The following is a 72,089-nucleotide window of genomic DNA, read 5'->3' as shown; positions in this document are numbered from 1 at the left end:
ATGTTTTGGTCGCCTCGCCTTAAAAGCAGTGGTTCACGCTTTCAGTTTTGTGCAAATGCTGCCATCAATCCACGGTTTCTGGTTAGGGAAGGTTTTAATAGTCACCGATGCACTTGCTAATAAACTTGCTCACCGAGTCAGCGTATAAATCAATGTTGTTGTCTGAGGCTATCCGGAACATATCCCAGTCCACGTGATCAAAGCAATCTTGAAGCGTGGTCGGACCAGCATTGAACAGACCTGAGCGTGGGTGTTTTCTGTTTTAGTTTCTGTCTATCGGCTGGAAGCAACAAAATGGAATCGTGGTCAGATTTGCCGAAAGGAGGGCAGGGGGATGCTTTGTATGTGTCGCGGAAGTTAGAGTAGCAATGATCCAGAATGCTGCTAGCTCGAGTTGCACATTCGATATGCTGATAAAATTTGGGGAGCCTTGTTTTCAGATTAGCTTTGTTAAAATCCCCAGCTACCATAAATGCAGCCTCAGGACATATGGTTTCCAGTTTACATAGAGTCCAGTGAAGTTATTTCAGGGTCGTCAAGGTATCTGCTTGGGGGGGATATACACGGCTGTGATTATAATCGAATGCAATTCTCTTGGTAGATAATGCGGTCGGCATTTGATTGTAAGGAATTCTAGGTCAGGTGAACAAAAGGACTTGAGTTCCTGTACGTTGTTATGATTACACCAGGAGTCGTTAATCATAAGGCATACACCACCCACCCCCAGAAAATATCTTTAATAAGATAAAACTTTAAAATAAATTAACTATCCCTTTAAAGATGGAATCCGCAGTAGGAGAAACAGCACCCCTAGTTGTTACTGTAGATATTGTGCTCTTCCATCACCAGTGCAATGACGTCAAAGGGGAAAAAACAGTGCTCGTTGTTTGCAGTGACTTCTTTGCTGGTGTAATATTGAAAACGGACATGGCTGTTTCACCATTAAGTATTCTAGATTTAATCTCTTATACTCTTATGTTGTTGGGAGTTTGAAGTTAGTCATATAATCTACAAAGAAAACCCAAGTTATCAGAGAGCAGATTATTTTCTGTTGAATGGTGTTTCAGATTCAGTAGGAGTCAGTAGAATGTTGTTTCAGATTCAGTAGAATCAGTAGAATGTTGTTTTAGATTCAGTATGAGACAGTATAATTTTGTTTCAGATTCAGTAGTCAGTAGAATGTTGTTTCAGATTCAGTAGAATGTTGTTTTAGATTCAGTAGTCAGTAGAATGTTGTTTCAGATTCAGTAGAATGTTGTTTTAGATTCAGTATGGAACAATAGAATTTTGTTTCAGATTCAGTAGTCAGTAGAATGTTGTTTCAGATTCAGTAGAATGTTGTTTTAGATTCAGTATGGAACAATAGAATGTTGTTTCACATTCAGTAGTCAGTAGAATGTTGTTTCAGATTCAGTAGTCAGTCAAACATTTCAGATTCAGTAGTCAGTAGAATGTTGTTTCAGATTCAGTATGAGACAGTAGAACGTTGTTTCAGATTCAGTATGAGACATTAGAATGTTGTTTCAGATTCAGTTGTCAGTAGAATGTTGTTTCAGATTCAGTAGTCAGTCAAACATTTCAGATTCAGTAGTCAGTAGAATGTTTCAGATTCAGTATGAGTCAGTAGAATGATTTTTTATTTATTTTTATAATGTGTTTATTATTTTCCAATAAAAAAATGAAAAAAATAAAACAGAGATACAAACATTGACAAAACAAAGCTTAATTCACACATACAATGAAACAAAATCCAATTATGAGGTACATACAGTTGAAGTCGGAAGTTTACATACACTTAGGTTGGAGTCATTAAAACTCATTTTTCAACCACTCCACAAATTTCTTGTTAACAAACTATAGTTTTGGCAAGTCGGTTAGGACATCTACTTTGTGCATGACACAAGTCATTTTCCAACAATTGTTTACAGACAGATTATTTCACTTATAATTCACTGTATCACAATTCCAGTGGGTCAGAAGTTTACATACTGTCACACCCTGACCATAGTTTGCTTTGTATGTTTCTATGTTTTGTTTGGTCAGGGTGTGATCTGAGTGGGTATTCTATGTTGGATGTCTAGTTTGTCTGTTTCTGTGTTTGGCCTGATATGGTTCTCAATCAGAGGCAGGTGTTAGTCGTTGTCTCTGATTGGGAGCCATATTTAGGTAGCCTGTTTTGTCATTGTGGGTTGTGGGTGATTCGCTATGTTATGTTGCTTGTTAGCACAGTGGTTTAATTAGCATTCCATTAAAAATGACGAACACTTACCACGCCGCATCTTGGTCCTTCTCTCTATCTCCAGACGACATCCGTGACACATACACTAAGTTGTCTGTGCCTTTAAACAGCATGGAAAATTCCAGAAAATGATGTCATGGCTTTAGAAGCTTCTGATAGGCTAATTGACATCATTTGAGTCATTTGGAGGTGTGCCTGTGGATGTATTTCAAGGCCTACCTTCAAACTCAGTGCCTCTTTGCTTGACATCATGGGAAAATTGTAGACCTCCACAAGTCTGATTCATCCTGGGGAGCAATTTCCAAACGCCTGAAGGTACGCAAGTATGAACACAATTGGACCACGCAGCCATCATACTGCTCAGGAAGGAGAAGCGTTCTGTCTCCTAGAGATTAACGTACTTTGGGGTGAAAAGTGCTAATCAATCCCAGAACAACAGCAAAGGACCTTGTGAAGATGCTGGAGGAAATAGGTACAAAAGTATCTATATCGACAGTAAAACGAGTCCTATATCGACATAACCTGAAAGGCCGCTCAGCAAGGAAGAAGCCACTGCTCCAAAACTGCCATAAAAAAGCCAGATTACGGTTTGCAGCTGCACATAGGGACAAAGATCATACTTTTTGGAGAAATGTCCTCTGGAATGATGAAACAAAAATAGAACTGTTTGGCCATAATGGCCATCGTTATGTTTGGAGGAAAAAGGGGGAGGCTTGCAAGCCAAAGAACACCATCCCAATCGTGAAACACAGGGGGTGGCAACATCATGTTGTGAGGGTGCTTGCTTCAGGAGGGATTGGTGCACTTCACAAAATAGATCACTTCATGAGAAAGGAAAATTATGTGGATATATTGAAGCAAAATCTCAAGACATCAGTCAGGAAGTTAAAGCTTGGTCGCAAATGGGTCTTCCAAATGGACAATGACCCCAAGCATACTTCCAAAATCATGGCAAAATGGCTTAAGGACAACAAAGTCAAGGTATTGGAGAGGCCATCACAAAGCCCTGACCTCAATCCTGTAGAGAATTTGTGGGCCAAACTGAAAAAGCGTGTGCAAGCAAGGAGGCCTACAAACCTGACTCAGTTACACCAGCTCTGTCAGGAGGAATGGGCCAAAATTCACCCAACTTATTGTGGGAAGCTTGTGGAAGGCTACCTGAAACGTTTGACCCAAGTTAAACAATTTAAAGGCAATGCTATCAAATACTAGTTGAGTGTATGTAAACTTCTGACCCACTGGGAATGTGATGAAAGAAATAAAAGCTAAAATAAATCATTCTCTCTACTGTTATTCTGACATTTCACATTCTTAAAATAAAGTGGTCCTAACTGACCTAAAACAGGGATTTTTTTTTACTGGGATTAAATGTCAGGAATTGTGAAAAAACTGAGTTTAAATGTATTTGGCTAAGGTGTATGTAAACTTCTGACTTCAAATGTATATAAGAAGACAGCATATAGTCATTACAAGCAGTGCAGTTAAGCCAAAAATAAATATTGAGTGGAGTACAGCACAGAGTAGCAGCAGATCGTCAACCCAGTTATGAAGCGGGACTAGACCATTTATCCAGTAAAACGTTTGACTTCTATTGGAGGCATTGTATCGAATCTTTTCCATATGCATTACATTCCTTAAATCCCGTAACCACAATTCAAAGTTAGGTACAGTCTCCATTTTTCAAAATTGCAATATGAACCTTTTGGTTAATAGAGTACAAAGAGAGACAGCCTTCCCTTCCTGGTTATTCCCATCAACTGTACCAAACAGAGAGATCAAGTCAGTAGAATTTTGATTCAGATTCAGTAGAGTCAGTAGAATATTGTTTCAGATTCAGTAGAGTCAGTAGAATATTGTTTCAGATTCAGTTGATCCTTCATCACAGAGGAGGAAGGTAGATGGTGAGCTTACATTACTGAGAAGAGGAGAGAACATTCTCTCTCTCCGGCCTTGTTGGTCTCCTCTGCTCTGTGTCACTAATGCAGATAAACATTGTGTGTGTGTGTGTGTGTGTGTGTGTGTGTGTGTGTGTGTGTGTGTGTGTGTGTCCATCTGTATTGTGGTAGTGAGTGGCGGACGATAGGCATGAAAATGGCAGGAGGAACAGAGAGTGTCAGATGATATGACTGTATGTCTGACTAGGCAGGTTTCCAAAGACCCGGGTTAATTTGACAAAAGCAATGTCTCAAGAAAAACATTGTGACATGTCAATTGGAAACGGCCAATACGGGAACATTTTCTAAAGATCGACAACGTTTTTATCCTTTCGACATGTGTGGATTTTAATTTTGTCTCACTTTATTGCGACAAATTATGATGAAACTGTTTGTTGAATAAATTATGATTGCATCATAATGATTGAATAATTTTTAAGGTACACGTGATGTCATCTCATAACTATAAAACTCCACTGCACATTTCATTCTAAATTCCTACTGCTTACAAAATCTATTTGTTCAACTGTATAAAAAAAGTGTTTCTTTGCAGGACAAGGATTGTCAAGAATGTCTGAATTTCTTTGCATTGCTTTTCACCATCCAATTATTTGAAATCCACAGGACTGCAAGTTTCATCATGACAGGGACCATGGCGATAAGTTGGCACATGAGAATTATTAGAATATGGCAATTCTTAATCAGTTCTTGCAATCTATCCATACTGGCTTTTGTGTGCTAACTGAGACATGAAACATATAGGTGGGAGGGTATACAGGCTGTCACCAAGTTGTATTTTTTTTGGTGTGATGTAATTATGTCCAGCTGTTTTTATCAAAACAAGATTGTAAATGGAAACACACTGTAACTGTTACGGTGCGTGAATGAGGACCCAAAAGCGAATTAACGTAAACAGAGCTTCTTTAATAACAAAACAAAACGTAGGCTCAGATGGACCGGCAGGTTCCGACAGGACAGGACAAGGTTGCAGCAAACATGACGATAGTCTGGTTCAGGCATGAACAACACAAACAAGAATCCGACAAAGACAGGAGCAGAAACAGAGAGAGATATAGAGGACTAATCAGAGGGAAAAAGGGAACAGGTGGGAAAAGGGGTGACGAGGTAGTTAGGAGGAGACAAGGCACAGCTGGGGAAAAGAGGGGGAGAAAAGGTAACCTAACAACGACCAGCAGAGGGAGACAGGGTGAAGGGAAAGGACAGAAACAAGACACAACATGACAGTACATGACAGTAACAGGCAAATTACGTGATCTTCCTGTCTGGGTTGCCCCCCCCCCCCCCCCCCCCCCCCCCCCCCCCCCCCCCTTCCTGTCTGGGTTGTGCCGTTGCGGAGATCTTTGTGGACTATACTCGGCCTTGTCTCAGGATGGTAAGTTGGTGGTTGAAGATATCCCTCTAGTGGTGTGGGGGCTGCGCTTTGGCAAAGTGGGTGGGGTTATATCCTGCCCGTTTGGCCATGTCCGGGGGTCTCATCGGATGGGGCACAGTGTCTCCTGACCCCTCCTGTCTCAGTCTCCAGTATTTATGCTGCAGTAGTTTATGTGTTGGGTGGCTAGGGTCAGTCTGTTATATCTGGAGTATTTCTCCTGTCTTATCCGGTGTCCTGTGTGAATTTAAGTATGCGCTCTCTAATTCTCTCTCTCTTTCTTTCTTTCTCTCTCTCGGAGGACCTGAGCCCTAGGACCATGCCTCAGGACTACCAGGCATGATGACTCCTTGCTGTCCCCAGTCCACCTGGCCGTGCTGCTGCTCCAGTTTCAACCTGTTCACTGGACGTGCTACCTGTCCCAGACCTGCTGTTTTCAACTCTCTAGAGACAGCAGGAGCGGTAGAGATACTCTCAATGATCGGCTATGAAAAGCCAACTGACATTTACTCCTGAGGTGCTGACTTGCTGCACCCTCGACAACTACTGCGATTATTATTACTTGACCATGCTGGTCATTTATGAACATTTGAACATCTTGGCCATGTTCTGTTATAATCTCCACCCGGCACAGCCAGAAGAGGACTGGCCACCCCTCATAGCCTGGTTCCTCTCTAGGTTTCTTCCTAGGTTTTGGGCTTTCTAGGGAGTTTTTCCTAGCCACTGTGCTTCTACACCTTTATTGCTTGCTGTTTGGGGTTTTAGGCTGGGTTTCTGTACAGCACTTTGAGATATCAGCTGATGTAAGAAGGGCTATATAAATACATTTGATTTGATTGATTTGAAATGTCACATCTATTTTCTATGCAAACTTTCTAAATATCAACAAAGCAATTACTGGACAAGTTAATGGAAGCATAGCTACAGAATGCTTTTTGTAACACATAGACAAATCTCTCCTGAATGATGTGTGTAACCTTCATTTAACTAGGCAAGCCAGTTAAGAACAAATTCTTATTTACAGTGAAGGCCTACCCCGGCCAAACCTGGACAACACTGGACCAATTGTGCACCGCCCTATGGGACTCCCAATCACAGCCAGATGTGATACAGCCTGGATTCAAACCAGGGACTGTAGTGACACCTCTTGCACCAATATGCAGTGCCTTAGACCGCTACGCAACTCAGGGTTCAGTGTCCCATGTAAGAATTAGGGTTAGGGTTAGTGTTAAGGCCAGGATGTAGATGTGAAGCTAGGGGTAGGATTGGCCGCACAGGAAGCATGACCTGGAAAAAGGGTAAAGGCTATCCCTGACCTATGAAATAGCTCTGGTCAATATTGTAGAAATATCAGTTGATTGGCTGGGACAGAGAGGAGCTTTGAACAATGTTTGTGTTGAAATCTCAGAGAACTCCCTGGAGCTTTCTCTCTTCCTAATATCTCTTCTTCTTTTTCCTTCTCTCACTGTCTGATTGTCTCTTTCTCTTTTTTCTCTGTCCTCTCCATCTCACTCTGCCCCTCTCCCTCCCTCCTTCCTCTCTCCATTGGCTGAGTGGGATGATGCTGTGAGAGCGCCGTGGCCAATCAGGTCCTACAAGTTTTATCTATGTCACACATACGACACTCCTACGTCAGGGTTATGTCAAGCCTACGACAGCTGTCATGAACACTCTTCTCCGACTTTCTATTCCTTCCATCCTCTCTCCCCACCCTTTTCGCTCTCTCCATACTCTCTCTCTGCGTACTCTCTATTGTCTCTCTTTTTCAGAACTGTGCTTCTCTCCTGTCGTCCCATCTGCCAGTGCCACTGCAGCTTCTTAAAACATTGTCACAGTGGAATTGACCAAACATCTTTGATAATACTCAGAATATCACAGTACCCAGGGATACATGAATAACAACAGTATTGCGTAAGAAGTGTTGCTCAGTTTTTTATGAGACACATCTCTCTGTACCATTTACACTGATGGTTATTCACTGGCATCTTCATCATGCTGTCAGTGAGGTCAGCTATTCGGACCTGACAGCCAGAGAGCCAGGTTAACATTACTGTGGATGTGTGTGACTTTCTCAATTAGAGTGAATGCCACACACACGTATTCTTGAACGCACACACGCACGCAAACACACCACACACAAACACACATGCATGCATGCACGCACACACATGCTCTTGAGAAGACTCAGGCCTAGATTCAATCAGATTGAGAGTTAACCGGCGATAGCTGATGTTTTGATGGTGTTGGAGGCAGAACTGTGTTGGAGCTGTCAAATTAGTAAGCATCTGTTCTTAATAATTGTCACAAAGTCACACTGCTGTTAGAAGTTCAGAATGAGAAAGTGTAGGCTATATAGAAATAGTTATTCGCAGCTTTAAAATTTCAACAAAATAATGAGGATTTCTATCATCCTAATCGAGGCTTAGATTACATCTCACGTTCTAGTGCTTGAACTTGTAAACAAGGTTGCATGGGATTTCTCTTGATGCGACTCCGTGCAGACAATGTTTTTGATTTATTTAACAGGAAAGACATATTGAGAACAAAAGGACTCTTTCAAATATGCCCTGTATGATACAACATAAATATACACATTATACCCAAATAAATACATACAGTTGAAGTCAGAAGTTTACATGCACCTTAGCCCAATATGTTTAAACTCAGTTTTTTACAATTCCTGACATTTAATCCAAGTAAAAATTCCATCTTAGGTCAGTTAAGATCACCACTTAAATGTAAGAATGTGAAATGTCAGAATAATAGAAGAGAGAATAATTTATTTCAGCTATTATTTCTTTCATCACATTCCCAGTAGGTTAGAAGTTCACATACACTCAATTAGTATTTAATAACATTGCCTTTAAATTGTTTAACTTGGGTCAAACGTTTCGGGTAGCCTTCCACAAGCTTCCCACAATAAGTTGGGTGAATTTTGGCCCATTCCTCCTGACAGAGCTGGTGTAACTGAGTCAGGTTTGTAGGCCTCCTTGCTCGCACACGCTTTTTCAGTTCTGCCCACACATTTTGTACAGGATTGAGGTCAGGGCTTTGTGATGGCCAATCCAATACCTTGACATTGTTGTCCTTAAGCCATTTTGCCACAACTTTGAAAGTATGCTTGGGGTCATTGTCCATTTAGAAGACCCATTTGCGACCAAGCTTTAACTTCCTGACTGATGTCTTGAGATTTTGCTTCAATATATCCACATCATTTTCCTTTCTCATGAAGGGATCTATTTTGTGAAGTGCACCAATCCCTCCTGAAGCAAAGCACCCCCACAACATGATGCTGCCACCGATGTGCTTCACGGTTGGTATGGTGTTCTTCGGCTTGCAAGCCTCCCCCTTTATCCTCCAAACATAACGATGGTCATTATGGCCGTTTTGGAGCAGTGGCTTCTTCCTTACTGAGCGGCCTTTCAGGTTATGTCGATATAGGACTCGTTTTACTGTGGATATAGATACTTTTGTACTTATTTCCTCCAGTATCTTCACAAGGTCCTTTGCTGTTGTTCTGGGATTGATTTGCACTTTTCACCCCCATGTACGTTCATCTCTAGGAGACAGAACACGTCTCCTTCCTGAGCGGTATGACGGCTGCGTGGTCCCATTGTGTTTAAACTTGCGTACTATTGTTTGTACAGATGAACGTGGTAACTTCAGGCGTTTGGAAATTGCTCCCAAGGTTGAACCAGGCTTGTGGAGGTCTACAATTTTTTATCTTGGCTGATTTCTTTTGATTTTCCCATGATGTCATGCCAAGAGGCAATGATTTTGAAGGTAGGCCTTGAAATACATCCAAAGGTAGTCCTCCAATTGACTCAAATTATGTCAATTAGCCTATCAGAAGCTTCTAAAGCCATGACATAATTTACACAGTAACTGAAAAAAAAACAAGATCCCACAAACTCAGGTGGAAAACAGGCTGCCTAAGCATGATTCCCAATCAGAGACAACGATAGACAGCTGCCTCTGATTGAGAACCATACCCGGCCAACAAAGAAATAGAAAACTAGAATGACCACCCAAATCACACCCTGACCTCAGCAAATAGGCTCTTTAAGGTCAGGGCATGATAGATACAGTGAGTTATAGTTTAATTAATCTGTCTGTAAACAATTGTTGGAAAAATTACTTGTGTCATGCACAAAGTAGATGTCCTAACCGACTTGCCAAAACTATAGTTTGTTAACAAGACATTTGTGGAGTGGTTGAAAAACGAGTTTTAATGACTGTTTATGCAGTTGAAGTCGAAGTTTACATACACTTAGTTTTGAGTTATTAAAACTCGTTTTTCAACCACTTCACAAATGTCTTGTTAACAAACTATAGTTGGAGTCATTAGAACGTTCTTCTGAAACTCGTCAGTCTATTCTTGTTCTGAGAAATGAAGGCTATTCCATGCGACAAATTGCCAAGAAATTGAAGATCTCGTAGAACGCAGTCTACTACTCCCTTCACAGAACAGGGTAAACTGGCTCTAACCAGAATAGAAAGAGGAGTGGGAGACCCCGGTGCACAACTGAGCAAGAGGACAAGTACATTAGAGTGTCTAGTTTGAGAAACAGATGCCTCTGTCCTCAACTAGCAGCTTCATTAAATAGTACCTGCAAAATACCAGTCTCAACGTCAACAGTTGAGGTCATCAGACTGGGGTGAAGGTTCACCTTCCAACAGGACAATGACCCTAAGCACACAGCCAAGACAACGCAGGAGTGGCTTCGGGACAAGTCGCTGAATGTCCTTGAGTGATCCAGCCAGAGCCCAGACTTGAACCTGATCGAACATCTCTGGAAAAACCCGAAAATAGCTGTGCAGCAACGCTCCCCATCCATCCTGACAGAGCCTGAGAGGATCTGCAGAGAAGAACGGGAGAAGCACCCCAAATACAGGTGTGCCAAGCTTGTAGCATCAAGACAACTCGAGTCCGTAATCACTGCCAAAGGTGTTTCAACAAAGTACTGAGTAAAGGGTAGGAATACTTACGTAAATGTGGTATTTCAGTTTTTTTTATATATATAAAATAGCAAAAATGTCTAAAATGTTTTTGCTTTGTCATTATGGGGTATTGTGTGTATTTTTTATCAAGTTTTGAATAATGTTGTAACCTAACAACATTTGGAAAAAGTCAAGGGGTCTGAATACTTTAAGAATGCACTGTATATACATATACACATTAAAATACAAAAACACAGTCATGAGAAGCACAAATAAAACATCACAAGTCACCCAGTAAACAATGGCAATGCCTGTTTTAGGTATAATGCTTTAGGTATAATGCTTTAGGTATAATGTTTTAGGTATAATGCTTTAGGTATAATGCTTTAGGTATAATGTTTTAGGTATAATGTTTTAGGTATAATGTTTTAGGTATAATGCTTTAGGTATAATGCTTTAGGTATAATGTTTTAGGTATAATGCTTTAGGTATAATGCTTTAGGTATAATGTTTTAGGTATAATGCTTTAGGTATAATGTTTTAGGTATAATGTTTTAGGTATAATGTTTTAGGTATAATGCTTTAGGTATAATGTTTTAGGTATAATGTTTTAGGTATAATGTTTTAGATATAATGCTTTAGGTATAATGTTTTAGGTATAATGTTTTAGGTATAATGTTTTAGGTATAATGCTTTAGGTATAATGTTTTAGGTATAATGCTTTAGGTATAATGTTTTAGGTATAATGTTTTAGGTTTTATGCTTTAGGTATAATGCTTTAGGTATAATGCTTTAGGTACAATGCTTTAGGTATAATGTTTTAGGTTTTATGCTTTAGGTATAATGTTTTAGGTATAATGCTTTAGGTATAATGTTTTAGGTATAACTTGGGGCGGTAGGTAGCCTAGTGGTTAGAGTGTTGGACTAGTAACCGAAAGGTCTGACAAGGTAAAAATCTGTCGTTCTGCCCCTGAACAAGGCAGTTAACCCCCTGTTCCTAGGCCGTCATTGAAAAGAAGAATTTGTTCTTAACTGACTTGCCTAGTTAAATAAAGGTAAAATAATAAATAATTTTGCACGCCCAATTTTTCAGTTTTTGATTTGTTAAAAAAGTTTGAAATATCCAATAAATGTCGTTCCACTTCATGATTGTGTCCCACTTGTTGTTGATTCTTCACAAAAAAATACAGTTTCATATCTTTATGTTTGAAGCCTGTAATGTGGCAAAAGGTCGCAAAGTTCAAGGGGGCCGAATACTTTCGCAAGGCACTGTAAATCAAATAAAATTGGGTAAAATGCTTTAGGTATAATGCTTTAGGTATAATGCCAGGAGCCACTTGTGGATTTGACAGGTCTAACACAGTTCCATCTCCAACACCACCAAAACAACCGCTATGGGGACGTCAGGTAAAACGGATCTGATTGAATAGAGCCCTCAGTCTGACATGAGAACATTGTAGAGCTCTGTCAACAGAAAACTTCTTGCTGAACAACAAACAGATTGTTGGGATGATTCGGTGTGTGTGAACGACAATGTGTGTGTGTTTACTCAGGCGTAGCAACCTGGATCATCTCTCTGGCACTTTGTAGACAAGATAAGCCCTGTACAGCTAATTGGCTCCTCTGAGAACACACACACTGAAAATCATACATACACAGAAAAACACACACACACACACACTTGCCTGCGCACACACGCAGTGTGTTGATTGGTGTGTGCGTGCAGTCATACTTAATGGTGTGTGTACTAAAAGGCACTTCCCCACCATCTGGTGGGTTTCACCAGGTGTATTGTGGGTTGTTGTGTCCTACTGACATCTGAGTCGTGACTGAAACTCTTTCTGGACTGTGTGTGTGTGTGTGTGTGTGTGTGTGTACTCAAGTGCACCATTGAAACAGTATGAAATGTTACGTGCTCTTGTTAAATGTACTAAGGCAATAGTGACATCAAGCTGTAGAGAGAGGCAACTACAGCTGGTACCACTACAGCTGGTACAGAGTAAACCAGTGGTCACCTACTTCGAACAGTTAAAAGTGTGCAGGCTTTAGCTTCATCCCAGCAATAAGACACTTTTTGATCACCACATTAAATGGTTTGATGATTAAACTGCATTAGGTGTGAATTAACCCTGGACCAGAGTTGTTGAACACAATGTCTGGTACGGAAGGGATGGGCAACTTGAGATGTGTATGCATAATTTGTATTTGAATCATGCAACAACATTGATAGGAGATTTGTGCAACAACAAAAAAATCCAGTTATACACAAGTATTTCAGGATTTGGCCCTAGTTGATTTGAGGATGGGAATTCACACATCCTGCAACTTCCCCTTTCTCCACTAGGGGGCACAGTGTACAAAATGTACATTCCACTACATTTTTTCATTACTGTCATTTAGCAGACACGTATCCAGTGTGACTTACAGTAGTGAGGTCATATATTTTAATACCTTTATTCATACTGATCCCCCGTGGGAATCAAACCCACAACCCTGGCGTTGCAAGCGCCATGCTCAACCGACTGAGCCACACGGGACATGGATGCTAGTTTGATGGATGACGGTCTACTCCGCTGCACCATCAGAGAGTTCTAGAAGCCCAATGTTCCTTTCTATTCTTGTTTTCCAAGAACTCCACTAAATCAGTTACATATATGAGCATTTCCCAAAAGCTTTCTGAATGGGGATACAGGGAAAAGGAATGGTTTATACATGACTGTGCGAGAGAGAGATGAGATTAGTAGCACAGCCTACATACATCCATAATAATATGACCTTGCACGCATGCAGCTCTGTCCCCTGCAGCACAACAGGAGAGGGTACCAGAGTTCAAGGATCGCTTTGAACAAGAAGGATACTAACTCTTATACAACGTAGGGGCTCAGTTGAGTTGATGAGATTTCTGTCTTCATTTTGAGCAAAACATTTTTTTAGAGAACTGCAAACCAAGGAGTTGGACTGATGTGGTCATTGTCCTCCCCGTTGCTTCAGGAACAATAGAGGGCACAAGAGGAAATGTATCTCCATTGCTCTCATTTCTCTCCAGAAGGGGTGAGATTCCTCCATGAGTGTTTGTGATGAAGGATATTCTTTAATTATAACAATAAATAATCATAACAATGGCCAAACGTTCTCACTTAATCATGAGATAGCTTGCAATTTATGAGAAAAAAAGAGCTCCAGACAGAAATCAAAGAAATACAAGTTTATTTAAGTGTAAACCAAATAACTGCATAGGAAACGTTTAAAGTCCACAGAAGACAGAGTGTAGCAGGTAACCGATATATTATAGTCTACTTTGCCATATTTAGACTGAAGACCTGACATCGGCACTTCCACACCAACCACAGTGTGAAAGGGGGAAACACACAAACGCACACAGGTATGCGCATGCACATACACACACGAAAGTACACCAACACAAAACACTCATGGATGTGCGCCCCCCCCCCCACACACACACACATATAGAAGCGCCAGCAGCACCCATCTAAACTTGGCTGGTCCCTGCCTTCCTCCTACCTCGTGGACTGAGAGGAGAATACATTCAGTGGATTTCTGTTCAACAACACGATGCAGCGCACAAACACACACACACTACCTGACGCACACAGGATACAGGACAGAACAGGGTAAAACAATTTTAAGACACGGCTACTTCTCTAGCCGTTAACTCCTTGTTTTATCTAGACAAGTTGTTAGGACAACTCCTTGTTAAAAGCTGTGATGTTGAATTAGCTGTGCATTACTAAGCCCTGGAGGAATAGGCTTACAGAGAGTCTAAGTGTTGATAAACTGAGACTTAAAATTCTTAAAGATGCCATATTGTCACAAAAGCTCCATGACAGTAACATTCTAAATTGCAACTCAGTGGAACATCATTGGCATGGAATATTGGATGACAATGTGGCATCCGTTCTAATTCTCCAGACTCTGATTGGTTGGTAGTACAGTATAGGTCCTGTCCTGTGTTCCTGCTAGCAACGGACAGGGTGTGATCGAAAATCAACATGAACTCCCAACAAACCCTTTTCTTTAAAAAAAGACATTCCAAAAGGGTCGCAGAGAGTCGTGTGGTCTGGAGTATTTGTCCTTTTGTGTTAATCAAACAATTGAAAAATGAAACAAAAATAAAACATGAAAATAAAAGAGTACATTTGAGGGAGATTATCCAAAAAGCCCCCCAAAAATTATACGGTTCTTTTCCAGATTGAAAACTAATGTGTACTATGCTAAACGGACACACACATAGAACTTTTGGTCGCGTTCCAGCCCGTCTTTACCACAGTCGTGCTGCACATCTCACAAAGCCTGTAGAGGTGTTTAAAAGCACAGGAACCATATAGAAATCTCATCGTTTGCACAGCGCGAATGCAAAACAAGAATGTCCTGAAACGTGACCAATGAGACCAGTACTGAGGTCATAACAGAAAGGTTCACTACATTATCACAAGGGGGGGACATGTTTCACTGTGACACCCGCATCACTGGGGAGACATGTTACACTGTGACACCCACAGGGTAGGGACATAGAACTACCTGAGTTTCTATTATTTTTTATCTTTCAATTTTTTTTCATATTTTTATTTTCTTTAAAGATGATACAATCATTGACAGAGGTCTAAGACCTTGCAGACTTTCCAGCTGGTGCAGTTTCACTTTTAAAAACTCTCTTCTTTTTCTTTTCTCTTAATGCTAAGAGAGGCCTGAAACAAAATGGTGGACAGAACCACAGGCCAATAAAAACCCCGCCCAACAGGAGTACAGGCGACCAATCACATCCTCCGAAGACATCACCACACTTCCCGGATATCATTGAGGGGGAATCAAGCGATTCTAGCGATGCTAGGCAGCTAAACTTGTCAATAAACCTAGCTTCTTTTCACAGATAGTGTATGAGGTTGCAAAAAACACTAGAGGAGGGGGGGTTTAAAAAAAAAGCTGACTGTGCAGCTTTACAAGTTATTGTTGTACTAACTGGCTCTGCTACATCTCTGTTTTAAGGGATGGCGAGTTGAGCTGTTTTTTCCCATCTCAGGATTCAAGACATGGCCAGTCGAGCACTGATTGGCTTCTGCAGAGCCTCTTGGTTATAGGAAATACATTCGCAAAGGTCAAAAGGTTAAATACATCCAATGTACTCCTAACACACACACATCTTTGGCTATATAATCATGATAAAATCATCCAGATTCAGTAACCCACCCATCTGAGTTTACAACACCCATTTATCTGTGAGACGTTGGTTCACTGTAGAGAATTTTGAAAGAATGCAACAAATGAAAAATAAAAACAATGAACAAAACAGTTTAAAATACATGTTTTTCCTCTTTAAGAGTGAAGACCTAAGGATCTTAAAGATAGAATTTCCTGCAACTTAATTTAAAAAAAAGATTGATTTCCTGCAACTTAATTTAAAAAAAGATTGATGCAGACTACACATTTCATATAGTAATACTGAAACCCATCGACAGATCATATCGGTGAAGCGGTTGTGGGTTCTAAGCAGCAGGGTCTGGGGACTCCAACTCACTTGCCCTTTAATGTGCTAACGTCTCCACTGTATTAACATGTAATAAACAGGCTTATTAATGTGAAATAAACATCTTATTCACTCAATGTGTTCCTATACACCAGTTTTGCATTGTCAAAGAGTTTGACTTTTAGACTCATCTCAAAATAAATTACTATCCTCCTCAACCAACACTACGCTAACTCTAAAGTCCACACTTGTAAATGTTCTTACTGAGGAGAAATGGTGTATTGTGCTGAAATTCGAGGTCATTCTTGTACATCTAAGGGGAGTAAGATGGAGGTCCTAACTCTTTAGAGAGAACACTCCCTCTCCCGCTAACGCATGGCAACAAATGACAAGGGGGATCTTACATGATCATGTGCCTCTGACATCACTAAGACTCTAAGGCCAATCAGCCAACAGTGACATCACAATCACTCTCACTGTTGGTTACAGCTCTGCTGATCTGCAAAATGAGGTAAAGCAAAAGGGGGCCAGCCCTCCTAAGTGCATCCAATCAAAGCACAGGGATCTGTCCCCAACTGCTTTGATTCGCTAAACACATATCTAGGATATAATGGTCCAATGACATTCTCCATCTATGACAGTGTCATTCTGATGCCAACTCCATTTGGCACCAAACTCTCACAGATATCTTTTTGGCACAATTCTCAGATCTGCATTATTTGGTTTCTCCATATGATTAAAAGGCATAATTCACCACACTTCTAAACAACCCACTCATGGACACAGTGTGAAGAGAAGGCCATTTGTAACTTGTAATTTCAAATTAAATGGAGATCTTTGGTCTGACAGGTGAGGTAACATGTATTAAATTGTGAGTTGAGGTAAAAGTAACATGAGGTATGTTAAAAACTAAAGTAAAGTGAAACTAAGGTATACAGTCCATAAGAGAGACTTTATGTTTATAAGTTACTAGTCAACATACTTGAGAGGTAGGCCTATGTGTACTGTATGTAACATGAGGCATTTCAAGTGTGAGGTCAAATGTGTGCTGAGGTATATTTGCAAAATGACATTTGTATGTTGATGAGGTCTGAGAATGTAGGTTCTGTAACAGTATGTATATGCAAGTTACTGGTTGAGGTAGGCTACATTAGAATTGAGATACACATGAGTAAATGTGAGGAATATGAAAGTTGAGGTATATATATGTTGAGGTAAATGAAGAGATGTGTAAGTTGATGCAAATTAGGATGGAAAGTGCAGGCCTACTCTTTCTTCTGAGGTAAGAAGTTCAGTCAGCGACCCACTAATAGCGCCCATGCCGCTAGGCTAGGATATGCTAAGGGAGTGGCTAACTTTACAAGGGAAAGGGGTATTTACAACCACTCTAACAGTTCCACCTCAGAGGTGATAAATCAGGAATCTGTTAGCGCTCAATGGTTGTGTAGGCTGAGATGCTAATGCTAATAAGGGATGCTAGTTATGAGTCATATGAGTTATGAGTCAGTGTCACGTTAACATAGGTGGTGATGCTAGACTGAAATCACACACAGATGATACTCTTTGGTTGCTGTGCGATATGGTCTGGTTTCAGACCTTTCTACAACGTTCTCCTCAGACGTGGGCCTGAAAAGTACTTCAAAATCAAAGCTACATAAACCTATTGAGTTTTATATGGCTGGGATTCTTGTCTCAACAAGATGTTACAGTACTGTGTGAATGTTAATAATATTTCACCACAGTTGGCCCTATATTCCTCTTCTCCCCACCTGACTGTCATTGACAACATTGACAGTGCTTTGAATGCATCTTTTGGTGAGAGTTGGAGGGTTTTAGACCTCCAACACTAATGATTAAACAACAAAGTGTTTCTTTCAATTTGTAGTTCTTTAGATGCCAAACCTACAGGTGGCCGTTGTGCAGAAATTCTATCTTTGGTTGACTCCACTAGCTGGGCTCTATATACCTCCATCTTTTGGAGGTCAGGTCCCAGATTCACAAAACACTTCTTACGCAAAAACTTAAGAAGCTTCTTAAGAAAGAAAATAAGAAGTTCATAAGATAGTTCGTAAGTGCAATTCCTCAACAATATCTTAAGATGTAATGATTTTCTTACGAACTTCTCAAATATCTTCTTACAAATCTTAAGATGTTTGTTGCTAGGGAACCATTTTAGCTATCTAGCTAGCAATTGCAATCATGTTAGCATATTTCTTACTGAGATTACTGTTCTAAAATATGTTCTTGGGTTTAAAATAATCAATACTGAAACTTTCAGATGAAGTTTGTGAGTGAATTAAACATGTTCAATTGCTTTTTAGATTTTCTTCTCTCACGGCCCTGAGTTTAAGACAATGGTTTAAAAACATTTTCAATAACTTTTTTTATGCACATGTTCCGGAACATTCTCTCTCTCCAGCATTCCAGACTGGAAATCAATAAATAGGGAGGGGCTTTGCAGTGACGTCACAAGGGGATTAGATTCAATTCTAGGCCCCAAGAGCAAATCGGAATGCCCCACAAATCAACACACAATCCAACCCTGATCTCTTATTAGCTCTCACTTTTGTCGGTCACGTCCTGTGGACAGTTACTCAAGATGCTCTCTTTATGGAGGCATCGTTCTCCACCTGCATCATTCACAACAAGATGTCACTCTGACACGATTCCTAATCAATAACTGATACAACATCCTGATAACTCCAGATCAACTTCTAAAATACTTTGGTGGGCCCTCTGTTTCAGAGTAGACAAACACTCATTTTTTTTTTGCATTTTCATAATTTTTCTTATACTGTATATAGATCCAGCATGCTTTGCTTAATCAATCGTGAACATATTCCTGTAATACTTTGATGCCTGACAGGGGAATCAACAATAGTCAATTGATAATAGGATCATTTGGGACAGCAGGGACAATCTCCCCACAACAATGACTACCTCGTGATTCCAACCAATCATCAAACTGCATCTGTCCCAGCTCCGCTGCGATCTATAATCAATAAACCAGTAAAGCTTCAAGGAGATTCTTCTGATTCTACTGATCAGTTTTACCTCAACATCAGTCTCCTCCTGTGGCTTGAGCTAACTAACTAACTAACTAATTAACTAACTAACGCTGAATCAGTCTAAACAGGCTTGGCATTACATAAAACCCTCTCTTCTTCTTTTGACAGTGCCATGACACTACACATTGAGAGTTGAGGGGGCAATTCTAAACAGAGATTTACTAACTAACAAGCTACCCTAAATCTAGATAACATAAAATGACACCACTGAACGCTCTAGACTACACTACAGGTCAGGTCGGGCTTCTATAACCAGAACTAAACATGCAGCGTAGAACTACAGCATCCGAGTGTCTCAGCAACAAAACACATTACCCAAGATGCACAGCATGAATCCTATTAATCCTGTGCAAATATATATATATATATAAAAAAAAACATTTTTATGTTGCTCTTTAAATAAAATTCAGTATTGAGGTAGACTTTCTTTTCTTCTTTGTAAAACTTGACGGACTAGACCTCTGCTCGGAGAGTGTGAGTACATTCATAAAGAACTAGATGAGGTAGGTGGTGGAGCAGTGGGTTCAATATTTCAAGAAAAAGTGAGAAAAGTCCCTGAGATGGCGATTTGAGGAGAGTTTAGCGAGAGAGCTTTGAGCAGTTGAGATAGAAAAAATAGAAATTACGGATCTCTTTTTTGTCACTTTCACTAATGATTATCAATCATCTTAGTGGTCCCCTTTGTCATACAGTATACCACAATCTGAAGCTAAATGTAAAGAAATACAAACAATAATCAACAAATCCGTTTTCCCTTAATTTCGTAATAAAGTATTTTGGTCTGCTCTGTTCATCTCTCTGTTTAAACTGTCCTCTCTGTGTGTCTGTCTGTTGATTCCTCCTCTATTTTATTTCCTCTCCCAAACTGAGACACAGAGAGCAAAAAAAGCGAGAAAAAGAAAGAAAGCAAAAAGTTATTAGAACCCTTCAAAACTTGAGGATGCGGTTGTTTCCAAAATCGACGACCACGATGACTCCGTCAGGCGTCACGGCAACACCGGAGGGGCGGTCCATCTGTCCAAAGCCACTCCCTTGCATACCAAATTTACATAAGAAGTTCCCGTTGGGCTCGAATACCTGCACCCGGTGGTTCCTCGAGTCAGCCACGATGATCCGGTTCTCCTGGTCCACAGCCACGCCCTGCGGACGCAGGAACTGCCCGTTACCGGTTCCCTCTGAGCCCAAGAACCGGGCAGACTGGCAGTCCGGCCGGATCACCAGCAGACGATGGTTGTTGAAGTCAGTGACGACCAGGTGGTCCTCGTGGTTGAAGGCGACGCCGCGCGGTGAGTCAAAGTGTTTCCACAGAGCGCCCTCAAAGCCGTACTTGTTGATGAAGGACCCATCAGGGCCAAAGAGCTGGACGCGGTGGTTCCTGGTGTCAGAGACCAGTATCTTCCCTGCAGAATTCACCGCCACATCCCAGGGGTAGTTAAACTGCCCGTTCTACAATAGAGTAGAGTAGAATATCATTATTAGTTCAGCTCTAAAGTTTGTGTGTATATACTGTAAGTAAGAGTGTGTGTGTGTGTGTGTGTGTGTGTGTGTGTGTGTGTGTGTGTGTGTGTGTGTGTGGAGTGATTTCCCTATCCCATCTGGACAAGGGGAATACATGTGTAAGAATGCTGTTCACTGACTATATCTAGACATTCAACACCATAGTACCCTCCAAGCTCATCATTAAGCTCGAGGCCCTGGGTCTGAACCCCGCCCTGTGCAACTGGGTCCTGGACTTCCTGAGGGGCCGCCCCCAGGTGGAGAAGGTAGGAAACAACACGTCCACTTCGCAGATCCTCATCACTGGGGCCCCACAAGGATGCGTGCTCAGCCCCCTCCTTTACTCCCTGTTCACCCATGACTGCGTGGCCATGCATACCTCCAACAATTAGGCCTGTTTACCAACAATGACAACACAGCCTACATGGAGGTGAGGGCCCTGGGAGTGTGGTGCCAGGAAAATAACCTCTCACCCAACGTCAACAAAACTAAGAAGCTGATCATGGACTTCAGGAAACAGCAGAGGGAGCACCCCCCCATCCACATTGAAGGGACCGCAGTGGAGAAGGTGGAAAGATTCAAGTTCCTCGGCGTACACATCACTGACAACCGGAAATGGTCCACCCACACAGACAGTGTGGTGAAGAAGGCGCAACAGCACCTCTTCAACCTCAGGAGGCTGAAGAAATTTGGCTTGGCACCTAAAACCCTCACAAACTTTTACAGATGCAAAATTGAGAGCATCTTATCGGGCTGTATCACCGCCTGGTACGGCAACTGCACCGCCCTGTGCGGTTTGCCCAACGCATCACCGGGGGTAAGCTACCTGACCTGAGCCCCGAGAGACTTAAAAATAGCTTATATCTCAAGGCCATCAGATTGTTAAATAGCCATCACTAGCACATTAGAGGCTGCTGCCCTATATAGACTTTAATAACGAAACACTAGTCACTTTAATAATGTTTACATATTTTGTATTATTCATCTCATATGTATATACAGTATTATATCCTATTCTCATGTCTTAGTCTATGCCGCTTTGACATCGCTAGTCCAAATATTTATATATCCTTAATTCCATTCCTTTACTTTAGATTGTGTGTATTGTTAGATATTACTTGTCAGATATTACTGCACTGTTGGAGCTAGAAACACAAGCATTTCGCTACACCCACAATAACATCTGCTAAACATGTGTATGTGACAAATAACATTTGATTTGGATTTTATTTGATTGAGAGTTTCTACCTTAGTGCCCTTCTCGCCGAACTTGAGCATGAACTGCCCGTCGAAAGTGAACACCTGCACGCGGTGGTTGTCTTTGTCCGCCACGATGATCCGGCGTTGGCTGTCGCATGCCACGCCCGCTGGACGGTCAAACTGACCGGGGCGAGAACCCAGGGAGCCAAACTTGTGGTAGAAGGCACCGCACGGCTTAAAGATCTGGACGATAGGAGTAGTAGCAGAAGGACATTTTTTTTGTTTTACTTGATATTAGGTTGCCACTGTACACGCAATCCTTCAGCTCTCACTATAGAAACAACATTTCTCCTTAGGATTACAGCTGACACCAAACCAATCCATGACATGAAATGAATGAAACCCACCTGTACGCGGTTGTTACTGCGGTCGGCCACGACCACGTATCCCTCCTTGTCCACGCTGATCCCCCAGGGGCGACACAGCTGCCCCTCCCCCTCCCCCTCACCACCGAATGCAGACACCGGGGACCCCAGGGCGCCATAGCTCCGCCCAGACTTCACCAGCACCTTAGAACACAAGCAGGGAGAATGTTAACATTCTAACTTAACATTCTACATTACCTTCTGCAATGTTAAAGTTTAATTATTCTATTGTTGCTTAAGACAGGGGTTCCCCAACTTTTTCACTCAGGCCCAACTCCCAGCATTGGGGAACATACCAGCCCCCCCTGTGTGCGCGCACATGAGCCACGTCTATTTCTATGGGAACAAGCACAGTTCATGATACATACGGTTCACACCCCTCTTGTTGGCAGAGAGGACCTTATGCAGGTTTAAAGCTTTTTTCCTGCAATTCTACACATTTTATTATGGGGTGCAGAGAAAATGTTGCAGTTTTAAAGCTAATTTTCTTGCATCTTGCAATTTGATACATTTTGCCATGTCTAATGTGTTTTCATGTGATATTTGAGAGACTCAAATATTACTACACAATATATGGGTTAAAAAACCTAGCTAAAAAATGTTAGCTGACATGACAAGAGGAACTGATGATGCACTGCCCAATTTCGAAAATGACTGTTGTGCATTCTACTATTACAACTTTCAAGAGTAAGTTGAAAGACGGAATGAGTTCCTTAAAAAAAAGGCATGGGAACCACTGGCTTACGATGGTTATATATATTATTTGGTTGTTGTAACTAAAACAATAATATACATTTTACCTTAAAGGGGCTACCCATGATGTGCTGGTTACAGACCAGAACTGACACCAGATATTCTCCCTCTGCTTTGGGCAGATAGCTGACTGTGTATGACCCGTTCAGGTGGTCACACACCTCGGCAGCCGACAGGTTACCATCCACTGCTGCCATCACTACTGCTGACACCGCGTCACCGCCCGAGAGGCGGGGCTCCCCGTCATGGTCGTAGCCAATCACGGTGAAGGAGGCAGGCTTGCCGCGGAGTGCGGTCTTTAGGCCCTCTCCATGAGCTTTGGTGACGGTAGCGAACGCTCCGCTACTGATCAGCCCCATGGACTGGATGGCTATGTACAGGGCCTGGGAGAGATAATAATGATATCATATCAATAATATGGACGAGTGGATACAGAAAAATTATGTACAAGAAATTGGCAGACAAGTGAATAATTTCATTAGTCCAAAGAGACCAGAAATTTGGCAACAGTGTTGTACTATTACTGTAACAGTCAATAACATTGGCTCAGAGTGCACAGAGAGCCCACATGTCTCTAACCCCTCTCCTCTGGTCAGGGGGAGTGAACATAACGCGGTTATTTACCTGGTCTGGAGGCATGAACATGAACCTGTCGTCTTCCTGTGGCTGCAGCAGGCCTCTGAGAGACTTGAGCTCCTGGATCTGGGTCAGCATGCGCTCTCTGGCCAGCAGCACGTCCAGGTGACGGCCCTCGTCGAGCACCTGATGTTAAGTTATGAAGTGAGGAGACACAGACACCATATAATGACTTTAATGCCTTTGGACATTGTATTTAAAACTTGGTCGCCTTGCGTCCCCCCTGTAGGGGGACATGCAACTTCTCCCATACCTGAGTGACGGCTGCAATGGTGCTGTCCAGCTTGGTCAGGTTCTGATGCAGCTTCTCTACCTGCAGGTACAGAGACTTGGCTTTCAGCTGGCGGATCTTCTCAACCTGGGAGAGGGAACAGGAGAGGGGAGGGAGGGTGGGAGAAGGGTAAAGAGAGAGATTCATTCATTGGGTAAGGGCAACCTCCAGTAGTGTGAAAATGGTTTTGCTCTCAATCAGGGGTATGATTTACTGCATATATATTTTATGAATAGGGATAGCAACAGAGTGACATACCTAGAGTAGAAAATAGGAGAGATATTATTTCCACTTCATTTCTCAACTCCTAATATTGAGTAAATGACACTCATTGAAGCTAATTACACTAACATAGGCTTTGAAAAAGCACCCGCAGCAATTATTATTTTTATTTATTTATTTTACCCTTATTTTACCAGGTAAGTTGACTGAGAACACATTATCATTTACAGCAATGGTCTGGGGAATAGTTACAGGGGAGAGGAGGATGAATGGGCAAGAAATGTTTGAAGACCCCTGCTCTAAATGATTGGGTTCCCTGAGTAGCTGGTTTGCCTGGGCAGGGATCCCTGGGTAGCTAGTTTGCCTGGATGGGGGTCTCTGGGCAAGAAATGTTTGAAGACCCCTGCTCTAAATGATTGGGTTCCCTGAGTAGCTGGTTTGCCTGGGCAGGGATCCCTGGGTAGCTAGTTTGCCTGGATGGGGGTCTCTGGGCAAGAAATGTTTGAAGACCCCTGCTCTAAATGATTGGGTTCCCTGAGTAGCTGGTTTGCCTGGGCAGGGATCCCTGGGTAGCTAGTTTGCCTGGATGGGGGTCTCTGGGCAAGAAATGTTTGAAGACCGCTGCTCTAAATGACAAACAGTGTAGAATGTAAATCAGTATACAGATTATAGTGACCTGTGGAACACATGCACACCTTTCAAACCAAGGCATTTTCCCACTATCTTCAGCATCCTGACATCTCTTTATAAATGAAAGGTATTGCCGCCAACCGACCTAGTCGTGATTGTGGTAAAGTTCTGCCTACGGCTTAGTATGAAATGGAGTCGTAATGCCGAGGCAAAATTGGCACGCACTACGCTCTTGATGGTTGCTAGGCAGCGCCCGTTACTACTGTATTCCTACCAGTTCTAAACTTTGCAAGGCATGTCACTTCACCCATCTCTTTGCATAGCCCACCACATGCACTGTTTTCTTAACCACAACTGGATGGATCAATAAAGAATTACTGCGGGATGAATATCACTGATGAAAATATTGAAATAAAGTGGGCTAATGCAAATAAAGGCATCTAATTGTTGCTTACGGAAACTCCAAAAGTCATCCAATTGTTACAATACATTTGAAAAAAATAGCATACCAGTGTGTGTTCAACTATTTCAGAACCGTTTTATTCTGCTTGGAGACAAGCGTGGGGACTCGTTTTGATAAATCCATCACTGGAATCTCCAATTGGATATTGGTTACGCTACAACTAGGCTGTGGAAATGTTAGCTAAGTTGAGGTAAGTGCTGCTCATCAGAACATTTTTCCAGCATGTTTTGTAGTATATCGAGTGGATTATTTTGCTCTTCACTCTGTCGCTTAGTAACCTAGGACTACTCTCAACCAAAAGCCTGTGACTTGTCTTAATCATCAGTGTGATTTTGTTTCACTGAATGTCCGTCTGTATATTTGGTTAATTCTCTGGCTGGAAAAATATCTAATCGCTGATCAGAAACATTTAGCATGCAATAATGTAGCCTAAATCAAGTGTAGGTCTATTATTTTGATCGATTGTGTATAGGCAACTTCAAAATCCCGCAGAGGTTGTGAAATATGAACACTAGACGCACATGCTTCTGAAAATACAGATTGCTATTGTTTTCTATTGGTATCTTGATGATGCTTCTACATCTGCATTGCTTGCTGTTCTGGGGGTTAGGCTGATGTAAAAAGGGCTTTATAAATACATTTGATTTGATTGAATGTAAGACCCTATGCCCACTCCCAAACAAAGCTGAGTAAGAGTAGGAAAGAGATGAAACGTGTATCAAAAACGCATGGGCTTGCCTTGGGTTCGGTTTCACAGATTGTCGTGACGTTATGTGGGGGAAATATTATTTTGTATTTGATCCGGTATATTTTATTATATTCTTAGCCTACTATAAAACATGTATGTTGACTGTGATCCGTGGTGTAAAGTAAACATTATTTAAAGTACTACTTAAGTAGTTTTGTTGGGTATCTTTACTATTTATATCATTGACAAATTTTACTTTACTACATTCCTAAAGAAGATTAAGTACTTTTTACTCCATACATTTTCTCTGACACCCAGAAGTAGTCGTTACATTTTGAATGCTTATCAGGACAGAAGATTGTCCAATTCGCACACTTATCAAGAGAATATCCCTGGTCATCCCTACTGCTTCTGATTTGGCGGACTCACTAAACACAAATGCTTTGCTTTTAAATTATGTCTGAGTGTTGGCTATCCGTAAATTAAAAAATAAAAAAAACGAAATTGTGCCGTCTGATTTGCTTAATATAAGGGATTTAAAAATGATTCATACTTTTACTTTTGATATTTAAGTATATATTAGCAACTACATAAAATGTTTATACTTAAGTATATTTAAAACACAATTGTTCTGGCCTTTGTAGTTGGGTTTGAGTTCGTTTATGCTATCGTGTGATTCCATTGTTGACCACTTGAGGGCCACTATCCTGTGTTGATGTGTGTTGTTCGTTTAATACGCTAAATCCTGTAGAATAAAAATGGTCTACATTCCAAAATTGTGAAAGTCACATTGAGGCACTGCAGACTTGATAGCCACATGGATATCTGTTCAGTGCATTTGATCTTGTCATGTTTTGGGGAATCATCCGATTTAATGCATAATGCTGCATATTTCTGTGTTCATGAACATGTATACAAATACATGCTGTGTTATTATTGAGAATTAAGCCTAGTATTCAGCTAGCACACAATAAGTCATACTCATTGTTCTTTTCTTTCTATATTTCAGTTTTGCTCATTTCAGTCACTATTACTGTATCTACGAAGTGGTGGCAATAAATCAACACAGTAGCTGTACCGAGTTTATCTATCTGCTGAGCTTAAGAAGGGGACTCTTGTGAGGGCAGAATACAACTACTTTTCGACTTTAACTGGCTGACTTTCTTTTACTTGAGTCATGTTCTTGTAAGGTATCCTTACTTTTACTCAAGTATGAGAATTGAGTACTTTGTCCCACCACCGACTGTGATCAGGGGAGCCTAACTGTGTCTTGTCCGTTTAACAAACAAAATAACTATTGATTTCATGTGCATTGCGGAGCCATGTAGCCTATAGGCTTCACACACCAGTAACATCATCAAACTCAAAATATGCCATTCTATTCTTTTGAAAATACATTTTTATCAGTAATGTTTCTTAGGACCTGCCTAAACTAATGAATAATGGATATCTTTGGGATTGTGTATATTCAATGATTTTAGTAAAATAGGCGTCCCCCCACATCGGGCCACTCTATTCCCCGTCCTATACGACCCGGCATGTGAAAGGGAGATATAAAAGGTGTCATGTGGTAAAAATGGGACTGTAGGAATTGGGCTCTAAAAAACGGCAGATTTTTTGTTTTGTTTACAGGCAACACACCGTAAAGTCTGTAAAGGGTAATACAGTGACATTACTGACTGAAAAGGCCATACAACAGAGGAAGGAGGGATGGGGGGGGGGGGGGGGGGGGGGGTAATAACATTACTACACAAAACTTAACAAAAGGCCAACCTCTTCCTATGTTAAAGAGAAGGACTAAACCCCCAGCCGGTCTGGTTCTATGTTAAATAGAGCCTTTTAGCCGAGACAAAGGGGGCTCTAAAAGAGAGAGGGGGTCTTTGTTAGACCCTGTTGGAAGTAGAAGTGTGGTTTGAATCAGGGATAATCCTGTTACGGAGACGGGAGGGAGCCCCCAACCTGGATCTTTCTGTCTCACACACACAGACTTGCACACACATGCGTGCACAATTGATGGTTAAACCACACAACAGAAATCTCACCATCTCCTCTTTAGGTGTGCTCCTTCTCCCTCCCTCAGTCATCCACGCGCACTCACACACACAAAAGACTGCTTAGATTTCTAAGAGAAGGAGCGAGTGTGTGTGTGTGTGTAACGGGGTTAGCCTTTAATGACTTTATCAGGAGAGAAAAGTGAAGCTGGGTTCTGTGGGTATATATGAGGGCTTTAAAGAGAGAGCAAGGTAAGTGAAAACCTCCTCTATTATCTTCTGACCTCACACACACAAGCTGGGCGATACGGACAAGTGATAAACCACAGTTTTAAAAAAAACTACTACTACTACTAGTTTGATGGTTGTAGCCATAAATTGGCCCAACAATCACCCATATTAGCAAACGCATTTATTTTAAATGTCACATTTCTCTAGTATAGGCTACTTATCGTGGCTACTGAATGAACGATATCAGCAAAATGCCTGTGATAAGGGATCCTTTAAGGTCATTTTCGGTTTATCGTCCCAGGTCTAACATGCGCACACAAACGCCGTCAGCAGCTGTAGCTTTTAATGCTGCTAGCGGAAGGCTATGAGTAAAGGTTGGTTTTAATGGTAGACTGGTGAGGATCAGGTTAAAGCTATGGGTCCACACCTGACAGGTTGAAACATGAAGGGTGTGTGTGTGTGTGTGTGTGTGTGTGTGTGTGTGTGTGTGTGTGTGTGTGTGTGTGTGTGTGTGTGTGCGTGTGCGTGTGTGTGTGTGCACGTGTAGCAGGCCAGCAAGTGTCCTTTTGAATATATGATTAAAACCATGATCTCCTCTCGCCAGCCCCTAAACCTTTCGAACACACACAACCAAACATACCCGCTCACACAAATATGAGTATTCTACATATTAAAGGGTCTTTAAAAAAAATCTACTTGATATTCATCATCTCCAGCACAACCCCAAATGTGTAAATAGCAATTAGTAAGCAAGGCTTACTCATAATTGGTTAAAATCACATAATGTACACCGATTATGTTGTTGGAAACATTTATCTTCCTTTATCTTTTTTTCTACAAAACATAGAAACATGCCATTTTCACTTATGTTGATGGTAGTGCTGGAGATGATGAATATGAAGATAAAAATGGTTGCATTTCCCTTTAAATCAAATGATATTTTCCTTTAACTTGTCTGTGAGAATGTGCATATGTTACCACTGGCTTTCTGGGTTTCACATGAGTTGATATATCTTATTATTGAGCTCCAACAGCAGCCCATTTTTATTCTAAATCCAAGACTTCCTCTTCAGAGTCAGATAGAGTTGTGTATCAGAGTCTGGAGATACCGGGTACAGCTTACTCGGTTTGTTATTGAATCTTCAATGGGTCAGGTTTCACTCTGCATTTAGGCCAGGTAAAGAGAGAGGTTCGTAAACACTGGCTGAGTCAAACACACACACAGACAGACACACACACACAAAGCACTAGTAAAGTCGTAAGTCATGTGAGTGGACAGGGAGAATTAGGTCCCCGCTTCCTGGTTCTGAGGCCTGGGGCCACATGGTCATACCTGTGTCAGGCAACACGTGTAAAAATCCAACATACCACACCTCACATTCCAGCTACATGCAAATACTCCCCTACACCGTTAGGTGGGTATGCAGACATGTAGAACCAGTGTCTAGAGGTGTGAACAGATTCCCAACAGTGGAGGCTGCTGAGGGGAGGACGGCTCATAACAACGGCTGGAACGGAGCAAATGGAATGGCATCAAACACATGGAAACCATGTTTTTGATGTATTTGATACTATTCCACAGCCAATACCACGAGCCCGTCCTCCCTAATTAAGGTGCCAACAACCTCCTGTGATTCCTACTTCATAACATGTCTACTGTAGAAACACACCTTTTGTTTAAAACAGGTCTGTCAAACAGTGACTGAACACCTGTCAAACCAGCTCTCTAACCATGTAAACTAGAGAGAGAGAGAGAGAGAGAGAGAGAGAGAGAGAGAGAGAGAGAGAGAGAGAGAGAGAGAGAGAGAGAGAGAGAGAAAGAGAGAGAGAGAGAGAGAGAGAGAAAGAGAGAGAGAAAGAAAGAGAAAGAGAGAGAGAGAAAGAGAGAGAGAAAAAGAGAGAGAGAAAGAGAGAGATAGAGAAAGAGAGAGAGAGAGAAAGAGAGAAAGAGAGAGAGAGAGACAGAGAGAGAGACAGAGAGAGAAAGAGAGAGAGACAGAGAGAGAAAGAGAGAGAGAGCCAGAGAGAGAAAGAAAGAAAGAAAGAGAGAGAGACAGAGACAGAGAGAGACAGAGAGAGAAAGAGAGAGAGAGACAGAGAGAGATAGAGATAGAGAGAGAGAGAGAGAAGACAGACACACAGAGACAGATGGAGAAAAGAAGATGCTTACCCTCCAGAGTAGCTGACACTCTCTCTCCTCCAGGGCTTTCTTGTGTCTGAGGATGATGTTCTTCACCTCTGTCTGAACCACCTTGGCCTTGATCTCTACCTGCTCCACTATGGCCTGGGCTTTCTCCATACTCAGCTAGAACAGGGGAACATGATAGGGTTAGAAATATCATACAACACCACTGGACTTGCTTCATTCTCAAATGAAAAAGAACCAACAAGGTCATAAATAGCACACTTCTTCATATACTCAGCTACAGCAGAGGTAATAGAATATAACAGGGGGTTTGAACAATCACACACCTCCTCCTGGTTGGTCCATAGTCAACTCCACACAGGAATATCAACTACATCATGCAGGAAACAGGAAGTGGCCAGGAGATATGATTTAAAGGTGTAATCCGCAGTTAAAACAATAACAAAGCGTTCAGTAAAAAGCTGAGGGATGGGGCTGGAGACATGCAAACTCTCTCAAAAGCATAGACAAAGCTGTAGATGCAAGGACTGACCATCCATGCTATCAAAAGATGTAACAATGTTTTGAGGCTATACAATGTTGGTTTACATTTACTTTGTTTACAAACGTTGGAGTAAAACAATCCAATATGTTGAGTTCTGATGGGGTGTGACAGCTGAACTAAGCTCACGAAGCATTTATTTATTTGTTATATCAAGAATCATTGGGGTACATATCATTCATTTATAAGTCCAAAAATGGATGTAGCAACTGCAGTGCCCATTTAAAGACACTCTATGACACATCATCACCCTCTTATGTGACAAGGCACCTGCTCTGTTATGACATACTAAAATACAGGAAATAGACAGGACACAGGATATCTGGGGGTCAGGAATAGCACATAACCTCACACAACACAATGACACTACATCCCTCCTAACATTGCTGGTAGTTCCCAACTCTTTCTCAACATGAGCAGTGGCCTTTGTAGTCGAAGAGTGAGTAAGAAGATGTGAAGTAGTAGAGGGAGTAGTGTCACATTGACCACCATGTTGTTTTCACTCTATATGAGGGGAAGTGATGTAGTGGTAAAAAAAAATCAGAGAAATAGTTGGGTAAACACTTATTGCCGTTCACTGTGAGTAAAGTAATGCTTCCTATATTTTCAATGCATTTTTCAACAAAAGGTAGGTAAACGCTAGCGCCAAATACAAAAGGTGTGTAAAAAGCATTTACCCTCCACTTTTTTACCCTTTTACCCTCACCACTGATGAGGGGTTACATTTTAAAGGAAACTGCATAAATGTTAAAATAGTGTGGTAAAAATCGTCAAGGGGACCTAATAGAAAATGTATGGAAAATAATTTTCAAACACATTCAATTCTATATTACTGGTATACACTGAGTATGCCAAACATTGGGAACACATTCCTAACATTGAGTTGCACCCCCCAATTTTGCCCTCAGAACAACCTCAATGGACAAGGTGTCTAAAGCGTTCCACAGGGATGCTGGCCCATATTGACTCCAATGTTTCCCACAGTTGTGTCAAGTTGACTGGAAGTCCTTTGGGTGGTGCACCATTTTTGATACACATGGGAAACTGTTGAATGTGAAAAACCCAGCAGCGTTGCAGTTCTCGACACAAACCGGTGCACCTAGCACATACTACCATACCCCTTTCAAAGGCACTTCAATTCATTGTCTTGCCCATTTACCCTCCACATACACAATCCATCAATAAGCTTTCACATAGATTCCCCTGGTCAGTCGATGTCATGGAAAGAGCAGGTGTCCTTAATAGCTTTCACCTGGATTCACCTATGTCATGGAAATAGCAGGTGACCTTAATGTTTTGTATATTGTTAGTCATTTATGTCTCTCTCTCTCTCTCTCCCTCCCTCCATTTCTTTTCCCCCCTCTCCTTATTCTCCCCCCTCTGTTTATCACTCTTTTCCTCCACTCTCTCCCCCTTTATCAGTCTGTACCTCTCCCTCCTTCATTTGGGGGGTCAGGGGTGATTTGGACCTCACACTGTTGGGGGGAAGGGCTCTTTTGTGACATCACCAGGAGTGGGGTGTCAAAGGTCACCTAAATCCCCCTGAGGTCATTGACCCCTGATCCATGGCTAAAGACTCACACCCTGGGGAACAAAGCCTGACAGCAGGGTCCTTTCTTCTCCCGCTGGCCGTTTGGGACGGGCAGCTAAAGGTTCAGCTATATCAGGACCCCTGGAGACAACAGCAGGAAGGGAGGAGGGGAATGGCTTCATCAATACTGACAGAGAAAGAGAGGGGGGAAGAGAGAGGGGGAGAATGAGAGAGCAAGAGAGTAATAGGAGAGAGAGAGGGAGATTTAGGACTAATTTTAAGCTCAAATGCGTAACTCAAATGACATTGAATTAATGAACTGGGAGATACAGTATGTGGTCCTTGTCCTGTGTGGCTCAGTTGGTAGTGCTTGGCACTTGCAACGCTAGGGTTGTGGGTTCCATTCCCACAGGGGACCAGTATGAAAATGTATGCATGCACTACTGTAAGTTGCTCTGGATAAGAGTGTCTGCTAAATAACAGAAATATATATTTCATGTAAAATGTATTCAACTGTTAAGCATTGATATGGTATATGTGGCCAATACAGCAGCAGCTTGGGACACAGGAGGTAAAATTTACCAATCAGAAAGCAACGTAAGGCAGCTCCAGCCAACCAGCAGGTTACAAGTCCAGGGTCAGAGGTCAGAGGAGATAATGGATGTGGAGTGGGCAGAACTATTCTGGTACAGAGGTGGTGTGTGTGCCTGTACGAGGTCTGTATCAGGATATAAAGAGAGGGACTAGTTGTAGAGTGACAATAATGTGGACTCTTCTTATGACGTAGATAATGTAACCTTGGCTTGCTGGACTAGATAGTGTTTCAGAGTCCTGACAAGGGTAAAGCCAGGTGTACACTACACGATGTCGGCCCCGATTTAGCTGTCCCAGACAAGTTTTTGAGATTGGAGACAAAATCCCCATGTCGTTGCCTACTCGGTGCGAACGGCCGTCATCGACGCTCGTTTAATGAGACGCAATCTGAGGGCTACAGATCTCATCTTTGATGTCCCAATATTTTCAAACACGTTTGATTTTATCGACACAAAATTTGCAATACTCTTGTAGCGTGAGATCTGCAAAGACAAGTTTTGAGAACGGTAATCAGACATAGCCAATGAGAGCTCGCCCGAGAAGAAACCAGTGAGATGATGACATTGTTTTGCATCACCCAGAATGTGTAGACTCTCGAGCAGGGGCCATGACTACTACTAGTATGCGTTTGTAGTTGCCAAAGCCAATGTGTCAAATCGTTACAGCTCTGAAGTTCACAAGCAATGTTATTCAATTCAAAAACTAATAACACAACACTGTACAACAATAAAGGCAACGTTTCATAAAGTAAAGATTTTCTAGAACCATAGAAATAGAATGAATAGAATACTATGTGTAAAAGTTTTGACCGTTCTAATATATACATTTTTTTAAATGATTATTATGTGTGTATTGTTTATCTTATTATTGCTAGGTATTACTGCACTGTTGGAGCTAACACAAGCATTTCACTGCACCTGCGATAACATCTGCAAATCTATGTATGTACACGACCAATAAAATTGGATACCATTTTTCTCAGTCTCAGAGCCAGCTGCTTGTCAGTGAACACGTGGCTGTGTGGGAGGACATGGGTATCAACACCATGGCTGACTAGATACTATCTAGCATAATCAGTAACACCCATCTTCTCTCCCTTCCTCCGTCTTACCCGTCTCCCCTTATACTCCCCTCTTTTTTCACCCCCTCTCTTCCCCTCCCCTCGGCCTGCTACCTTCCCTCTTCTCTCTCTCCTCTTCTCATCCTCCCCATCTCACCTCCTCCCCCTCACTTCCTCTCTTTCACATGCGTAACTTGCGTAAATGCCATTCTCTGCCCTCCCCTCCTCTCCTCCCCCTATCCACTCCCTCCCCTTTGACCCCCAGTCCTATCCCCTACCCCCGTCACCCCAGGCAACCCACCCCCTCCCAGGGCCAGCTGGCTATGTCTAACCCCATGCTACAGTGATAGGAGTGTGTGGGTGATATGCAGAATATCCCACATTTCTAAACTGGTGCTGGGACAAAAACAACCCTGCACATTGACTCGGTACCGGTACCCCCAGTATGTAGCCTCGTTATTGTTATTTTTATTGTGTTCCTTTTTTTACAACTTTTTTTTTTGTGAATATTCTCTTAAATTCTCAAAACTGCACTGTTGGTTAAGGGCTTGTAAGTAAGCATTTCCCTGTAAGGCTGTATTTGGCACATGTGACAAATAAAATAGGATTTATTCGATTTGACACACACACGCAGACACTCACCTGTACAGCCTGTCTTCCTTGCTGTGCGTCGGCCAGTAGCTGGATGGTGATGGCTCTGGAGTCCTGGACAGCATCCTGTAGATAGACGAAGCTGTGGCCCACGTGTCTGCCCACACTACACTCCCTACAGATCGGCACCGAGCACGTCTCACAGAAAAACAGAAACACCTAGACGAGAGAGGGAGAGAGTTCATTAAATCATGCTATCAAAACATGATCAAATATATAATATATAGTTTTCTAATGGGTTAAGTGCTTTAATATGTTACGCATTAATTGTCATGGTGAGTGTAAGAGATCCGAAACCATTGGGAGATGTTTTTTTATTGACTATGAGGCGTGTTGACATGTAAATGCTGCAGTTTGATTGAACACATCCCCTGATCCTCCTCAGGCTCAGAGGGCTGACAGTGAGATAAGACAGGGCTATATGGGGCTTTATGGATCCATACACCAATAAGAAGGGTTAGTACACACACGTACACACACATAAGCTGATATTTGGTTTCAAGAAACTGACTCACTAAGTGAAAACTTCCAAAAAGATCAACAACTGATCATAACAAAATGCATTGATACATCTATAATTTCAACACATTGAATTATATTTAAATATAATATTTAAAAAATGATTTAATGCTGACTCATTGATAGTCACACGTAACCATTAGAATTACCCCAAACTCCTATACACTGTGATTGGTAACAAAAGACTAATTAAATATGCGCTGAGCGACAAATCCCAGAGCGACAGGGATCAATGTTGTCCAATGTGAGTAGAGCGGAGGGGGGTGGGAACAGCAATCAATCCATCAATAATGGTTACGTTCCCAGGGGAGGCATGATATAATGACTCACACACACACTTTACTTTATGCTACTGCTTTCCTTTTATCCTCTGCTCCATCCCTCTCTTTTCCTCCTCCAGCCCTTCCACACCTCCCCCCACCCCCTTCTTCAACCTCTCCAAGGGGAGGGCAGAACAAAAGGATGGAATGCAGCTGCGTATAGATGGAGGGGTGAGGGTCAGACAGGAGAGAAAGTCTTCCATCTCCAACCAATGAGCTGAATCATCCTGATCATTAGATCCTAAAACACATCTGCTCTTCACTCTTCTTATCATGTTGTTTTTCCTTTCCCTTTTTTCAAAGACATCAAATAGATTTGACTAACTAAAAAATGACTGATGTTTCAATATGGAGAAAAAACCAACATAATTGAGCATTCAGCATTCCTTTAATTACATATTCTAATTGATCATTAGACACACAAAATAAAGTTTTGCTTTTCTGGGAAGAGACAGAAACTGGCTGAAGGATTTTGACCATTGTTGTGTCAAGCATGGTTGCAATGTTGAGATGAGACTTACAGAGAGAACAGTGGTGTCATGTTTTCACTGTAGATAGATTACATTACAATTACTAAAGGGACTTCACCACCACTATCATGTCGGCTGTAACAATGTGTCACACACACAGACTGGGGTTTCTTGTGGATTACATAACACCTGGAATGGATTTAATATTATCGACTGACCCACACAGGATCCACTAGCAGGAGGAGTAGATTCCCCAATTCCCCAGATTCATAGCCTCCAAGAACACATCACACACACACACACACACACACACACACACACACACACACACACACACACACACACACACACACACACACACACACACACACACACACACACACACACACACACACACACACACACACACACACACACACAATCCTAGTAGGGACTAAACATTTCTGAATTTTCCTTGTTTTAGTATCTGTGTGAGGTCCTCTGGTACCCATAAGCATAGTTAAACAAACACACACACATATTCTCTAGGCATTCCATGGGCCTGAGTGACAACACAACACACACACGTTGACAACAACAAACACACAGAAAGCACTTGACACAGAAACATGAAAAACTAGATGTGTTTAGGTGTAAAGCATCATAGGTGTGCTACCACGTTAGCGAGGGTTGTAAATTCTACACAGAACATTCTAGAACCAAAGGAAGCCTTTAGGGACAAGTAATTCACAGAGTCACGCACAGACACCACCCCAATCCACTCCTGATCACAACCACTGTCCTCCTAGCTATTGTAACCATTTATGCAGGCTTTATAACTGTTTATGACCCCACTAAGCAGGCTGTGTGACCCTTGACCATAAAGTCATAAAGCCAAGACCAGGCTCTATTCTCTGCTCCCTGTGTTCAGCTCTCAGGTCCCAATAAAGCATTACTATTTTAAAAGAAGAAAAGAAAGACAGGTTCCTATGGGAAAGGGAAGGGAAAGGGGATACTTAGCACAACTGAATGCATTCAACCGAACTGTGTCTTCCGCATTTAACCCAACCCCTCTGAATTAAAAAAATATATACATATTTTACCTTCATTTAACTATGCAAGCCAGTTAAGAACAAATTCTTATTTACAATGACGGCCTACCCTGGCCAAACCCGACACTGAGCCAATTGTGCGCCTCCCTATGGGGCTCCCAATCACGGACAGATGTGATACAGCCTGGATCAGAGAGGTGGGGTGAGCTGCCTTAAATCAATGTCCACTGCCTTGCTCAAGGGCAGAAGGGCATTTTTCCCACCTTGCTGGCTCAGGGATTTTAATCAGCAACCTTTCGGTTACTGGCTCAACACTCCAAACCGCTAGGCTACCTGCCGCCCCTATGGTATGTGATAGTACAACTGCCAATGACAGGAGAGAATGACACATATTTGACCTTCTATGTATGCATGCATGTCACACATACACTCACCCACGTAAACAGAAACATTGCACATAAACCCAGCAAATACATACACACACCAGAGGAAGGAAAACATGGAAGGTGTGTGAAATGGGTTGTGGACTAGGGAGCCTGGGAGCCTTCTGGGAAGGATGTCACACACGCTCGCTCGCTCACACACACACACACACACACACACACACACACACACACACACACACACACACACACACACACACACACACACACACACACACACATAAAAACCCTTCACTGCAGAGCTACAGCGAAGTGAGTTATTGTATTTCATTAGTGCACTGGACTTTACTGCTCCCCCTCCCCCTAAGCACAGAAAGCCCCCCCCCCCCCCCCCCACACACACACACACGTAAACCTCCTTGTTTCAAAGTAGAATAATAACAGTAACATAAAGCTAAACAATTTACATGGTGGCTAATGGCCATCTCTGGTATACAAAGATAAATGTTACCATGGTGGCTAGCTGTCTGGTTTGCTACAAGGTTAGCATGGTTGCTAGCTCTCTGGTAAAGAAAGCTAATGGGCTAGCAGCACGGTGGCTATTAGCACTCTGGTTTATAAAACTAAAAGGTTAACAAGCATGGTGGCTAGCTCTCTGGTAAACAAATATAAAAGGTTGGCAATAGCATTGTAATGGTAGTTAGGACTGGAATTCACATTCCTTGTAGCCAAAGGGATACGGGGGAGGGGGTTGAATAGCCAGTAACATCACACCATGGTGTCAGAAGCTCAACCTGCCTTGGAGAAAGGCACTGAAAGGCACTGAAACACTGTAAAACACTGTAAAAAAATATTTATTGTAGAACGACCACGACTGCTTCACATTATCCCTTTCATACACAGACCAACATCCCACAAATTTACCATGTCTGCTTTGTTGTATATCTCAAAGAGGAATGGGGTAAAAAACAAAAACAGGGTAAATTGAACCCCACTAAAGACCTAGTCATGATTCCTGCATTTTCAGACCCTGTAACCAAAATACAGGCGTTGGGTCTGTGTGAATAGTTCTCTGCTTTTTATCAAGTAAATTAATTTATACTTCTAGTGTTTAACACCTCCCTCATTTGAAATACAAAACAGACCCCATGATATAACAAAGGGGTGTAAATAAGTGGAGGTCTGAAAGGGGGTCATATCAAATCAAATGTTATTTGTCACATGCGCCGAATACAACAGGTGTAATGCTTACCGTGAAATGGTTCCTTACATACCCTTAACCAACAATGCAGTTAAGAAAATAGAGTTAAGAAAATATTTACTAAAAAGGTCATTTGTACACGTAGGTGGGGGTAAAGTTTTTTTGGGGCCTTCCTCTAACACTGCCCAGTATATAGGTCTTGGATGGCAGGAAGTTTGGCCCCAACGATGTACTGGGGCACTACCCTCTGTAACGCCTTACGGTCGGATGCCGAGCAGTTGCCATACCAGGCGGTGATGCAACTGGTCAGGATGCTCTCGATGGTGCAGCTGTAGAACTAGTTGAGGATCTTGGGACCTATGCCAAATCTTTTCAGTCTCCTGAGGGGGAAAAGGCGTTGTCGTGCCCTCTTCACAACTTTCTTGGTGTGTTTGGACCATGATAGTTTGTTGGTGATGTGGACACCAAGGAACTTGAAAATCACTACAGCCCCATTGATGTGAATAGGGGTGTGTTCAACCCGCTTTTTCCTGTAGTCCACGATCATCTCCTTTGTCTTGCTCACATTGAGGGAGACGTTGTTGTACTGGCACCACACTACCAGGTCTCTGACCTCCTCCCTATAGGCTGTCTCATCGTTGTCGGTGATCATGCCTACCACCGTTGGGTGGTCAGCAAACTTAATGATGATGTTGGAGTTGTGCTTGGCCACACAGTCGTGGGGGAACAGGGAATACAGGAGGGAACTAAGCACGCACCCCTGAGGGGCCCCAGTGTTGAGGATCAGCGTGGCAGATGTGTTGTTACCTACCCTTACCACCTGGGGCCGGCCCATCAGGAAGTCCAGGATCCAGTTGCAGAGGGAGGTGTTTAGTCCCAGGGTCCTTAGCTTAGTGATGAGCTTTGTGGGCAATAATGTGTTGAACGCTGAGCTGTAGTCAATGAACAGAATTCTCACATAGGTATTCCTTTTGTCCAGTTGGGAAAGGGCAGTGTGGGGTCCGATTGAGATTGCGTCATCTGTGGATCTGTTGGGGCGAATTGTGTGTGTGTGTGTGTGTGTGTGTGTGTGTGTGTGAATTGGAGTGGGTCTAGGGATTCCGGGATGATGGGGTTGATGTGAACCATGACCAGTGCTTCAAAGCACTTCATGGCTACCGACCTGAGTGCTACGGGGCAGTAGTCATTTAGACAGGTTACCTTCGCTTTCTTGGCCACTGAGACTATGGGGGTCTGCTAATAAGCATTTCTTATAAGAGTCCGGATTAGTGTCCCGCTACTTGAAAGCGGCAGCTCTAGCCTTTAGCTCGCTGTGGACCTTGCCTGTAATCCATGGCTTCTTGTTGGGATATGTACGTACGGTCACTGTTGGGACGATGTCGTCTCTGCACTTATTGATGAAGCCAGTGACTGAGGTGGTATACTCCTCAATGCCATTGGATGAATCCCGGAACATAGTCCAGTCTGTGGTAGCAAAACAGTCCTCTAGCAAAGCATCCGCATCTTCTGACAACTTCCGTACTGATGAAGTCCCTGGTACTTCCTGCTTTAGTTTTTGCTTGTAAGCAGGAATCGGGACGATAGAATTATGGTCAGATTTGCCAAAAGGAGGGCGAGGGAGAGCTTTGTACATGTCTCTGTGTGTGGAGTGAAGGTGGTCAAGAGTTTTCCCCCCCTGGTTGCACAAGTTTTTTCCCCCTGGCTGGTAGAAATGAGGTATAATGGATTTAAGTTTGCCTGCATTTGAGAACTTGTTCTCAACTGGCCTACCTGGTTAAATAAAGGTGCAATAAAAAAAAATATTTAAAAAAACATGACAGCCTGCTCAGAGTTTGACCAAAAGGCACCTAAAGACTCTCCGACCATGAGAAACAAGATTCTCTGGTCTGATCAAACCAAGATTGAATTCTTTGACCTGAATGCCAAGCGTCACGTCTGGAGGAAACCTGGCACCATCCCTAAGGTGAAGCATGGTGGTGGCAACATCATGCTGTGAGAATGTATTTCAGCGGCAGGAACTGGGAGACTAGTCAGGATCGAGGGAATGATGAATGGAGCAAAGTACAGAGAGATCCTTGATGAAAACCTGCTCCAGAGCGCTCAGGACCTCAGACTGGGGAGAAGGTTCACTTTTCAACAGGACAAAGACAATAAGCACACAGCCAAGACAACACAGGAGTGGCTTCGTGACAAGTCTCTGAATGTCCATGAGTGGCCCAGCTAGAACCCGGACTTGAACCCAAACATCTCTGGAGAGACCTGAAAATAGCTGTGCAGCGACGCTCCCCATCCAACCTGACAGAGCTTGAGAGGATCTGCAGAGAAGAATGGGAGAAACTCCCCAAATGCAGGTGTGCCAAGCTTGTAGCGTCATACCCAAGAAGACTTGAGGCTGTAATCACTGCCAAAGGTACTTCAACAAAGTACTGAGTAAAGTGTCTGATTACTTATGTAAATATTATATTGCTGGGTTTTTTTTCTAAAAAACTGTTTTTGCTTTGTCATTATGGGGTATTGTGTGTAGATTGATTAATCAATTTTAGAATAATCAATTTTAGAAAAATTTAAGGGGTCTGAATACTTTCCAAATTGCACTGTACCTGCTCCTGGTGTGAGGAGGCACACACCATTCTAACGGAGCAAAGTTGGGTGTGTGAAAGAGAACTGAAGCAGCTGGTAGGTATTTTGTTTTGCTTGTCTGACATGCACACTGAGTGTGTGTGCAGGAGCTGGGTCTGTGAGGTCAAGGGTCAGGCAGATATCCTCCATCACAGTGACACCATGAGACCTGACACACACACACACACACACACACACACCAGCGTGTCAGCCTAAAGAGATTGATCCGTACATGGAAGTGTCCTGCTTACACAAGGAAGCTGACACTTCCACGTGAGTGCATGCCTCGGTGTGCAAAGAGTATCATAGTACACACACATGCACGGAAGAGACGCACACAGAAAAATTAGCAGTCGATATAAATAAGCTTCATTTAATGACAGTGTGTGTGTGTGTACACACCAACGACACAAACAAAACTACTGATTTTTTTTTACTCCCAATGAGATCACCAGGTTAAAGAAATTATGACAAAAGAAGAAGAGTAGACTAAGAAAAAGAATCTCTCTAAGACAGAGAAAGTGTGTTGTCAGAGGGGAACGCAACAAAGGGACACACACACGCACACATTGGGGCAGTTCTCTAATTGTGAGGCACATGTTGTGAATTAAGGCCCTGGAATTCCGACTCCACATAATCTAACTCTGCTGGCCGCTCAGAAACACACACACACACACACACACACACACACACACACACACACACACACACACACACACACACACACACACACACACACACACACACACACACACACACACACACACACACACAAACTTCAGAGGATAAATGCCCACAGATGGAAGATACACGAAGGAGGAACTCTGAAACTTCAATGCCTGCCCTCCACAAACACACCCAGGCCAGACAGAAAGACATTTCCATGAGGTGTATTGACAGTCAACAGCCCCTCCAAGGAATAATCACAATTGTCTTCAACAAACTGCTGCAGAGAGCTGGGGAAATCGCAGATGTGTTTTTGTGTGTGTATATATATATATATATATATATATATGTGTGTGTGTGTGTGTGTAAAAGGGAGAGAGAACTTGAGGAGGCCCAAATTCAGTTACGGGAATTCCTTTGCTCTTGTATCGGTCTCAGCTCTGGGTCGGGTTTCCTCCTAAGGCCTCACAAACTGACTGCGTGTGTGTGTGTGTGTCAGATAAAGCTCTCCTTTCTGATGTGTTCTCTCTGATCGTGTTCTGGCAGCAGGAACCTAAAACCAGTCGTTCGCTTGGGGAATCATTTCAGCACGACAAAGAAATAGACTCTGTGGGAGGCCCGATAGCTGCAATCCAATCCTGCTGGGCACTAACCACACAATGGTGTGGATCAAATCACATTTTATTTGTTGCATACACAGTTTAGGAGATTTTATAGTGGGTGCAGCGAAATGCTTGTGTTATGCGAAATGTGTGCAAGTGTTTTTTTTCATCTCTAGAACTGGTTTTAGCCTAACAACCAGTAGTAGTAGTAGCTGAACATACTGATCAACCAGTAGTAGTAGTAGCTGAACACACTGATCAACCAGTAGACAAGGAAATGGAGAGAGGTTGGGGGAGGTGTGTGAAGAAATAGTAACAATGAGAGTGACTTGTGTGTTGATGTGGAAATGAATGTTACACTGAGCTACAATACAAGGACACTCCTCTTCATTAAAACAATAGGCCCATGTGTAAAACCTACCTCCCATGGGACAGGGGGAAGAGCATGAAACCGATTAGTTAAAACCTTTGGCCTCACCCGTACAGTGCAGATTTTGTGTGTGTGTGTGTGCGCCCGAGCGTGCGCATCTGTCCATCCCCCAGCCTAACCCAGTGACACTTCACCCCTCACCTCTGACCCCCAGCTAAAAAAAGACCCAGAGATGGGAAGTGTGTGTGTTGGGGGTAAAAATAATGGCGTCCTTTCAATAGCATAGCTCCTCCTTTGGACAGAGCTGTGTGTGTGTGTGTGTGTGTGTCCAATTTTTAATCACCATTGCTTGCATGACAGAGCCCATGAGAAGAAGGGATGACAGGGATCTGTCACACGCACGCTTGTCAGCGAGGGAGTTTGATAAAGCTGAACTGCGGTGCACCGGGCTATGGCTGGTGAAGTGACTGGGCAAAAGCGTTTTATATATAAAGCATATATTTGAATTTTCAAACTACTTTTTATTGGGAAGGCAGATAAAGCATTTCAATTTTGGATGTGAAAACCCAAAATCCTACTCATTACTCCACGTGCTTAACCTATTGTATGTCACTTTTGCTTTGTCAGCCAAAACGGGGTACCTGGCTGAAGGCCGGAATTCCACAATCAAAGCTAACCCGGGGCATGCGGGGCAGGCCCGGGGCATTAATCTAATCCCCTCAGTGTGTGGGCTACTCCATCTTACACAACCAAGTAGATATCATATAACGGAAAAGATGTTGACTACAGAGAAGCTGACCACCATGACGACTAACTATAAAGCACAACAACATTCTCATGGCAAACCCTTTATCCTGCAATGAATCAAATAATCAATCTGACCAACTGCAATGGTTATTTGGACTTGTAGTGAGCTACAAGCTACTTGTAGTGAGATTTTTTAAACACAAATATTACGCATTCCCCACGCTGCAGAAGATATATCTCTATTGAAATTTGTGTCTTAGTGGTTAGAGGTCAACAATGTGAAAACTCAGTGGAACTGGCTTTGAGGTGCAGAGTTGAGTTTGAGGGCTATAGAGTATGGACTAATTGATCAATTGTGAGGAATATGAGTTTGTGATTAAAATCATTCGTATGCCATATTTGTTCACTAACATTCTGGCTAAGTTTTCTGACAGGTAGAGTAAGTGAAACCCAGTGTGTGGAATTCAAACTCTCCATGTCTCTTGCGAGATGTTACATTTTACATTTATGTTTACACTGAACAAAAATATAAAACGCAAAGTGTTGGTGCCATGTTTCATGAGCTGAAATAAAAGATCCCTGAAATTTTCCAGACGCACAAAAATCGTATTTCTCTCAAAGTCTGTGCACAAACATGTTTACATCCCTGTTAGTGAGCATTTCTCCTTTGCCAAGATAATCCATCCACCTGACAGGTGTGGCATTTTAAGAAGCTGACTAAACAGCATGATCATTACACAGGCCCACCTTGAGCTAGGGACAATAAAAGGCCACTCTAAAATGTGCAGTTTGGTCAAACAACACAATTCCACAGACATCTCAAGTTGAGGGAGCGCGCAATTGGCATGCTGACTGCAGGAAAGTCTCTACCATAAACTGCCTCCACTATCGTTTTAGAGAATTTGGAAGTACCTCCAACCGGCCTCACAACCACAGACAACGTGTAACCACGCCAGCCAAGGACATTCATATCTGGCAAAAATACAGAATAAATTATATTGGAGTAAAACAGCATGACTACGCCCACTAATGTTGGTTCAATTTAGATTTTGCCGCCATTGCCCATTTGCAAGTGTCTCGCGAATGGAAAGAGTGAACAGATCGAGAGTGAGGATCCATCGAACATCAGAAGTCATTCACAGGACCACAGAATTTCTTCATTTCTAAACTTAATTAGAATTCCAGGTAAGTTCACTGTTATTGGTCAACTTTGTGTGCAAATTAAAACTGTTGAGCAACATTACAGCTAGCTAGCATTGTAGTGTAGGCTTACTGTTACTGCGCAATTTGAATAGTCAGATGATAATGTGAGCATCTAGCTAGAGCTAATTAGCTAGCTAGCTACAGTAACATTAAGTTATACCACTTTTAGTGGTTTATGGACAGTATGTACACCCGGTGGATCAGTGCATCACCTGTTTTACATTTTCAACAGAGCGGTATTAGCTATTATCAGTAGCTAGCGGACTTTACTGACTTCTGGCAGCAGGCTAGTCAGTGCAACATGTGTTTTACTCTGAAAAGCGAGCTCTTAGCAGACAGTTAGCGGCAGTTGGTCTGTGCTACATGTGTTTCTCACTCAAGTTTAGAGCTATTAGACAGTTTTTAGCTGCAGTTTGGTCGGTAAGACACGTGCGTTTTACTCTGAAAAGAGAGCTGTTAGTAGACAGTATTTAGCTGTTGTTTGGTCGGTGCGACACATGCGTTTTACTCTGAAAAGAGAGCTGTTAGTAGACAGTATTTAGCTGCAGTTTGGTCGGTAAGACACGTGCGTTTTACTCTGAAAAGAGAGCTGTTAGTAGACAGTATTTAGCTGTTGTTTGGTCGGTGCGACACGTGCGTTTTACTCTGAAAAGAGAGCTGTTAGTAGACAGTATTTAGCAACACGTGTGTTTTACTCTGAACAGAGCACTGCTCTCTTGTAATTTGTGTATATTTGTGTTAATGCAATTTAAATAAACTTTTTTTTCTTGTCATCAAGGTTGCAGGCTGTACGCGTGAAGTACAGGGATTGTCAGAAATACATTTGTTATGAGGGGCAACTGACCTTCAAATCCTTTTTGGATTGTGGTGAGTGAAACCTTTCAAATTTCACACAATATCCTATGGAACAACATACTTATACTGACACTCTTTAAATATACTTATATTACCGTCAAATTGATGGCTGATTTCCTTGCTGATAATGAGTACAAAGCAATCTTGCGCCTCCCCAAATCACAGATCAGTCAAAGATTGGTTTATGGTTTATTGTCTTTGCCGGTCATGAATGGTTTTAAAGAATAAGTGATACTAACATTTGTATGCCGCTACAATCTCAGTGTTGATAGCTATCTGTGGTGTATTGCTATAATACTCAGACTGCTGTTGTAATAATTCAGTACGCGGCAGTAGTAGACAGGCTGTAGACTGCATGTCATTGGAATTGACAAGGAAAGGAGCACAAAGTCAGTTTTGGGGTTACGATGTTCACGTAAGGTGACCTCTTGATTTCTGTCTTCTGTTCTGGGTTTTTTTTTTTCTCAAAAAATACACAACATATTTAATCAATAAGGTTGTGCAATCTATTTTTGTCTTCACAGTTGCCAATAAATGTGACATTCCAACCTTGGGCTTAAAAGTCTATGATGAATTGAAGACTGAAGTTGATGAGGAGGTGTTTGAGTTCCTTCTAAAGAAACAAAACCTTGTGTGCTGGAGGTTTGTTTACCCCAAGACCCAAATCCCGATGGTGAGTTGCATATGAGCTTAGAGCTTCACATTCATCCATACAGTCCTGGCTAGCCTAACACATGTTCTGAATATGTGAGACAAGCAGATATATCTGCTGATTTCTTTTCTCATTTTGATGTTTTAAAATGTTTTTTTTGTTTCTGTGCTGACCTCTCCCACCCCTTTTAGATCAGTAGTGGGCCTAATCAATTCAAAATGTTACATTTTTGCATTCCGCCTGTCATTAACAAAAGTCCTCTAATCATGATAATGGATGTTTCCACCTAAATGTGTTATAATTACAGTGTTAATCACACCAGTTAAATGTTAACATGATTGCTAGATTCGTTGAGCTCCTCTGCAAGCAGCTCCTTATCAAAATGCAGTGGAGACAATGAGGGGGACTCTGATGACACCATTATATTGCAGCAGAGTCCTGCTACAAGAAAGATAGCTGAGAGTCCTGCTACAAGAAAGACAGCTGAGAGTCCTGCTACAAGAAAGACAGCTGAGAGTCCTGCTACAAGAAAGACAGCTGAGAGTCCTGCTACAAGAAAGATAGCTGAGAGTCCTGCTACAAGAAAGACAGCTGAGAGTCCTGCTACAAGAAAGACAGCTGAGAGTCCTGCTACAAGAAAGATAGCTGAGAGTCCTGCTACAAGAAAGACAGCTGAGAGTCCTGCTACAAGAAAGACAGCTGAGAGTCCTGCTACAAGAAAGACAGCTGAGAGTCCTGCTACAAGAAAGACAGCTGAGAGTCCTGCTACAAGAAAGATAGCTGAGAGTCCTGCTACAAGAAAGACAGCCGAGGATAATTGTCTCTCATGTAAGTACTGCACATTTCCAGTTTAAACAAATGCCAAACTTGAAGATTGAGTGATAAATGACATCGATGAAAGTTGTGAGAGGATGATCATGGTGTGTTTTATTATACTTGCTATTTCATTGCTGTTTTAAAAGTGTTAGTGTGTTCCTTTTTGAAATTACTCCAACGTAGACGATTGAAGACATTCTGAAGAACAAACCTGGAGGAGAGAGGATCATGAATGAGTGTGCTCGGACAAAAAGCCTAACAGCAGAAGACACGATGTGGTCAAGATATTGGTTGCACAAATGACAAGTGAACATGGGTATATGTCATATACTCATTACATACTGTACCTTACCACCTAACACAATTTTTAGCAGAAGTTGTGATTTACACATCAATATTTTGGTTTGGATCTCAAACAGTAAAGTGTGTGTGTGTCTAGGACAAGTCCTTCAAGGCGTGCTAAAGAGGACTACGCCATGGGCATCATTGCCTTGTTCCCATACCTGGCAGATCCTAGGAGCAAGTTATGTAAGTAAATTAAAAACAAAAGTCTAACCTTTTCAACTCTCTTACACCTTAAACATTTTTCAGAATGTCAATATTTAAATGGCTGTTTTACTGTTGGGTGATGTTTTTATTTAAACTAAAGATCTGTTAACATGTCTGTATGGCCACCATCTCTGCCATCTCTCCTAAGCTCAACTCTGGTGGTATAAAAGCCTAGTTAAGTTCTGCACTGCAAGAGTCAGACCTGTTGAATGAGCAATTCTTCATCTATGGGCGTATCTGTAGTTTTAAGGATAAGAATGAACATGAAGATATTTTAACCTGCTCACTCAAACTGAATTATACACTGCTCAAAAAAATAAAAGGGAACATTTAAACAACACAATGTAACTCCAAGTCAATCACACTTCTGCGAAATCAAACTGTCCACTTAGGAAGCAACACTGATTGACAATAAATTTCACATGCTGTTGTGCAAATGGAATAGACAACAGGTGGAAATTATAGGCAATTAGCAAGACAGCCCCAATAAAGGAGTGGTTCTGGAGGTGGTGACCACAGACCACTTCTCAGTTCCTATGCTTCCTGGCTGATGTTTTGGTCACTTTTGAATGCTGGCGGTGCTTTCACTCTAGTGGTAGCATGAGACGGTGTCTACAACCCACACAAGTGGCTCAGGTAGTGCAGCTCATCCAGGATGGCACATCAATGCGAGCTGTGGCAAGAAGGTTTGCTGTGTCTGTCAGCGTAGTGTCCAGAGCATGGAGGCGCTACCAGGAGACAGGCCAGTACATTAGGAGACGTGGAGGAGGCCGTAGGAGGGCAACAACCCAGCAGCAGGACCGCTACTGTCGCCTTTGTGCAAGGAGGAGCAGGAGGAGCACTGCCAGAGCCCTGCAAAATGACCTCCAGCAGGCCACAAATGTGCATGTGTCTGCTCAAACGGTCAGAAACAGACTCCATGAGGGTGGTATGAGGGCCCGATGTCCACAGGTGGGGGTTGTGCTTACAGCCCAACACCGTGCAGGACGTTTGGCATTTGCCAGAGAACATCAAGATTGGCAAATTCGCCACTGGTGCCCTGTGCTCTTCACAGATGAAAGCAGGTTCACACTGAGCACATCTGACAGACGTGACAGAGTCTGGAGACGCCGTGGAGAACGTTCTGCTGCCTGCAACATCCTCCAGCATGACCGGTTTGGCGGTGGGTCAGTCATGGTGTGGGGTGGCATTTCTTTGGGGGGCCGCACAGCCTTCCATGTGCTCGCCAGAGGTAGCCTGACTGCCATTAGGTACCGAGATGAGATCCTCAGACCCCTTGTGAGACCATATGCTGGTGCGGTTGGCCCTGGGTTCCTCCTAATGCAAGACAATGCTAGACCTCATGTGGCTGGAGTGTGTCAGCAGTTCCTGCAAGAGGAAGGCATTGATGCTATAGACTGGCCCGCCCGTTCCCCAGACCTGAATCCAATTGAGCACATCTGGGACATCATGTCTCGCTCCATCCACCAACGCCACGTTGCACCACAGACTGTCCAGGAGTTGGCGGATGCTTTAGTCCAGGTCTGGGAGGAGATCCCTCAGGAGACCATCCGCCACCTCATCAGGAGCATGCCCAGGCGTTGTAGGGAGGTCATACAGGCACGTGGAGGCCACCCACACTACTGAGCCTCATTTTGACTTGTTTTAAGGACATTACATCAAAGTTGGATCAGCCTGTAGTGTGGTTTTCCACTTTAATTTTGAGTGTGACTCCAAATCCAGACCTCCATGGGTTGATAAATTTGATTTCCATTGATAATGTTTTGTGTGATTTTGTTGTCAGCACATTCAACTATGTAAAGAAAAAAGTATTTAATAAGAATATTTAATTCATGCAGATCTAGGATTATTACAATGCAGAAGATGGGAGTGGATATCTAGCATGGAGACTGAAATGTGTTCAAAGGGAAGCATCAGAGGCCATGCGACAGTCACTGACGTGTAAGTGATTTTCATTGTAGTTAAGTCTCATTCATGACACATGACCAGAGAATAATTGTTTGTAAACATCTGTATAAGCAAGTGTTTCTTAGAAATACTGAAAGAGTAAGATACTTAGTATTAATTCTGTTTCTGAGTCAAATAAATCCTACTTTTCATCTGGTGGCATTACTGCATGCATGGCCGTCCTTGCAGAGTTTCTGAGCCATGTTTTTTTATATCTTATGACACAATACCGTATAGAGCAGACAAACCCAGTAATCTGTAAAAGTTTCACCATGTTCCAGGTGGTCCAAAAGCAGATAGACCCCTTCAGAGAGAAACTATCCAACAACAGAAAGCCTGTGTTGAGGCCATTGCCCTGATGAAGCATACAGCTGTTGAAGCAATTGTAAAGGAGAAGATGAAGCAGACCTTCGCATATCGCCAAAAGATGGTTCATGACCCAGTGAAGTCCTCTGAAATATTCACAGTTTCCAAGATTCCAAGACATAGCAGGAATGGTATGTGGATCTTCGACTGCCTTGCCTTGAAACTGTCAGGACAATTGTTTTCTGTTCTACAACAGTCTGATTAGGACTGTGATATATTACATGACCATAGTGCCACACCATAATGTTTACTCTTCTGTCTTGACTTATTCCATCTTGTCTGCAGATTGAGCAAGATTTCAGTCTGATGCTTGGTAATGCAACCTCTGCAAAGTTCCTGGAGAAGTGGCCTACTCTCTATAAGCAGGAAGTCATTGACCAAAGCCGTGGCCTCACACAGACAGGCAACCTGCAAGACCTGGTACAAGATGCTGAATCCACAACAGAAGTGGAAAATGGTCTGCTGGAATAAAATGATTATACTAATGGAAGGGAGCATTGTTTTTGAAAGCAAAATGGAATGATGTAACTTTCAGTGAAAATGTGTACTTTCAGGATGGGACAGTGACATGTCCTCCATTTTGGTCCTTGTCCACCATCCCCTCATGGCCGCAAGAAACCAGGAAAAACCACAGCCAGACACACCAGTGACCACATTGTGAAGTTTATCAAGGTGAGATTACAGTTGACTGTTCTGTCCCCATTCCTAATCCTAATAACTACTTTTAAGATTATGGACAAATCATGTTAAGATCATGTGTAGCTGTAATTTACATTTTCACAAACTGTTTGTGAACCGTGATTCATTTTAATAGCACACTAATGAAGTTCTTGTGTCACAGACTGGGATCAGCATCCAGGGGCATCTGGAGAGCGTCATGGAAAGCCTTCAACCCTATCTGCTTGCTGTGGGGACCCAGAGGAGTGCGATTCACAAGTAATTAATTGTGATTGATAAACATGAAATACCATGTAAGTCACCAGACTCTCTTGCCTGTTTTGATGAGCTTTTCAAAAGCTCATTTTGTCTTCAGTACCTCGTACAAAGCCTCTTTATAAAGCACATGAACCTTGTTCTGATCATGGTGAAGGCCCCTCTACAGCTGAATATGTAGCAGTAAGTCATTTTGATGACTTGCCATCAACAAGTTCCCCTTCTGACTCAGTCCTTGTCAATAAGAGTCTTGTAGACAGCTGCGCTGCAACCATAGCTGAACTTAAATTGGCAGGTGTAGGTGAAACAACCATTAACTCTTTGGTCATTTCCATGGAAGAGACGGTTGATGATATTCATATTCAAGCTAAAGAATCTGTGAAGACGTGTCTGTCTATACAGGAGCCTATTAAAAGTGACATTGAGTGTAAAATTGATCAGTGTTTTGAAAAAATGTAAAATCCTTTTGGTGTATTAGATTCTGAAAGTAAGAGAAGGCAGTATTTTACATAAAAGTGGGGAAGGGTCGACCCAGTGAATACCTTCTTGGTACTAGATTTGATACACGACACAATCAGACTACTGGAGGCTATGATCAAATTGTTGTTACTGATACATTTGTATCATCCCCATTTTGAAAACATGACAGTTTATTTACAAACACCCTGAATATAAAGGAGATGATGCAGACCGATTCCAGTTCAAGAAGACTTTATGACTGACGTGATGGAGATCTGTTCAAGAGCCATGCTCTATTTTCAAAACAGAAGCATGCAATTCAGATACAGCTTCTCTATGATGATTTTGAAACTGCAAATCCTCTTGGATCATAACGGGGAATACATACATTAGGATCTACGTCAATTTACGGAATTTTTCTCCAAAGTTCAACTCATTTCTTCTTAATATTCATTTGGTTGCTTTATCTCATGCCCAAGACATTAAAACATATGGCTTTTCTAAAATACTTGATCCAGTTGTGCAGGATATTAAAGTACTTGATCCAGTTGTGCAGGATATTAAAGTACTTGATCCAGTTGTGCAGGATATTAAAGTACTTGATCCAGTTGTGCAGGATATTAAAGTACTTGAGAGGGATGTAATTATGGTCCCCTTGTATGATCAACCAGTGTATGGAACTAGTGTCCAAGTTACAGGTGACAACCTTGGTCTGCTTTTGTCTTGCTGAGAAAGAGGACTTTCAAACTGAATTTGATGAAGATTCACCCAAGATAGTTATGCGAACTCAAGCACTTCATGCAGAACACCGCCCAAATAATGAGCCAAATCCCAGTCTTCCCTTTGGTGATGGGTGTTATTCGTTCTTGCATTCTAAACTCCTTGCAGTACTTCAATACATGTGAAAACTTCCTTGTCGAGATTATGCATGATATCTGGGAGGGAGTGGCACAATATGAAATTAAACTGCTAGTACTGCACTTGATAGACAAGTACACAACATCAAATGAAACAGACAGGACAATAAAGAGCTTTAACTGTGGTTACATGGAGCAAAACAACACACCTCCTGTAGTGAAGTTAGGAGAGGACTCTAATGACCTGAGGTTAAACGCTATCCAGTCCTGGTGTTTACTTCCCAATCTACCACTTCTCTTTGGAGACTTAGTTTGTCCCAATGATCTACACTGCTATTTACTGTTGCTGTTGCTTCAGATTGATATCGTTGGAGAAAATAAAATGTTTACTACGGTTATTACAATGTTTCTTAATCGCAGAGCACCACAGGTTATTCAAGCAATTGCTTCCAAAAAAGAGGCTGCTACCGAAACATCATTTTATGGTGCATTACCCCACATGTAGGCTTAAAATTGGACCAGTTTTGCATAGCTGGTGCATCCGCTATGAAGCAAAGCATCATTTCTTTTTTTTTAACAATTAAAAAGCTTTAAAAATGTAACTAAAACATTGGCAAAAAAAACACCAAAGTCAAATAGCATACATTTGACACCAACAGAGTCATGATCGGTCCAGGTAAAATGTTATCTTTAAATGTGGTGGACTGTGGCTGTAAGATGGCTGAGACTATTCAGGTACCAATTGACACCACGGTTTTAAATGTTAAATGGGCCTAACACCATGGAAATTTGTATCGTTCAGGTTTAGTTGTTTGTCTTTAAAGTCCATTGTGAGATGCCAGTTTTTCAGAAAATCCACCATGTTGTTGTTAAAGATGAGAGGTTACTGTTGGTTACTTTTGCCCTACAAACAATATGTCTTGATGAGCATTTGAATGCATATAGAGTTGGGTGTACAACAGAGGGACCTGATGTAGTTGATGATAAAGAGCTTTTCTGTCACAAAGCATTTGATATACAGATCTCTTACAGTTGTGATGATTCAAGTTAGTTTATTGTCCCATACTGTTTCCTGTGATTGTAAAAAAAACTGCACAAAACCAAGATGTATTGTATTGCAATATTGGATTTTTTATTTACTTTTAATAAAGGGGGGACAAATGCCAAAATGTAATTTTACAGAGGCCACAATTTCATTTTCTCATCAGTGTTTTTGATATGTGAGATGCCAGTTTCACAAAATCCCCCATGTCATTGTTAGATGTATTGAATTGCAATATTGAGATTTTTTATGTACATGTATTAAAATGAACAGAGGCCAACATTTCATTTCAGTCCACAATTTGATTTTTATTATCATCAGTATTTTGATGTATTGCAAATGTCTTACATTTAAGAATAAAGTGCTTTGTTAAACTTCTTATGGCTGGGGGCAGTATTGAGTCGCTTGGATGAATAAGGTACCCAGAGTTAACTGCCTGCTACTCAGGCTCAGTTGCTAATATATGCATAGTATTAGTAGATTTTGATAGAAATCACCCTGAAGTTTCTAAAACTGTTTGAATGATGTCTGTGAGTATAACAGAAATCATATGGCAGGCGAAACCTGAGAAAAAATCCACCCAGGAACTGGGAAATCTGAGGTTTGTAGTTTTTCAAGTCATTTTCTATTGAATATACAGTGTCTATGGGGTCATATTGCACTTCTTACGGCTTCCACTACATGTCATCTGTCTTTAGAACCTTGTTTGATGCTTCTACAGTGAAGGAGGGGGGAATGGGAGCTGAATGAGTCAGGTCTACCAGAGTGACATGAGCTGACCCCGCACGTTCACGTGAGAGTTAGCTTGCGTTCCATTGCATTTCTACAGACAAAGGAATTCTCCGGGTGAAACATTATTGAAGATTTATGATAAAAACATCCTAAAGATTGATTCTATACTTCATTTGACATGTTTCTACGAACTGTAACGAAACTTTTTGACTTTTCGTCTGCTCGCGCCTCATGAATATGGATTGCTGGGCTAAACGCGCAAACAAAAGGGAGGTATTTGGACATAAATTATGGACTATATCGAACAAATCAAACATTTATTGTGGAACTGGGAGTGCATTCTGATGAACGTCATCAAAGTTAAGTGAATTTTTATAATGCTATTTCTGACTTCTGTTGACTCCACAACATGGCAGATATCTGTATGGCTTATTTTGTTGTCTGAGCGCTGTACTCAGATTATTGCATGGTGTGTTTTTTCGGTAAAGCTTTTTTGAAATCTGACACAGCGGTTGCATTAAGGGGAAGTTTATCTAAAGTTCCATGCATAACACTTGTATTTTCATCAACATTTATGATGAATATTTCTGTAAATTGATGTGGCTCTCCGCAAAATCACTGGATGTTTTGGAACTACTGAACATAACGCGCCAATGTAAACTCAGATTTTTGTATATAAATATTAACTTTATCAAACAAAACATACATGTATTGTGTAACATGAAGTCCTATGAGTGTCATCTGATGAAGATCATCAAAGGTTAGTGATTCATTTTATTTCTATTTCTGCTTTTTGTGACTCCTCTCTTTGGCTGGAAAAATGGCTGTGTTTTTTGTTTGGTGTGCCTTCGCTGTAATAAAGCCTTTTTAAAATCGTACACTGTAGTGGGATTAACAACAAGTTTATCTTTAAAATGGTGTAAAATACTTCTATGTTTGAGGAATTTTAATTATGAGATTTCTGTTGTTTTGAATTTGGCACCCTGCACTTTCACTGGCTGTTGTCATATCGATCCCGTTAGCGGGATCTAAGCCATAAGATTAAATACGGACTTCTGATTTATTGACGTTAAGTTTAGTTGTACAAATGCCACTCTTTACTGATAATATTATATTCTATATTGAGTGAATTGGCAGAGTTTTTATTTTAAGCAAAATAGAGTAAATTACAGTTTGTAGAGTAATATAAACACTGAATAGAGTAGAAATAACTGAAAATTGAACTCTGCAACAAGATACATTTTTACTCTATTTAGACTGGGACCAAATGTGATCTTTGAGTAAAAATGTATTCAATTTGAGTAAGAAATGACACTTTCCACAGATAATATAAAATTCTATATTGAGCGAATTGGCAGTAGAGTTGTTTCCATGTTAAGCTAAATAGAGTAAATTACAGTTTGTAGAGTTAAATATAAACACCGAATAGAGTAGAAATAACTCTTGAGAATTGAACTCTGTAACAAGAGTCATTTTTACTCTATTTAGACTGGGACCAAATGTTATCTTTTGTAGAGTATAATTGTATTCAATTTGAGTAATATTTACTGTGTACTGGTGTGTGTATGTGTGTGAATTCCGGACACACAGCATTCCCCACAATAGATTTTCTGCCCCACCCCCCAAACATTCCCCACTCTTCGATCCAAGACTTCTAAGACGGGAGTCGGTTACACGTGTGTGGTGTGTGTGTGAGTGCACGCTCACACACACACTAGACACATAGCTGTCCATTTCCAAACAACTCGCATTCCACGTTGGCCTGTAAAAGAGATCACCCCCACTTGAATGCCAACCAACCCTTTACACTACTCAACTCTACCCCCAACACCTGCCTCCAACTCCAGTGTGTCGTGTGTGTGAACGTGTGTCTAGTTTGTCTGTGTCTAATGTGTATGCATATAGTGTTTGTGAATGTGTGTGCCTGGCGAGGGGACAGTGTGCTGGCGAGGGGACAGTGTGCTGGCGAGGGGACAGTGTGCTGGCGAGGGGACAGTGTGCCTGGCGAGGGGACAGTGTGCCTGGCGAGGGGACAGTGTGTCTGGCGAGGGGACAGTGTGTCTGGTGAGGGGGCAGTGTGCTGGCATGAGGGCAGTGTGCTGGCGAGGGGGCAGTGTGCTGGCGAGGGAGCAGTGTGCTGGCGAGGGGGCAGTGTGCTGGCGAGGGGGCAGTGTGCTGGCGAGGGGGCAGTGTGCAGCCATCTGGTCAGTTTGGTTGATGGTGGTCCAGAGTCTCTACAGATCAAAGGGTCACTTTTCCTCTTTGTAATGATCTTCCTCATCTGCGTACAGACCCCAGTGTGTACGGCAAAGGTTGGAAAACTGGGTCATTGTGTGTATCTGCCATCAGGGAGAGGAGAGGTGAGGTAGGGTGAGGCAGGGTGAGAGGAGGGGTTAGGCAGGGTGAGAGGATAGGTGAGTTAGGATAAGGCAGGGTGAGATGAGGGGTGAGAGGAGAGGTGAGGTAGGGTGAGAGGATGGGTGACACAGGGTGAGAAGAGAGGTGAGACAGGATGAGAGGAGGGGTGTGGCAGGGTGAGAGGAGGGGTGAGATAGGGTGAGGGGAGGGGTGAGAGGAGGGGTGAGGCAGGGAGAGAGGGAGAGAGGAGTTAGGATAAGGCAGGGTGAGATCGGGTGAGAGGAGGGGTGTGGCATGGTGAGAGGGGTGAGATAGGGTGAGGGAGGGTGAGAGGAGGGGTGTGGCAGGGTGAGAGGAGGGGTGAGGCAGGGTAAGAGGAGGGGTGTGGCAGGGTGAGAGGAGGGGTGTGGCAGGCTGAGAGGAGGGGTGTGGCAGGGTGAGAGGAGGGGTGAGGCAGGCTGAGAGGAGGGGGGTGGAAGGGTGAGATTGGGTGAGAGGAGGGGTGAGGCAGGGTGAGAGGAGGGGTGTGGCAGGGTGAGAGGAGGGGTGAGAGGAGGGGTGAGGCAGGCTGAGAGGAGGGGTGTGGCAGGGTGAGAGGAGGGGTGTGGCAGGGTGAGAGGAGGGGTGAGAGGAGGGGTGTGGCAGGGTGAGAGGAGGGGTGAGGCAGGGTGAGAGGACGGGTGTGGCAGGGTGAAAGGAGGGGTGAGAGGAGGTGTGTGGCAGGGTGAGAGGAGGGGTGAGAGGAGGTGTGTGGCAGGGTGAGAGGAGGGGTGAGGCAGGGTAAGAGGAGGGGTGAGAGGAGGGGTGTGGCAGGGTGAGAGGAGGGGTGAGAGGAGGTGTGTGGCAGGGTGAGAGGAGGGGTGAGGCAGGGTGAGAGGAGGGGTGAGGCAGGGTAAGAGGAGGGGTGAGAGGAGGGGTGTGGCAGGGTGGGAGGAAGGGTGAGGCAGGGTGAGAGGAGGGGTGTGGCAGGGTGAGAGGAGGGGTGTGGCAGGGTGAGACGAGGGGTGAGGCAGGGTGAGAGGAGGGGTGAGAGGAGGGGTGTGGCAGGGTGAGAGGGGTGTGGCAGGGTGAGAGGAGGGGTGTGGCAGGGTGAGAGGAGGTGTGAGAGGAGGGGTGAGAGGAGGGGTGAGGCAGGGTGAGAGGAGGGGTGAGAGGAGGGTGAGAGGAGGGGTGAGGCAGGGTGAGAGGAGGGGTGAGGCAGGGTGAGAGGAGGGATGAGATAGGCAGCGACATCTAAAATAAACAAAACCACTAGAACTAATCATCAGCTAGAGGACTAGAGGCAGTCACATCACGGTTCAAACATACCATTGAGTCATGAGTGAGACATTACTGGAAAACAGAGCCCTTGCTGGAAACTTGAACTCTTACTGACAATTTGACATTTATGTATGTATGTGTGTGAGTCACTCCCTCCAACAGAGGCCATCTGGTAATTAAGACTTATAATAACGAGTGAGGACAACCAAGACTTGATTTTAAGTAATGTTGCTCATGTGGAATGTCTCTCCTTGACCACTACAGATATCCCAGAAACCAAGGTGCAGTTGCATGTGAAAACAGCATGGTTTACATTTGCTCCATTGTTAATGTTTTATTGGACACCCTCTCTACTCCCTCGCTGAGCCACTACAGTCTTCTCTTCCCACTGCCTATGGGTTCTTTGCCGTCAGCGAAACATGTGTGGTGTTGGAGTGAGGGGCCTCTCCCTCTGGCCGGTGGGGTACAGCGTAATCAGTGTGTGTACAGTGCACGTGCATGCCTGTGTCTCCAGGGAAGTAGGTGAAGAGCCACTGAGCTCGTCTTTGAACTCCAGGCCATATGGCCCTCTGTGAGGCCCAGGCTACGGCACACTTACTCTAATACTATTACACTGTGTGTGTGACTACACATAATGCTATTACAGGGCAGGAAGCTGTGTGTGTGGTTACTACACACATAATGCTATTACACTGTGGTACCAGGGGGTCAGGGGTAAAGCTGCCTGGTATCACTCAACTAGCTGGCATTACAGACAGAACTGCTGGGCTTTAGACAGTTCATGTTGGTGTTTGTTTTTGACATGGCTGTGTGTGTGTGTGTGTGTGCTAATGTGAGAGTGTCTAAAGTCCACACCTATGGCCATATGAAGACCAGCTGTAAGGACTAAACCTATAGCTGCAGTGTAGTGATTTAGGGATAACAGTGTAGTGATTTAGGGAGAACAGTGTAGTGATTTAGGGAGAACAGTGTAGTGATTTAGGGAGAAGGGTGTAGTGAAGCAGTGCTCGAACCAGAAACCCTGTGGATCCACAGAGTGAAGGCACTACCTCCTGTTCCATACACTGTTGGCCAAGGCCTCATTTCCGTTTGAATGTGTGTGCGTGTGTTTGTGTCCCTACCTCGTTGTCGTGGTTCTGACAGAAGCTCATCCTGTCCTGGAACAAAGGTAGCAGGGAGAAGTTGTAGTGAAAGGACTGGGCCAGGGAGACACCCACGCCTCCCCCCCCTTCTCCACCTCCTCCGATGGGGATGACCTTGCCTCGACCCGCTTGGTGCTGGTGCAGGCTCTCAGCTAGCCTCTCAATGAAGTGATCCTTGGTCAGCCGGACCCTCTGGTGGGCACGGACGCAGTTATCACACAGGTACTCCTGGCAGTCCAGGCAGTGGGAGCTGGCCGGGTTCCCCTCGTCACAGGAGCTACACGTAGGCTCTCCCAGGCGGTGTGGGCGGAGGAGTCCGCCGTGGGGGTGGTGGAACCCGGGTATGGAGCCCCCGCTGACCCCCCGGTGGTGGCCGTTGATATTCTGGCCGAGTTGGAGCTGCTCCTCGGAGCTCACCACCACATCCAGAAGGTTACTGAAGAGGAAGTTGGAGGAAGGGAGGGAGTCCACTCCGGCTTCGGAGATGGAGACCTTCTGATTGCAGGTGGGGCAGCTGAGTTTGAGAGGGTCCCCAGGGCTGCGCTGGCCCTCCAGACACTGCCTGCAGAAGGCGTGGAGGCAGGGGAGGACATGGAGGCGCCGGGAGGAGAACGACGAGGAGGAGGAATGAGAGGAGGAGGATGAGGTGGAGGAGTTGGAGGAAATAGGAGTGGAGGAGGAGCCACAGAGCTCCTTGCAGAGAGGACAGGTTTGTAGGTCGGAGTCTGAGAATGAAGCCATCTGAGGGGTTTTAAACAAGGCTACACTTTATAAGAACATCCACTCAGGTATTACTGGGGTATTAATTTGGGAAACGTACGTTTGTTTCTCCCCTTGTGTTCTCTTCTGTGGAAAACAGGTTCTTGAGGTAGGTCGTTTTTTACAGTCAAAATGCTCCACATACATAGGATAGGCCCTATAGGTGTTATCTCCAAAAAAATAACCGTCAACTGACGCCAGATACGCAAATAAAGTCCGCCCTTTTATAAGATTCTCTTCAAATCAAATTAGCAACATTAATTTCAGTTCACAATGACACAATATCTTCACTTGGATACGGTTTTAGAATAATTATTACAGGCTACTCACTACAATTATGGCCAACTTTACATAGGCCTAAATCTATTCTGTCTTTTTTTGGGTGGGATATTTTCATGAGGGCAAATCCAAAAGAGCCACCTTTAGAGTTCACTGGTTTTTGTTTATTCATTCGTTTGTTGTTGTTTTTGTTGTAGATGTCGCGGCCTGGCGGGTTTATAGAATAGTCCGAAAACAGATTTTGTACAGGATCCTCCTCAAAGTGCCCAAAGCTCCTTTTCCCCTCCCCAACCAACACAGCATCACACTACTCAATGCAAATATTTCGTCCCGTTTTAGCGTCAGCGTTGTCGGCCCTCTAGTCCACCATCCGGGCCCTCTCCAACGGCGTCAGAGGCTTGCAGAAGACGGTGGTTTCGGTTCGCTCTCTCTCCGCCGACAAGACCGTAAATTATTCATCAAAGCATTGGCTCAACAGCAACTCGATCTCATTGCCGCCTTATAGGTCCGTTTGGCGACAAAATAACCCCAACCGTCTCCGTTTTTAAACCCCCCCTTCTATATGCACAGTCCCACAGTCGAAACCAGCTCCAGGCACGTATGCATTTACGTATGCGTATCCCCCTTCTTTCTCTCTCCCTCCCTCCCTCTCTTCGAGAGGAGGAATGCACAGGGCTTTTCTAAGCGCCTCTCTGGAACCTTGGAAGGGGGAAAGGCACGAGCCTCCGAGTCACTCCAATCGCATAAGCCTGGAGGAACTCCGAAGTTGCAATTGAAAGGTCGTTTTATAGCGATTCTGTAGTCCCAATTGGTCTATCTGTAGTTCTATTTTCTGTTCTGGTAAACGCGCTCTGAAACACATACACAACACGGTGCGCTCATATTGCTGGCCACGCGCTCGTCCCGTCCTTGTTTATGGGCGCGTGTTGACTGATCCTCCAACCGCTTTAATCCTACTGGGAGGAATGGACACACACTTCCGTCTTGGCTGGGAGGAGGGGAGGGGAGTGGAGTGGAAGAGAGAGGAAGGGAAACGGGCAGGGGCTTGGCTTATTGCTTGTGCTGCGAATGGGGGCGAGGGGTTCCGGAGGCTCTTGCCCTTGTGATGGACGTGTGCTATAGGCTCAGGCAAATTACATTTTCAAAAAATAAATAAACGTTTCCAGACAGGTGATTTAGAATTTTATTTATTCCCCGACTCCAAGTCTGGAGGACCTCTTGTAAAACAATTTAGATGGATGAATGTGTTGTAGCCTAGCCTGTTGTAATAACTTGAGGCGGCAGGTAGCCTAGTGGTTAGAGGGTTGGGCCAGTAACCGAAGGGTAGCTAGATTGAGTCCCCGAGCTGACAATGTAAAAATATGTTGTTCTGCCCCTGAACAAGTCAGTTAACCCACTGTTCCTAGGCCATCATTGTAAATAAGAATTTGTTCTTATTGGTCATATGGCAATTCTGGCAAATTCCAGATGGGCTGGTCCATTCTCAGCCCAGCGGGCCTGTCTACATTTTCTGCAAAGTTATCACTATTTGGCTAAAAATGGGGGCTTCAAGGAAAAACAATTGTTCGGTGTGGGGGTGTCGATAAATGGGCTGTCATGATAAAAATGCCAGCACCAATTTCTGGTCCCTGTGTGTGTGTGTGTGTGTGTGTGTGTGTGTGTGTGACATGACATCCTAGAAAGTAGCCTTGACTCAAATAACCAACAGGAAGCTTTGTCACAGTTGGAAACAACACACTAACTAAATGTATGACATGTACGGTATATGATCGGCATGTATGCAACAGTGATGATGTGTTCCAGAAAACCCCCATGTCTGACATGCCTTGTTTAAGAAGATAATATACTGTGTGTAGTTGCAGTAAATACAGTATTATAACTAGGTGGTTAAAGCCTTGAAAGCTGATTGACTGACAGACGTGGTATATCAGACCGTATACCACGGGTATGACAGAACATTTATTTTTACTGTTCTAATTACGTTGGTAACCAGTTTATAATAGCAATAAGGCATCTCTCGGATTTGTGATATATGGCCAATATACCACAACTAAAGGCTGTGTTCAGGCACTCTGGGATGCGTTGTGCCTAAGAACAGCCCTTAGCCGTGATATATTGGCCAATGTACCACACCCCCTCGTGCCTTATTGCTTAATTAGGTAATTCACTCTCCCATACATGCTTAGAACATGTATTGGGTACATATTCCTAGCGATTGAGGGGAAAGATGAAGCGAGGTTTGAACCAGCAACACTGTCCATGGGGCAAGTACACTACCACCTGTGTCATTAAGGTCCAGATCTCGTAGCATTGGCTGTAGTAGTAGCCTATTCCAATGAGCTCTGTTCAGATACACGTATCTATGGAATAGGGCTGAGTATGGAATTGAGCCTTCAATAAGGAAAATGGGGGGAAAGAATTAAAGACGAGGAGAAATGCACAGTCAAAAACAAGAGAGGGCAGGACAGGGTTAGGGCATGATTATGGGATTGTTGTCTGAACTCATGATAGGGATATACACTGATAGAAATGCATTATGTAGAACAGACATGCATCAGAAAGAGATATTATTTAGACAGACATAATTGAGGATATTTCATTTTGGACAGACATAATCAGAAGAAATACACTATTGAGCATGTGTGTGTTCCCCAAAACTATTGGTCCCAGTTCCATTTCTGTTGCTAAACCCATTCCCCAGAACTCTTGGGCCCAGTTAAATTTCTGTTCCTAGTCCCCTTCCCTTCCCATAGTTCCTTCAACATGCACAGACAGACATGAAATTACTGGATTAGGGCGAGGCCAGTCTGGTATACAACGGAAATGTAACCATCCGGATATGGGACGGATATGTAACCCAAAGCCAATTCCTCCTTTGGCTGCCTTTCCTTCCAGTTCTCTGCTGCCAATGACTGGAACGAATTTCAAAAATCACTGAAGCTGGAGACTCATATCTCCCTCACTAACTTTAAGCATCAGCTGTCAGAGCACCTCACAGATCTTACACCTGTACATAGCCCATCTGTAAATAGCCCATCCAACTACCTCATTCCCATATTGCAAAAAATGTTCTTCTCCTTTGCAACCGAGTATCTCTACTTGCATATTCATCTTCTGCACATCTATAGCTCCAGTGTTTAAATGCTAAATTGTAATTACTTCGCCACTAGGGCCTATGTATTGCCATACCTCCCTAATCTTACTTCATTTGCACACACTGTGTATAGATTGTTTTCTATTGTGTTATTGACTGTACGTTTGTTTATTCCATGTGTAACTCTGTGTTGTTGTTTGTGTCGCACTGCTTTGCTTTATCTTGGCCAGGTCGCAGTTGTAAATGAGAACTTGTTCTCAACTGGCCCACCTGGTTAAATAAAGTTGAAATAAAAAAAATAAAAAAAATACGAGACCGTTTGCTCTGCTGCGGCACGGCAAGCGGTACAGATGCACAAAGGCTGGAACCAACATCGACTCGGTACTGATAGGCTATCCCTGTATATGATCGATACTCCTTGTGTATTTATTATTCCGTGTTATTACTTTTCTATTATTTCACATTTTTGTCTGTATCGTTGGAAAGGGTCCGAAAGCGTTTCACTGTTAATGCACACCTGTTGTTTACAAAACATATGACGAATAAAATGTGATTTGATCTGTTTAGCCAATTAGAAAATAGGCCATTTTATGTCTCACACTCCACACGAGCACGGACCAAAATTAATCTGTTCTAATTTGGTGTCCGTTCTCCACGCATCAGTCTCGTCTCGCATCAGTTTTAAGAGTTCCCCTCTAATGAGCGAACATCAAGACAGCTCTAAATATTTTCTATGTTTGCATTTTACAGACGACGCACTCCCTCTAGTGGAGCTTAGGTAGCATTACCAGCTAAACCTAAATATAATAGTTATACCACTTAGCAGGCGCTTTTATCTTTGCATTTACATTTTAGTCATGTAGCAGACGCTCTTATCCAGAGCGACTTCAAGTTAGTGCATTCATCTTTAGATAGCTAGGTGGGACAACCACATAGCACAGGCATAGAAAGTACATTTTCCTCAGTAATGTAGCTATCAGCAGATTCAGAGATAGAATGGGAAAAGTGCTGTTTATTAATTATTATTATTTATTTATTTTAATTTGGTGGGGGGGTCGAGGTGAGGAGGAGGATTATTTAAGATACTCTTTGAAGAGGTAGGGTTTCAGATGTTTTCAGAAGATGGGAAGGGACTCTGCTGTCCTAGCTTAAGGGGGAAGCTGGTTCCACCATTGGGGTGCCAGGACAGAGAAGAGCTTGGACTGGGCTGAGCGGGAGCTGCCCTCCCGTAGCGGTGAGAGGACTAAGAGACCTGAGGAGGCAGAACGGAGTCCTCGGGTTGGGGTGTAGGGTTTGAGCATAGCCTGAAGGTAGGGAGGGGCAGTTCCTCTTCCTGTTCCGTAGGTAAGCACCATGGTCTTGTAGTGGATGCAAGCTTCAACTGGAAGCTAGTGGAGTGTGCGGAGGAGTGGGGTGACATGAGATAACTTGGGAAGGTTGAAAACCAGGCAGGCTGCTGTGTTCTGGATAAGTTGCAGGGGTCTGATGGCACAAGCGGGGAGCCCAGCCAACAGCAAGTTGCAGCAGTACAGATGGGAGAACAAGTGCCTGGATTAGGACCTGCGCCGCTTCCTGTGTGAGATAGGATCGTACTCTATGGATGTTGTAGAGCATAAACCTGCAGGAGCGGGTCACTGCTTTGATGTTTGCAGAGAATGACAGGGTGTTGGCCAGGGTCACGCCAAGATTCTTTGCAGTCTGGGAGGGCGACACTGGAGTTGTCAACCATAATGGAGAGGTTTTTGAGCAGGCAGGCCTTCCCCGGGAGGAAGAGCAGTTCCGTCTTGTCGAGGTTGAGCTTGAGATGGTGGGCCGACATCCAAGTTTATATATCTCCCAGGCACGCAGAGATGCGTGTTGCCACCTGGGTGTCAGAAGGGGGGGAAGGAGAAAAGTTGCTGAGTGTCATCCGCATTGCAATGATAGGAGAGACCTTGTGAGGATATGACGGGGCTGAGTGACTTGGTGTATAGCGAGGTGAGTAAAGGGCCTAGAACCGAGCCCTGGGGGACACCAGTAGGGAGAGTACATGGTGCAGACACAGATCCTCTCCATGTCACCTGGTGGGAGCGTCCTGCCAGGTAGGATGCAATCAAAGAGTGTGCATTGCCTGAGACACCCATCCCTGAGAGGGTGGACAGGAGGATCTGATGGTTCACGGTGTCAACGGCAGCGGATATATCTAGTAGGATGAGAACAGAGGAGAGAGAGTCAGCTTTGGCTGTGCAGAGAGCCTCCATAACACAGAGAAGAGCAGTCTCGGTTGAGTGACCCGTCTTGAAGCCTGACTGGTTAAGAATATTGTTCTGAGAGAGTTTAGTTCTCCATTTTCGCTCAGAGAGAGTAGTGGGAGAGAGAGAGCGAAGATTGCGATGGCACATGACCATCTGGGTAGGGGCTGAGTCCTTAGGGTTGAAGAAAAGGGAGACAGAAAAGGAAACAAATTGCCTGCCTTGTGAGTTGGAGGGGATTGGGAAACGGTAAGGTCAAACGAGTTAAGGAGGGGAAAGAGAGAGTTGGAATAAATTAATTGAAGGCAGATGTCGGAAGGTTGAAGTCGCCAAGTACGAAGAGTGGTGAGCCATCGTCAGGAAGTGAGCTTTTCAAGGTGTCAAGCTCATTGACGAACTCCAAGGGCACCTGGTGGGCGATAGATGACAATAATATTAAGCTTGAGTGGACAGGTGACAATGACAGCATGGAATTCAAATGAGGAGATGGACAGGTGAGAGAGAGAGAGAGAAAATAGAAAATCTCCACCACCGTGACAACCAGATGCTCTCGGACTATGAGAGAAAACATAGTCAGATGAAGAAAGAGCAGCCGGAGTAGCAGTGTTCTCTGGGGGGATCCATGTCTCGGTCAGGGCCAAAAAGTTAAGAGACTGAAGGGCAGCATAGGCTGAGATGAACTCAGCTTCTTCACCACAGGTCGGCAGTTCCAACCCGGAATTCCACATGGGTTGTGCGTGCAGTGTACACTAAATTAGAAGGGTTGCAGCCATGGGGTGGGGAGCGTCTGTAAAGCCTACACGGAGAGGTGTGAATATGTAGAGACAACACACACATAGTCGACAAAGCTACAAAATAGCTAAATTACATCATCTGTAAATAACTAGGTAAGATACTTAAGTGAGAGAGAGGTGTGGAGCCTCCCTCAAATGATTACGCAGAACTCTCTTTGTTTCGGAGACGGCCTTAGTTTTGCGTCAAAACTGCCACTGACACAACCTCCGCTAGGAAACCAGGGGAGACTGAATAACTGACAATAATTGCTAATTGCTAATGGCCTAGCAGAGGTGGAGAGCACACTATCGACAACTATCTGCAAATTATGAGCAGTCAGTAGTTCACACATCTATCAGGCCACTGGGAAGACAGGCAGCACTTAAAGTAGCACTTAAACCACAACAGATAAAGACAAAAGAGAAATGATACACACCTGGAGATATCAGGAGTCATCTAGCCATAGACTAGTAGAACAGTAATAATAATAATACATGGGAATTTCAAGGACCTAAAGTTGCTTTACAGTTATAGAAATGAAAAACAAAACATCAGACTAAACAAGACGGGAAGAAGGGACAGAGTGTGATGTATCAGTGTATGGGGAGGGGAGGGTTGGGATTTGGATATAAACCCGGTTTATGGTAAGGGGTAGGGTAAGGGTTAGGTGCTGCTCAGTATGGTGAAGAGAGGAGTGGCTTAGTAGTGCATTTATTTGCTTGTATGTGTGTATGTGTGTGTTCCAGAGCCTGGAGAAGGCCCTATCGCCAAGGCTCTGGAGCTTCGACCTGGGGATGACAAAGTGACCCACTGTGGTGGAATGGAGTGCGCGTGTGGGCTGGTGGGGGAAAAGGTCTGAGAGGTAAGGGGGGAAGGGCTTTGTACAGTGAGGGAAAAAAGTATTTGATCCCCTGCTGATTTTGTACGTTTGCCCACTGACAAAGAAATTATCAGTCTATAATTTTAATGGTAGGTTTATTTGAACAGTGAGAGACAGAATAACAACAAAAATAATCCAGAAAAACACATGTCAAAATTGTTATAAATTGATTTGCATTTTAATGAGGGAAATAAGTATTTGACCCCTCTGCAAAACATGACTTAGTACTTGGTGGCAAAACCCTTGTTGGCAATCACAGAGGTCAGACGTTTCTTGTAGTTGGCCACCAGGTTTGCATACATCTCAGGAGGGATTTTGTCCCACTCCTCTTTGCAAATCTTCTCCAAGTCATTAAGGTTTCGAGGCTGACGTTAGGCAACTCGAACCTTCAGCTCCCTCCACAGGTTTTCTATGGGAATAAGGTCTGGAGACTAGCTAGGCCACTCCAGGACCTTAATGTGCTTCTTCTTGAGCCACTCCTTTGTTGCCTTGGCCGTGTGTTTTGGGTCATTGTCATGCTGGAACACCCATCCACAACCCATTTTCAATGCTCTGGCTGAGGGAAGGAGGTTCTCACACAAGATTTGATGGTACATGGCCCCGTCCATCATCCCTTTGATGTGGTGAAGTTGTCCTGTCCCCTTAGCAGAAAAACACCCCAAAAGCATAATGTTTCCACGTCCATGTTTGACGGTGGGGATGGTGTTCTTGGGGTCATAGGCAGCATTCCTCCTCCTCCAAACACGGCGAGTTGAGTTGATGCCAAAGAGCTCCATTTTGGTCTCATCTGACCACAACACTTTGACCCAGTTGCCCTCTGAATCATTCAGATGTTAATTGGCAAACTTCAGACGGGCATGTATATGTGCTTTCTTGAGCAGGGGGACCTTGAGGGTGCTGCAGGATTTCAGTCCTTCACGGCGTAGTGTGTTACCAATTGTTTTGGTGACTATGGTCCCAGCTGACTTGAGATTGACAAGATCCTCCCGTGTAGTTCTAGGCTGATTCCTCACCGTTCTCATGATCATTGTAACTCCACAAGGTGAGACCATGCATGGAGCCCCAGGCCAAGGGAGATGACAGTTATTTTGTGTTTCTTCCATTTGTGTTTCTTCCAAGCTGCTTGGCGATGGTCTTGTAGCCCATTACAGCCTTGTGTAGGTCTACAATCTTGTCCCTGACATCCCTGGAGAGCTCTTTGGTCTTGGCCATGGTGGAGAGTTTGGAATCTGATTGATTGATTGCTTCTGTGGACAGGTGTCTTTTATACAGGTAACAAGCTGAGATTAGGAGCACTCCCTTTAAGAGTGGGCTCCTAATCTCAGCTCGTTACCTGTATAAAAGACACCTGGGAGCCAGAAATCTTTCTGATTGAGAGGGGGTCAAATACTTATTTCCCTCATTAAAATGCAACAATTTTGACATGCGTTTTTCTGGATTTTTTTGTTGTTATTCTGTCTCTCACTGTTCAAATAAACCTACCATTAAAATGATAGACTGATCATTTCTTTGTCAGGCGGCAAACGTACAAAATCAGCATGGGATCAAATACTTTTTTCCCTCACTGTAGGTTAGAAGGAGGATCTTGTAATCCAGTGGTTCCCAAACTTTTTATAGTCCCGTACCCCTTCAAACATTCAACCTCCATCTGCGTACCCCCTCTAGCACCAGGGTCAGCGCACTCTCAAATGTTTTTTTGCAATCATTGTAAGCCTGCCACACACACACTATACGATAAATTTATTAAACATAAGAATGAGTGTGAGTTTTTGTCACAACCTGGCTGGTGGGAAGTGACGAAGAGCTCTTATTGGGCACAAATAATAATATAAAAATAATCAATAATGTTGCTCTTTATTTAGTCATCTTACATACAAAACCTTCAAATCAAATCAAATGTTATTAGTCACATGAGCCGAATACAACCTTACAGCTTACTTACGAGCCCCTAACCAACAATGCAGTTTCAAAAAATATGGATAAAAACAAGAGATAAAAGTAACAAGTAATTAAAAAGCAGCAGTAAAATAACAATAGTGAGACTATATACAGCGGGGTGCCGATACAGAGTCAATGTGCGGGGGCACTGGTTAGTTGAGGTAGTATGTACATGTAGGTAGAGTTATTAAAGTAACTATGCATAGATGACAACAGAGAGTAGCAGTGGTGTAAAGAGGGTGTGAGGGGGGGTAGGTGGGGCACTGCAAATAGTCTGGGTAGCCATTTGAGGAGTCTTATGGCTTGGGGTTAGAAGCCGTTTGGAAGCCTCTTAGACCTAGACTTGGCGCTCCGTTACCGCTGCCTGTAATCCATGGCTTCTGGTTGGGGTGGTTGGGGTTTTTTGGGTTTTTTTTTTTTTGGGGGGTTTTTTTTGATCCAAGATGGCGTAGCAGTAGGACGTATTGTCGTGTTGTGTCCCTTGTATATATCGTTTGTTTTCGTTTTTTTTTTTTCACATATCTTTAAAACTTTTTGCTGAACCTCAACTTCTTCTAAATACTCTCCTGCAACCCGCCTCACCCAACGTAGCTATTTTTCCTAAAGTATTTATATTTACTTCGGACCTTGGAACCCCTCAACTGAAGCTAGCCAACGAACTACCAGCTTCAGCAAAACATTGCTAGCGGTCTTCAGCTAACCGGTCATCAGCTAACCTTTAGCTCGGAAAGCTCTCGCCAGTTCGAACAACGCGACTCTAACCAGAGCATAACGGACCTATTTATTATTTTATTTTATTTTTCATCCCCGGATTCCCATCGCAAACGGAACATTTTGAGCTCCTGGGCTACAATATCCAGACCCACGACCGGTCCATCGATGTCACTGCATGAAGAGGAATAAACAGATACCCCCATCGCGACGTCCCCAAAGGCTAACTCTCTAGCCCTTGCTATCTCCTTGCTTGCAAATTCGGCCTGCTAACTGCTAGCTTGTTTAGCCCGGTCCGCTAACTGCTACCGTGTTTAGCACCGTCTACTAACTGTTAGCTTGTTAGCACAGGCCTGCTAACCGTCTGAATCGCCGCGTCCCAAACACTCACTGAACCCATATTTACTTTCTACCCCTTTTCGATTTTTAATTTGTTTATACCTTCCGGTAACCTGCCTCACCCAATGTGATACGGAACCGCTATTATCTTTACATTTTTAGAACACACTCAAGAACCTCCAGAAGCTAACCAGCTAACTGGCTACAAGCTATTTGGTCATTGTTAGTTTTCTAACCTGGATAACACTCGCCAGTCCAGCTTCCCTGCCCCATCCACCGCTGCCCCTTGGACACTGATCACTTGGCTACATAGCTGATGCATGCTGGACTGTCCATTAATCACGGTAATCCATTCTGCTTGTTTATGTTTTATCTGTCGGCCCCAGCCGCATTTAGGCTCTGTGTGTAGTTAATCCGACCCTCTCTGCCTAATCAATCGCCATTCTACCTGCTGTTGTTGTGCTAGCTGATTAGCTGTTGTCTCACCTACTGTTTTAGCTAGCTCTCCCAATTCAACACCTGTGATTACTGTATGCCTCGCTGTATGTCTTTCTCAAATGTCAATATGCCTTGTATACTGTTGTGCAGGTTAGTTATCATTGTTTTAGTTTACAATGGAGCCCCTAGTTCCACTCTTTATACCCCTGTTACCTCCTTTGTCCCACCCCCCACACATGCGGTGACCTCACCCATTACAACCAGCATGTCCAGAGATACAACCTCTCTCATCATCACCCAGTGCCTGGGCTTACCTCCGCTGTACCCGCACCCCACCATACCCCTGTTTGCGCATTATGCCCTGAATATATTCTACCATGCCCAGAAACCTGCTCCTCTTATTCTCTGTCCCCAACGCCCTAGGCGACCAGTTTTGATAGCCTTCAGCCGCACCCTCATACTACTCCTTCTCTGTTCCGCGGGTGATGTGGAGGTAAACCCAGGCCCTGCATGTCCCCAGGCACCCTCATTTGTTGACTTCTGTGATCGAAAAAGCCTTGGTTTCATGCATGTCAACATCAGAAGCCTCCTCCCTAAGTTTGTCTTACTCACTGCTCTAGCACACTCTGCTAACCCTGATGTCCTTGCCGTGTCTGAATCCTGGCTCAGGAAGGCCACCAAAAATTCTGAGATTTCCATACCCAACTATAACATCTTCCGTCAAGATAGAACTGCCAAAGGAGGAGGAGTTGCAGTCTACTGCAGAGATAGCCTGCAAAGTAATGTCATACTTTCCAGGTCCATACCCAAACAGTTCGAACTACTAATTTTGAAAATTACTCTCTCCAGAAATAAGTCTCTCACTGTTGCCGCCTGCTACCGACCCCCCTCAGCTCCCAGCTGTGCCCTGGACACCATTTGTGAATTGATCGCCCCCCATCTAGCTTCAGAGTTTGTTCTGTTAGGTGACCTAAACTGGGATATGCTTAACACCCCGGCAGTCCTACAATCTAAGCTAGATGCCCTCAATCTCACTCAAATCATCAAGGAACCCACCAGGTACAACCCTAACTCTGTAAACAAGGGCACCCTCATTGACGTCATCCTGACCAACTGGCCCTCCAAATACACCTCCGCTGTCTTCAACCAGGATCTCAGCGATCACTGCCTCATTGCCTGTATCCGCTATGGAGCCGCAGTCAAACGACCACCCCTCATCACTGTCAAACGCTCCCTAAAACACTTCTGTGAGCAGGCCTTTCTAATCGACCTGGCCCGGGTATCCTGGAAGGACATTGACCTCATCCCGTCAGTTGAGGATGCCTGGTCTTTCTTTAAAAGTAACTTCCTCACCATTTTAGATAAGCATGCTTTGTTCAAAAAATGCAGAACTAAGAACAGATATAGCCCCTGGTTCACTCCAGACCTGACTGCCCTCGACCAGCACAAAAACATCCTGTGGCGGACTGCACTAACATCGAACAGTCCCCGCGATATGCAACTGTTCAGGGAAGTCAGGAACCAATACACACAGTCAGTCAGGAAAGCTAAAGCCAACTTCTTCAGGCAGAAGTTTGCATCTTGTAGCTCCAACTCCAAAAAGTTCTGGGACACTGTGAAGTCCATGGAGAACAAGAGCACCTCCTCCCAGCTGCCCACTGCACTGAGGCTAGGTAACACGGTCACCACCGATAAATCCATGATTATCGAAAACTTCAACAAGCATTTCTCAACGGCTGGCCATGCCTTCCGCCTGGCTACTCCAACCTCGTCCAACAGCTCCCCCCCCCCCGCAGCTACTCGCCCAAGCCTCTCCAGGTTCTCCTTTACCCAAATCCAGATAGCAGATGTTCTGAAAGAGCTGCAAAACCTGGACCCGTACAAATCAGCTGGGCTTGACAATCTGGACCCTCTATTCCTGAAACTATCCGCCGCCATTGTCGCAACCCCTATTACCAGCCTG

At 43.4% G+C, this 72,089-nt stretch overlaps 1 protein-coding gene across 1 annotated transcript; it reads right to left on the bottom strand.

The window, feature by feature from the left end:
• Positions 1-13,694: 13,694 nt before the first annotated feature.
• On the bottom strand, positions 13,695-60,677 carry LOC110496482 (E3 ubiquitin-protein ligase TRIM71). Its single transcript, XM_036953074.1, has 9 exons — positions 58,663-60,677; positions 34,576-34,743; positions 30,232-30,366; positions 23,819-23,923; positions 23,554-23,691; positions 22,977-23,312; positions 22,159-22,320; positions 21,800-21,994; positions 13,695-20,500 (listed from the first exon to the last, which is right to left on the bottom strand). Exons 1-9 carry the CDS (start codon positions 59,422-59,424, stop codon positions 19,982-19,984), a joined length of 2,520 nt encoding a protein of 839 aa, XP_036808969.1. The 5' UTR covers positions 59,425-60,677; the 3' UTR covers positions 13,695-19,981.
• Positions 60,678-72,089: the final 11,412 nt, after the last annotated feature.

This window comes from Oncorhynchus mykiss, chromosome 18 (assembly GCF_013265735.2).
Source record: "Oncorhynchus mykiss isolate Arlee chromosome 18, USDA_OmykA_1.1, whole genome shotgun sequence".
In the NCBI taxonomy this organism is placed as follows: Eukaryota; Metazoa; Chordata; class Actinopteri; order Salmoniformes; family Salmonidae; genus Oncorhynchus; species Oncorhynchus mykiss.
Note: the sequence above shows the minus strand (reverse complement) of the source record. Positions and strands in the feature narration are given on the sequence as shown.

Excerpts from the sequence above, each read along its gene's own strand:
- LOC110496482 (XM_036953074.1), bottom strand. The coding sequence starts at position 59,424 with ATGGCTTCATTCTCAGACTCCGACCTACAAACCTGTCCTCTCTGCAAG. Across the intron at positions 23,924-30,231 it reads AGTGTCAGCTACTCTGGAGG|GTTGAGAAGATCCGCCAGCT; the intron begins GTAAGCATCTTC and ends TCCCTCTCCCAG. Across the intron at positions 23,692-23,818 it reads CCATTGCAGCCGTCACTCAG|GTGCTCGACGAGGGCCGTCA; the intron begins GTATGGGAGAAG and ends ACTTAACATCAG.